The 72,089-nt window shown below is 41.9% G+C and overlaps 2 long non-coding RNA genes across 2 annotated transcripts in view; both read right to left on the reverse strand.

The window, feature by feature from the left end:
* Nucleotides 1–42,294: 42,294 nt before the first annotated feature.
* On the reverse strand, nt 42,295–43,370 carry LOC135498458 (uncharacterized). The gene is made up of 3 exons (XR_010449064.1): nt 43,285–43,370; nt 42,654–42,942; nt 42,295–42,319 (listed from the first exon to the last, which is right to left on the reverse strand). It is a non-coding gene; the product is annotated as an uncharacterized LOC135498458 (long non-coding RNA).
* Nucleotides 43,371–68,927: 25,557 nt separating this feature from the next.
* The window catches only part of LOC135498441 (uncharacterized), a 6,299-nt gene continuing 3,137 nt past the window's right edge, over nt 68,928–72,089 (reverse strand). Inside the window, exon 4 of the long non-coding RNA XR_010449052.1 lies at nt 68,928–69,166. This is a non-coding gene — a long non-coding RNA (uncharacterized LOC135498441). The remainder of the gene's footprint in view (nt 69,167–72,089) is intronic.

Consider the following 72,089-nt stretch of genomic DNA (forward strand, 5'->3'; position numbering starts at 1 on the left):
GCCCTTAATAATGCCAATAGTCCTTTAAGGCCACCTCAAACCGAAAATTTCAAACAAGACCCCACAAATCGCTAATGACCACGAATTTTTTTAAACACTTCTTATAGGTTTAATCCAAAAATACCGGTTTTCATGTGAATGACTAAAGTAATTACTGCTCGAGAAAAATGTGATTTGACCGTCGGGTTGCAAAGCCAATCCGCTTAAACCAAGGAAACTTTGAAAGCTACCTAAGCAAGTATATGCTGCTTGTTTGTTTTGGTTTCGATTCGTATGTCTTATGTTGCGTTGTGGGCGATCGATTTATAGATATACGGAAAACATTTCTTATATAAAAGTTCAAGTCTAATTTCATACAAGTTTTATATAAAATTCATATAAAAACCAGTACATGTATATGCATTCTATATAAAATTGATGTATTCATGTGTGTATAGTCTATTCATTCATTTACCTGTTCCACTACCTAACCCATATACTGTATTCTCCCACTTAAAGCTGAACTGCATGCACAAAACAAGAGCGTCCCATATGGCAATAGTAAGAAATTCAAACGATCGAAAGGTCCTTCTGAATACGGCCTGAAACATGATAGACCTCCAATGCTTCGATGCGCTTGATTTCACAAACCAGCAAGTTACGAACTTAGTACAACAAATGCCGCGAGCATAGTGGGTGGCAGCACCAGACGGAGGAAGTAGTTCGCCTAGGGTTTTTTCGACACCCTCCGCACGGACTCCACACGTTCCGGAACACTCACTTACTTGTTAATCTGCAGTGATTAACCCGTTTTTATTGCAGTAAAGAAATGTTAATCGGGATTTTATATTATATTTTATATTTGCCCCGGGTATTCATATAGGGAGCTGTGCGCTACTTTGCGCACAGCGCTTGGGTCGAGTGAGGCGGTTTTGTTATTATGTGACGTGTATCACGTGATGAATTCCCATACGGTACTTCGAAAAAAATTAAGAGCTATTAACAACGTAAGGTGAAAGAGTACGACCAAAATAAAGGGGGAAAATTGCGGATATGGATGAATGTTTTAAACATATAGTGACCCCAATACTTTCCCGGCTTATTTTCGTGTAATCCCACACTATTGATTTAATAGATGACCCCATATGCAAATTCAACCTGCTGAAATGGCCCCATATATAGAGAGTACAAAAAAATGCTATTTCTCCGAGATCGCTGCAAAGTTTACCCATTTAACCCGGCGAGGACCATCTCCATATCAACCACGACTTTCAGGAAACATTTCGAGGTCATCCGATCTGAACTGACGGAGGAGATGTGTGACAAAACTATTTCAGCTCTACGTCCATTATAGTAGTGATGTCTGACCGTCAATGACAACACTGATGACGTCAGGTACATGTCCCGTACTACAACCACGGACTTGTAATCTATGCCAATACTCACTCACACATTGTCTGGAGCATCCGCCTGAAGCTGCCGAATGACGTCACCATCTGGTGCCAAGCCTCTGAAGTTGATCTCGGCTCGTCCTTTTCGTCCGTCTGTCGTAACTACTAGAGTCACCGTGCATCCAAGTTTTGGGTTGCCTCGAGATGATCTAATGTCAACATTCCTAGTCGCTTCCATTGTTGATCTTGGCACCATATAAAAAAACACGAACGTCTCATTCATGTTCATGATGACATAAAAATCAGCGTCTCTGATGAGGTCGGCAAACTCTCCCCGGTATGATCGAAATGTTAGACATGGAATAAAGGTCTCAGGAACAATAATACTGATATTGTTAAAGGCATCTTCAAGAGTTTTTGGCCCGTTTGATTTTATGTCAGCACTACATGCACATGCAAACCCGGGGCAATATATTTAATTTCTAAACACATCACTTCCATCAAAGACAGTTTGCTGAATTTTTATTTGGGGAAGCCCGTGAAGAAAGCTCCTAATGAATATGGATTTTCCAATATGATCACGGAGTTAAAGATGGCAGGTGACTAGAAGCATTAGGCCGTCTTTGGCGACAGACCAAGGAGGATTCAGCGGTGACGTCACGGCTTTTCCAAGATGGCGCTGCAGATTGTAGACAAACTCGATCCACGGCCAAGGGAAAATCAAGTCATCAAAGTAAAGTTAGATATTTCGCATCAAATGAGAGTTATTAGTACTTTTCTGCTATGAAATAAGTCTTTAGACAATAAGTTATCATTTGAATAATGGCAAGTGCTGTTTTGATGGGGAAAAATAGGTTTTTTTAAACCGAATAGCCGGGCACCGATCTTCCAAAATTAGCGATGGTTTCAAAACAGTCTCCCAAATATGGGGTAATCTCTTCATTACCATAATGTGATTTGGAGGCGTGATTACATATTTTACAAGTTCGAGACCTATACGAGACCTATAGAACCTTGGTTGGTTGGGAAATATTGACAGTGTCACCAGTATAACCTGATGGAATGATCCGCGAGCCTAAAAATTGTAAACTGGAGAGTCGCAAGCAACATTATCTCAGAGGCAGCGCGTAATTCCTCCTAGTTTCCGATTCGAGGTCATCCCTCGCAAGAAGAATGTTTGCTGATCAAACCGATATCGCTGATATAATTATGAGAAATTTTAGAAGTCCAGCGGATGGAGGCGATCGCAAAAAACCCTTGCCCTGCGAATTGCACGCCTGTGTGCAATTTCATGTTGCCAAGCCAATATCAACAAAATCATCTCCGACGAGCGCTGTGCTAAAAATGAACTGAAAGAACTATTCCACTTAATGTTAAGACTGCCCCGGAGGTGTCTCGATTTGAGTGGTCCACCTGACTTGAGCATGTTTATGAATATGACTGATTTTAAGTAAGTACCCCACCTAAACTGAAGATGCATTTTAGGTGCCCTACTTTGACTTAAGTAGCTTTATGAATACGAGCCCAATCTACTGCGCCAGAGAAACTTTCAGCAATAAAAAATCATCTCCGATATCCTTCCGGCTGAGTTTTGTTGATAATCCTGATTATGCTGATAGCTGGGGGAAGCATGTTGTATAATAGTCATCTTATGTAATCTACCTTCTGGGTCTCGGAGTGAAATTGTTACCTGCTGTGCTGGTATTATCATAATGATGTTAACAACCTGAATCGAAATTGACCACAATCAAACCATAACTGGTATCAATGAGCCGAGAGGGAATTCCTCACGTAATTGTAGGATCATTCTCTAATGCACACATAATATACAAGCATATTTTCCTCTGCTATGATTGGCCTCCATTGGACCAAAACTTGTCGAGTCTGTTGTAATGTAACTCTGTTGTTATCTACTTCTACTAGATGAACGTTCATTTCTATTTCTGTCTTGAACCAATCAAATCTGTCTGATGGCCGAAATCACCGCGCTTCAAATCACCTTTCTACACAAAAATAAACCTCACGACACAACACTTTTCCATATATCATAAGTAGAAGGAGAGAATCGATACTTGAAATGCGATATACAACATGTTTTGATTTTTTTTTAATAGAAAGAGCATGAAAAGTCGAACATGTCCAATAGATTTCAGCTCATTCAGATTCAAAGGCGGCCATTCCAAGCAGTGAAAGCGGGCCATCCCATTACACCACTACCACTGCGCCGGGGTATGGTGTACATGGTGTAGCATCTCAGTCGGTGATGTTTGTTTGCTCTTTAGTGCAGATTGGCGGTCATGCATGAAAGAAAACAAAACCGAATCAAACCCGTAACCGCAACAAAGCACTATTCCACCACCAAGAATGTAATAATATCGCCAAATTCACCAACAAATAAGCGTGAGCAGATCTATCATCAGCGAGTCGTGTTCGGAACAGTGCAGTCACATTACCAGCCACCCCGAATGTATGTCGTCCATGCCCATTCCAGTGCAGTCCGTTAGGTCAATTCGATGAGGCCCCTGCAGCCTAGCTAACTCTCCAAAGAAGAGGTAACGATTTCGTCAGTTTCAATTTTGAAAGTGTATCAGGTAAAATGGGGTAAGTGTAGCCCCTGTCTAATTGTAGCCCCTGACTATGTTTTTGATTCATATTCAAGTAACCATGGCACCATTCAACCATTCAGCCAACCCAAGCATGGATATGAAAGAGATGACTCTTGAGTTTCACAACATAAATAGTTTTGGATTATGCAACGTGTTATGTAAGAGCTTTTGCTATAAGAAGTAAACAAATCATACACCTACACAAAAAAGTTGGGATCGAACTTTTTGCAGGTATGAATTTTCAAAACTTACAGAGCATTGATATATTTGAAACTTGGTTCAGGTGATCAGTATTGAGTGTAGAGAATGTTGTATGCGGCATTTGATGTCATTATTAAAAGTAAATTTTTCAGAGAAACTTTTCTGACCAAGGTACCCTCGGGGTATTTGTAGCCCCTATTAATAGCTCAATATATCCTGTCATGAATCACGAAGTTTATGTACTACCAACAATGATACATTTGAGGTTTCATACCAGTTTATCTAACATTATTTCGAAATATAATATTTTCAAAGTTACTGGTGTCTCTAGTTAAAGCCACACCATTGACTAGATAGCAGCATTTCTTATGGTAAATGTACATTGCATTACCATTAAAGTGATGCCAGCTATAATTGGGATTGATACATGACCCGTCCCTGAAACTAAAGTTTTTAACGGCGCAGGACAACTCCGTCAGTCAATTCAGAATATCAGAAGATGTTGTCTGACACAAGGTGTAATATACAACAGATCTAGAGGTGATAAATAGAACTTTGTGTATTATTACCAGTTTAAAAACAGTCGGATTTGCGACGACATTGTTTAAATTGTTGGTAAGTGATTACATCGAACATCACTTGATGTGTTCAATGAATACCTTTTGATACCAGCAAAATCACGTTGTCAACCTATATTGTAATGATACTAAATGTTTTATTACCATTAAAGACCATAAACCTGTGAAAAAGTGTTCGTATGCATAAAAAACAAGTAATTTGAAATTTCAGTTAGGGGCTACAGTTACCCCAAAGCCACGAGGTAATTGTAGCCCCTGACCACATGTCTTGAATTGCCTCTCAGAAGCATTGTTTTAGACAAAATGCTCTGAATTACAGGCAATATTTATATTGGAAGAGGTGCCACTACAAGATCCAGGCCGGTTTTTGTGAATCTGCTGGGAAATCTCTTGCGTAACCAAGGTTATAGGTGAAAAAGGGGCTACAACTACCCAATTTTACCTTGCCTATTTTTGTCGCATGCAACCATGATCGCAAGTCCCTGTGACAAAAAGCACTAGTTTGCTTTGAGTTCATTGATCTGAATCACAACAGCTAGGTTACTATATGAACATGGCGCGTATGGGGCAGTATTCTATTCCGTGATATCGCTTTTCAAGGCAATCGATGTCAAAATAAGCATATAATACTCATGCATTGTTTTCTTTTAATCAATCATGTGTTGTTATTGATTAAACGTTGTTTATGTCATCGCGATCTATTGAATTTGTGTATCACAGATGCCAATTCAGAGAGGAAACTCAACATGCTTGTTTTGTAAACACCTTTATCCTGATCAGCGCCTCTTGTAGGGATCGAGCTCTGATGTTGTGGCGGCAAACGATTGTTTCCGACATTATTCCCCGCCAACAGAGCCACATCAACAGAGGGCCGGCATTAGAGGCATTGATCAGGAAAGAGGCCATAACTGTGCTTCGGAATTGGATCCGAGTGTTGCTTAAATATCTTCAAAACCCGCGACGGTTTTCAATTCTAAAATACCTACCTTTTCTAGCCACTAAAATTGTGTGATCAACATTATCTTCCGATTTTCCCATCTCAGTCCGGTCCGCTCACCGAGCATTTTGCACAACGGATTTCAGCAAACGATGACTTACTTTAAAGTGTAAGTAGAAAGCACTTGAAATCGTTCGAAATACCGTTTACCGGTGAGACACTAACTCGATATATCACAAGTGACAACATTTATGTGCCGAAATGTTGCCACATAACCTATATCGGAGATTTAAAGCGCCGTTCAAGGGGCAAATATATTGGCGCCAAAAACAGACGTCGGCAATGTTTGGGAAAATGACGTCATACAACGTAAAATCCGAGAAAAACGTCCTCGTGTCGCCGACGTGTTGAGTACTTGGGTGGCACTACACAGTGCGGAGCACGGTGTCAAGGGCAGCGTCAAATAGGCACGAGGTAATCTTTCAGTTCTTGCTGAGGCCTATTCATACATCACAGGCACCATAATCTATACATTTCTGGGTTCATATTAATCCAGAGAAGGAGTCTACAACATGTTCATTGCATTTCATTCATAAGTGCACCAATGGGCGGCGCAACATTTGACACCACTCGGATCTTGAAAATGGTAAATATTTTACCAAGGAATGGCATGATGTGTGCGATCTTCAGACGGGCCTCAATTGGTTCAAAATGAATGATTTGGGAATAACATTACCACCGGCAGATAGCCAAATGCATCTAGTTTCTTTATTTGTTAAGAAAACGTGGGGTCATCTCGGCTATGTTTTCGCTATATGGCCTAGAATTCGGACGAGCATAATTGACACTTGCACAACTGCGCCCAACCTCGCGTGGCAGATGAAAGGTATGTTACATATTGAGGTCAAACTGAGCATTGAGACCCGCTACAAATGGCACAGATGCTAGGCTCATAAAATCGCCAAAGATCCTTCTGCCTATGGAAACAAAGACCAAGGCGTCAAAGTAAATTGTGTTTGGAACAGGATGGACCCATTCATGAACATGGAAACGACCTGCGTCTTAAGAACTACATTTCTCTTGGTGGGGGGGGGGGGGGGGGGACGGACCCCGTCCCCACTGTGTAGTGCCACCTTGCGAAATGTACGTACCCTGGCGCAATAGAGGTCGATATAACGTAACATACAATTTTGTGACGTCGTACGATGTAAATGGCACCCTTCATGGACCAGTGCGGTTTTTTTGGCGGGAATACAAGTTGCCTCATCATGACGAGCCGTGTTTGACACATGCATTTAGCATTTGGGCTCATATGCTGCAGAAAATTATCATTTATGAAGCGGCTGTGGTTGGGATGAACTTTTGAATGGATTAAAGCGCAGGGACAAGCTGTAATGATCAATTTGAAGTAGGTTTGATGAAAATCAAAGAGAAATTGTGAACTGTAGAGCGATTTTCTACATTTCTGAACATCTCGGACCAAACTAATATGAAAAGTCAAGGACTTAGTGCGCCCCCTTTAGGTCGGGGAGCACCCCTAACCCCCTACGATAGCATAACGTTTTTACCCAGTACAATGGAGGGGAAATCCTCCAAACCCCCCTTGTTGGGACAAGCCATAGTTCCTTCCGACATATTTTTGTTTTGGTAATACATTGTCAATACTGAGTGTAAGTCACTGTTATATATTATCCGGGGGACACCACCCCCCCCCATTTTAGCCTTGCTGCCAGGCAGATTATTCATCATTTCTTCCCTCAAGCTTTTAAGAGAGTTCATATTTGTTCCAATCATGGCAAATTGGTTTCACGGATGCTACAAGCCTATACCAGGCCTCAATAGTTTCATGGTCATGCACCCTTTGTGAAGCCATTGTTCGCGTATAGTGTAGTATACCGTATACCTCTATGGAAAAGGTGCCTAAGGCACCTATTCCATAGAGCTATACCCTATACTATACTATACGCGAACAATAGTTTCATGGTCATGCACCCTTTGTGAAGCCATTGTTCGCGTATAGTGTAGTATACCGTATACCTCTATGGAATAGGTGCCTTAGGCACCTATTCCATAGAGCTATACCCTATACTATACTATACGCGAACAATAGTTTCATGGTCATGCACCCTTTGTGAAGCCATTGTTCGCGTATAGTGTAGTATACCGTATACCTCTATGGAATAGGTGCCTTAGGCACCTATTCCATAGAGCTATACCCTATACTATACTATACGCGAACAATAGTTTCATGGTCATGCACCCTTTGTGAAGCCATTGTTCGCGTATAGTGTAGTATACCGTATACCTCTATGGGGAAGGTGCCTTAGGCACCTATTCCATAGAGCTATACCCTATACTATACTATACGCCAACAATAGTTTCATGGTCATGCACCCTTTGTGAAGCCATTGTTCGCGTATAGTGTAGTATACCGTATACCTCTATGGGGAAGGTGCCTTATGGTTGGGATCTTAGAGGTGATTTACAGGCTTCAAATCCTTGTTGCATTTCAAATCGAGAGCAGGAAGTCTACTAGGTGTTATAAGAAACAGACTCTTACAAAAATAACCCAATTGAACTACAGGCCCTGTGATGTAATCACCTGGTATTGTAATGTGCCATGATTGGTTAGCATGATTATAGGCCAATGTTTGTTTGACAAAATACAAAGGAATAAAGTTCACCCATGACTAATAATGATCAATTCATTTTAAATTTACATCATATTTAGGCATTAATTTCATGACTGGCTTGGCCCTACTAATGCCTTTAGCTTGGATAAGTCACTAATCTTGTTAAAGCCAAGGGAACCGACAAACCTTATAGACAGGATAGTATAACATCGTCCGCTAGGGTGCAGAAATTCGGTCATTCATGGATCTCTAGCCAACATGCTCGCGCAATCGGCGTTTGGATTATGATTATGATTTTGCTTGTGAAGCGCTGCTAAATACAAATAATGTCTTTAGTTATGTTGGCATTTTATATCGGGGGTGGTTCAAAAATTGAAATTAATTCAATAATTGAATAATTAGGGCCTACAGCCAACCAAGGGCAATCAAATATGCGACTCCGAGGAGCTACCTGGTGACGAGATGGTTGGTGATGAGATTAGTTCTACCCGGCAATAAAATCGGCGCCATTTTGATATCAAAAGTGCGACAAGAAAATGTTTCTTGGTATATGGATTGGATTGACCAAATAAGGAAAATATTTCCCCACGTGTAAAGCTTACGCGCCCCCACCTAAGGGGGGGGGGGGGCGTATAATTATTTGTTCGCATGGATGATGTTCTTAATCCTTTGATACAAGTGTTGTTACAATTTATATGTGGCACCATAAAACCAGAACTTACTTGGTCTCAGCTGATTGTTGTGTCAGGCATTTTGCCGACGAATGTTTAGGGTCACTACTGGCTGCAGATCACCGTATGTAATTTTTACACAAATTACCCTAAAGGCACAGATCCGTCAGACATTATATGAAAAACATCAAATTTTGCCACAAAAAGTAAGTACAAACTTCTCCAAAATCATGGGAAGTGTCCGCAAGGAATGCTTTTGCTTTAAAGTGAAGTCTCCGACACTTAAAATTCCATCAAGAGCCAGTTTTTAGAAGAAGCAGACAGTGGGTAATATAATGACCGTCTCAGATTTGCCTGATTTTTTGGGGGTAAAAGGCCTATGGGTAGATAGAAAAATCCTGAAATTCCAGGTTCCTAAATCCAGCAGTTTTTTTTCTAGGGCCTCTCTGGAACAGTTTATGTGGACACTGATTCCTTAGGAGTTAAAGTCCCTTTTTTCTGTGGGTGATATACAGAAAGAAGAAGTGAACAAAATAACATATTTTCAATTTGACTGAGTGATTTATTTCGATAATGATTTACATCATTGGTTCCTCGGCCGTAGAACAACCAGCCTTTGGTTCGTCGCGAGTCCCCGCATCCCCAGCATCACCTCTCACCGAGCCATTGTCTTCAACTCGTTCGCCGATCCTCGAAACAACCCGATACCAGAGTATCCCTTTGTCAAGCTGAAATAGGAAGACTAGATGATATACGGTATCCAATTCGTCAATGAACAGACTCCATGAGGTCAACACTACTAACTTAAATTATAATATAGTCCTGACGGCCCTCAATTTCAATGTGATATATTGGAAATAATGTGAAGTGTACGTCTTAGAGACCACCATTCCTAGGTATTGTTGTTCCATAGACTACCACACCTAGCAACTAATGTCTCATGAGACACCTATCCCTAGGTTGGACAGTCCATTGGACATTAGTAACCGTGTTCACAGTCCGGACACATTCAAAACTAGAGATAAGTGTCCAATGAACTTCTATTCCTAGCTACGAGAGTCCGATGGACATTGAATCACGCGTTCAGTATCCGGGGACATTAAATCCTAGGTACTAAGGTCCAAACTACTCCTATTCCTAGAGTTAAAGGTCCGGACGATTGAACTCAGAAGATTTTAACCACTCGGTTGGCTAAGATTCCAATTTTTTCCAAATCTGATTCATTAAAAGGGAGAACCTGGATAACTCAATCACATGCACTATAAAGTAAAACGCCTACTTTGTAGTTTTTTAGCGGCAACACGCCGAAGAACTCGCTTCTGGTTTGCATTTGCTTTAGCGGGGTATTTTCTAAACGACAAATACCGAAAAACTTCCGCTGGAGAACTGATGTTTCTCGGCCGTGTTGCGCGTGTCCTCTCCATTTCGAATGGCAGAGCATTGGCTAGGCGGAGCATTTTATAGCAACTTTTGATAGTACTTACGCAACACATTTTTTTATTAAGATGACGAAATTGTCATATGAAAAAAAGAAAAAAAGAGAGTCAATCGCGCCGATACTAACCATTGTATTATATTATTACAGTAACTAAAAAGGAAAATCGCCAAGGCCACAAGACTCTCAACCATGAACCAGGCACTGTTCCACTGCGCCATGAGAGCCGAAGGAAAATGACCCGATTTTTAGCCTACCTATTCCTACAATCAAATACCATGTCACATTACGCGACTATTTATATAAGGAATGGGCATTATCTGCGTGGGACTTTATGCGCTGTTACTGCTGTAAAAGCGATCAATGTCCCTAGTGGCTAAAGTCCGCATGTCCCTATATAGGACCAGGGATAGATGTCCGGTAAAGACTATTATCCGGAGGACCCCCATCCCTGGGAACAGGGGTCCGGACTATTTAAGGGTTAGACGTGTGTAACTTCTCATTAATAAATTTCAGGGCCTATTCATATTCTGTGAAGATTTACATGAAGGACCTGAATCTGTCTATTCAGTAATTAATCGCTGTTTTAAGCTAAACACCCTTACGTTCCTACACCAATCGACTTTACCTAAACCAGCAGAAACACGCAAAGACATAAACTATAACCTCACCAACGGATGATGAGTCAACTTTTGCCAATATGCTAATATTCCCAGCTGACATTTTAACCGAATTGGGTACCTACATAATTCACCATAGCAAAGACAGTTACTACACGACTAATTGGGGACACATAGTTAATGCTTACAAAATTCCATGTGTAATGCTTCTAGTTGGCTGGATTTACCGCTGTCCCAGACTCCGCAATCAAATTCGTCAACATTTTCAACGAGGCCGTTATTGAATTAGATCACATCGTTGTCGCCAGCTCGACCACTCTTTCTAAAAACCTAGGCTTAGTTTTACTCAGGTTCACAGATATGCCCCACATCAATCAATAATCAAGGAGTGCGTCCAATTGTTTTATAGACCAACGGCCGATCTCGAAACTAAGATTGTGTCGTCTGCATACATCATACAAAATACAGAAGACAGAATTTCGCCTTGTTGCAGACCAGTAACACTGGTGAACTCGTTACTCATTTCACCATTTCATCTGACCGTTGAACACAAGCACTTTTGCATGGAATTTAACATACCGAACATTTTACCTTTCAGACCATATTTCATAAGCTTATACAATAGACCTCGTAGTGAGTAATCGACAAAGCAACAGTATAACCGTTCGTTTATATTGACAGATCGCTCGACCATGCTTCTAAGTGTGAACGCTACATCTAGTGTACCAAGTCCTGGTCTAAAAACCAAACTGACCATTGCAAAGCATATTCTGTCCTTGAGACCAATTCATAGGTCTGGCATTTAGTACGGAGGTGAACATTTCACCTTAATTACTAATCAGAGAGATGCCACGATAATTAGTAATCTCATTAGCACCGTTTTCTTATGTAACGGCACAATAACAGCATTGCACCAAAGCTTTGGGTAGGTGCCTGTATAGTACCCCCTGGTATATGGCACGGCTTAGGCCATGAGGGAATTCCTTTATGGCCCAGTGGTTGGCGCGTTGGCCCCAGAGTGGAAGTTAAGCTATGCGCCTACAGAGAACACACGATTGAATAACTTATTTAAAGGGAACTGAAACCGCCAAGCCAGTTCGTATGACCTCGTTTTCATTTCCCGCGTATGGGGTGATCAGAACGAGGCATGAATGAAACGTGGCGCCTAGCTGTCAATCATTGAGTGACGTCACTGCTATGGAATTTACTACGAAAACTCATGAATGAAAGATCGCATGACTCACGTGATTCTCACATGATTCTCAACAAATTGAACTGCGCATGCTCGGGCACTGAGGGCGGAGCTACAAATCTGAACTCGAATAGGAAGTTGGAAGTTTGACTTTCTCGGGCGGTGAAAGTCGAAAAGTTGAATAAATCGCTCGGCGGTTCCAGTTCCCTTTAAGACCGGTAACAACATTACATTGTTTTCCAGTATACATTCATTTAGGATACTGTCCTCCGCCGGAGCCTTATTTCTATCCAACTTATAGCGATAGCGCTAAGAAGCCCAGCATCACTAAAGACAGCTCAGGCGTGTTGACTAAGTAAGTCAAGTTCGCTGCTATTTTATTTTCTACCTGAAGTTGTCATGGAACTCATTAGCGACCAGTGTGTTACGGGGTGCGGCTTCTTTCTATTTTAGAATTTTGAAATATTTTCTAGGATTGCGTTTTGTCAGCACCTGCATTGAAAGAGACAGCCTACTTAAACTCCCTTTTCTCAGCTAGTAACAGTTCGTAGGCGGGCTTAGACCGGCTTCTTTTGAACTCCTTTAGCGCAGCCTTGTTGAATTTCATTTTATCATAACATTCGCGTTTGAACCAGTTGGGAGCGTCTCCTAACGAAAACACAAGATTAAACTTTTCAGGAAAAATACGTGTCCTCAATTGGGTGTCATGCGGTAGTAACGAGATCGACATAATGATTGACTCCCAATTCATTCGCTGGAATGAGCTGTAGGTCTTCTGTAAGTTTTTTTTTATTGTGTTCTCAAGGTCATTTTAAAATTGATTAGCAAGTGCATCGTTCCGTGCCACTCGATCATACGAAGTGCGAGCTTTGCAATTATTGATAGGAGTGGCCGCTTCAGAATTAACACCAGCAATAAAACAGCTAATAGAAGCATGGTTAGACGTTGTGCTTAGGTCAACCGCTTTGAATGACTCGACGAAACTAGTGCTATGATGGACGTGCCATTATGGGTAAAGCATGTGAACTTTCAACTATCGGGGTTTGTATCTCCATTCAGAATTGACAAGCCGCACGAGCCACATAAATAAGGAACACTTCCACCCTGAGCATTCACATTCATAAATCTTCAGAACTCCTGTCATCGGAAAATGAATATTCAGAGAATTCTTCTTCTTTTCGTTCGTTCGCCCGGCACTTGGAGCTGATTTTCTCCAGGGAGTATTCTTGTTCCAAAGCGGGATGACTGTTTATGCGTGACACTGCGGTTATGCGCCAATTGGGTTTATTGGCCTAGTGAATCCGACTTCGGCGAAAGGCTAATGCGCTAATTGGGTTTATTGGCCAAGTGAATCCGACTTCGACGTAAGGCTGAGTCCACGCGAGCTACTCATATTTCACTTGGTGGGGTCTTGAACCTGCCCTGGCATAGACGCAAGATACAAGGAACCTCGGTTTTAAGTCTCATTCGAAGGACTGTGAAGAGCCAGGAATTTTAGTTCCTTGAAAAGCCAGGCCGGTGTACCAGCGATAGCAGTCCTAGGGTTAGTTGTCCCCAAAACAAAACATTGGTATTGTCAACGGTTATGGTCAGGGTGAGTCGTATACTCGTAAAAAGAGAACACCAAGCCTTACTCAGCTGTTACAATAGAAAGCGGACTATGGTTCCAGGGGGACTTTGATCGCGTTCACACCGGTTCATCCAGAAATACAATTGTGGGTTCTCCCCGATCCATGGCAATTGTTATTCATAGTTCCTATAGCACTTCTATCATAAAGAGGGCGTGCGCGCAGGGAACGGCAAGGGTCAGGGTTAGGGTAAGGGTTAGACGAATTTCCCCCACTCATTGCGGAAATATATTAACACTCGCCACTGTTTTGCCAAGCGTTTCTATGCATTATGAATCGATAGCTGTGGAAACAATCCAAACCCTCGATTACTTCCCTTCTGATTACGTCTCTCTGTCCTCGTAAGGTCTCAACTGCAGCGACGATTCTGGTACATAAGTCATTGATATCTTGTGGCGGCAACTTGTAAACTTGATTCTAAAGATGTCCCCACAAAAAAAACCCACAGGGGGTGAGGTTCCGGGGACCTTGGTGGCCTCTCAATCTCATGGTTGATCGAACCAAATGCATCTGCTACTTGCTCGAGGCTTCCAGTCTTCAACCACTCTGTACCGCAAACACACGCCGCTCAGTTGTAAGCTGAGAAAAATTATCACAAGCTCCTCAAACCAATAATACAAGAGAAAAATGTTCAAAAACATGACCAGCGAAGTGGTGATTTGGCAGAGCAGGAACTGGTGCTGCGGAGGTCGAAGTTTGCAAACGAAGTTAACCAGAATCTGAAGACTGGTAAATGGGAGGAATCTGCCCGCCAAGTTTCCAATCAGCCGAGGGAAATGTGACAAGAAAATGAATCCAAACTAGAGAGAAATGTAACCAGCTTGCCTCAAAAGCGAAATAAGCATTTGGGATTACATGTAAGACGGCACACCAGAGAGGAAATGGCGGGGAGCAGCTTTGACCCAGTTATGAAGAAAATCATTGATCTACTTTTCAAATATGATGCAAGCTTCAATGGAGTCGATCTGGATGTTTTTGAGACCTCCATTTGCCCTGTAGTCAAGGGAAAGAAGACCATCAATGTGATGCAAGCCAGTGCCAGTGGTATGTATTCAATGTTCTATCATAACTTTCTGGAATAGTAAGCATATTTGAGTTGGAAAGAGTTCATAATTAAAATGGTAAAACATTTCTCCGTGGCCATTTGCGGCAGTCGTCTTTAAACTCAATACCATGCAAACAACTGGCTGTTCAAAGGCAGTCATCTCATCTTCACGTTTGAGACCTAATCCTATTCCAATCAAAACCCTGACCTTACCCTTACCCCTAACACCAACCAAACCCTACCCCTTCCCTTTAAAGGCCATATATCAAGGTTTGAAAACATGCTTGATACTCATGAAATATGTTGAGGGTTAAAAAAACAAGATCCCAGACATTAAACAAATTCTAATAATAAAGTCATTATTTAGTTATTTCAATTTTCAATTTTAAACTATTTGAATTTCCCACCACACACAACTTTAGATTAGTTCCACATGTGGCCGCTAGGGATTTTTTGATGACGTAGATCAGGTCAGTCAGAACAAAGCAAGATGGCTTCCGCATACAGTTCAGAGAGTGAGAGCAGTGAATTTGAGGATGTTTTGGTCGATACAGAAGGATATTTAAACGTTGAGCTGTACATGTTCGAGCCATTAATATCACTAGATCATAATGAGAGTGATCATTCGGACGAAAGTGATTAGAATTTGTGGTTAATCAATTTGCATGGCAGACCTGCCGATATAGCACAGAAGACATTGATAGACGGTTGCAGATGCATAACATGTATGATTTTTGAACAGACTAATGTTGCACAATATTGTTTCGCCTCGTCAGTGTTGTATCGCCAGTTATGTCATGACGCTGAACTACTATTGAAAAGTGACGGTATTATGCACAATCATCTTGACGTGACGATATAATGCCGTGCAACGTTAGATAGGCCTAGATGTCAGATGACAATAATCTGTCATTGACAGTGGCTGTCACTGACACTGACCTATGTCGCTGTCACCTTGCTATGGCTGGAACACAAGAAGACACTATGCGGTATCACAGGCCCCAATGGGGCCTACACATTATGCATAACAACCGACCTCAGCAGCCTCGGGCATTAAATGCAATTGACATGGTTGGAACAGCTGTTTTTAACAAGTGGCATTTAATATTCAGTTGGATGCAGATATCCGGCTTCATGTGATAATCCGTATCGATAAAGTGATCACTGCAAAGTTTGGCCGAAGGCCCAGGCTTCCAACACTCCAAACGTTTGCACTTCCGAATCCACAGCTTCCTCCTCTCTCGTTCAACTGGCTTTGGAAAATTATGAAAATGGGTCCCATCCGTCATTCGATTGTTCTTTGTGCTAGCCTTGACACAATTCGGAGCCACACAATACACCATAGTGAATGAAACACATTACTTCCAGGTGTGCATAATTAATTAAGGCCCTCCTGCTTTTATGATTGCATGACATGTACAGATGACCTGATCTACATCACAACTTTTGCTGAACCCGCCGCCTGGCTCTAACAAGCCAGTTGCTAGCCTGATCAGGTAATCAAGTTGTCAAACACATAATTGGCTATATCTTCAAAATGGATGGAGCTAATTGCATTTGGTTTTCTGTATTGTATAAAGTGTTAGGTACACTTTTGAAATCGTCTTACAGCAGAAAATGGCAAAAAACCTTGATATATGACCTTTAAGGAGTGTGCAATGAATACAACATGCAGAGGATTGCATAATTTGGAGGCCCAACAAAAGCCCTGCACTGGGCAAACAAGATTCGATCATTAACAAACATCTATCTGGTGCAAGACCAGTTCTGTCATGGTTGATTGAACTGTTTCGTGCTTAGTCATCTGTGACAGTAAATTGGATTTATTGGTGTCATAAGAAAGAGGACATCATTAGGTAATAAATGGTTGTTGCCAATTTCCATAATGTGACCCGTCACATCATAACCAGGCGCATATCGCACAGAAGATGAGCCTAAATGACACCAGGAGATAATGGAAGAAATTGACCTGCTCATATTTCACAAAAGACAGACAATAGAGAAATGAACAAACAGTCCGTCTCAACCTGCCAAGCTCAGAGCGACATGCGCCTGGTTTTGATGTGACGGGTCACAAATGTTTACACATGTCCAAGAATTTAACAAATTAATCTCGGTTTCTTTTTTTAAAATACCCTGTATAATCTATATGTACATGTATATCAAATCCACGGAAAATCTGTAGATAATTTCTTCATAAAGGATCTAGTAAGGTTGTACAAATTTACAAATTATACATATTATGCAGATTCTATACACGCTTAGATTATAGCATTCATGCAATTTTCTTTAACGTCTGCTACAGAAAGTTGGCAGTGACATCATCAAAATATCGAGAAAGCAGGTCGTCCGATAGAGAAATCTATTGGCTGAACTCTCGTAGACCGTGTAAATGCAATAGCATTCCGCGAAGTTACTATTTATAGCTCACAATGTCATTTGCATAAGATATTGATGACGTTTTAGTCACGTGACAGTCGGACATCGACACTTATTTCTACGCATTTGAGCTTATTTCAAAGTCAATTATCTTTGACCCTGCATTGTTTTTAGCATGAATTATAGCATAGAGTCAGAGAGAGAAATATTCAGAACAATTATGTAGTATTTCCAACACTCGGACATGTGCCAGATTGAATCTAACTGCCCTAGTTAGAAAGCCTGAATCCATTACGAAACCGCATGTTTGTCCGACATTGTCTGTAATTCAGCGATGGGGAAATAGAGGGCAGCAGCTGCAGTGACGTCATCTTCGCGGAATGCTATACATGACATAGATGGACTATTGCACGTTCTGACCAACATGGACAGAGCTTCAGCAAGATTAGTGTTTTCATCATTCCATTTAATGACAATGCATATTAGCGGAACCGATAATAATTTAACCTCTGCAATCTTACGAGTTCAGTCAATTCTTCGATGTAGCGTGGCATGCTCGAATATTCATAGGTGCGTTGCTTTTTCCACCACCTACCACTTGAACGGCCATGACGGCCATAATCCAAGGTTAACCTGTTATCTTCGCAAGGATACTGCTACCAAGGGCTGGAATTGCCGTGGCCGGAGAACAAGACATCGGTTTTGGAAAAAGCAGGTAGCTAACTTTTCAGTTTTCACATTCGCAACCTATTTTGCAATAAAGACATTAATTGCTTTTATTGCGGGCACAACAAGTTAAACGCCGGTACGGTGGTGCCGTCGTTGGTCGCCCCCCCCCCCCCCCCTCATTAGCACCGTTTTCTTATGTAACGGCACAATAACAGCATTGCTCCAAAGCTTTGGAGCAATGAATTTGAACATACTCTAAACCTCGAATACAGGGAATGATGCTCCGCCCCCAATCGTTACATTGGTTTTGAATGGGAATTGGCAAATAAGTATTATTCTCTTATCAATGGCATGAGCCAATGGAGTCGCATGTGCTATAATCACGCTCTGATCTTGGCTGACATTGACAGTGAAACGATTTCAACATCACTGGTTATAGTAGGCCCATTTATTCTAGTAAAAGAGACCCGTTGTGTCGTTTCTTTAGAATTGATATTGAGGTTCTAGAATCCCTCTTCCATTGTAATGATTGGTGGCGGAGCCTCATTCCTTGTATTCGAGGTATTCATCCTTTATAACCCGAACACTACATTCAGAGATGTCATATACATATCTCAACTTTCAACCGAAACGCCGAACTAGCAGAGGGGCAACTATCGGTCGTACCGTGATGTAATTATCTATGGCCAATTCCCAGCGTGGGCGGCATCGGTATTTTACCACACGAAGTTAAGGGTCATAGTCACGGTGGCCTTTTTTCATTACACCTTGAGCTCTCATCGTAATGTCTACGTCTTCAGCCAAGAGACTATAAGTGGAGATTTTAGAATGACATGTCATTTTCATTTTTACGAGCTCACCTACATTGCTGGCGAATTTGACGATGATGTAATAGGTGTTAGCACTCGTCGTGGACAGAAGTCTGCCTATGAAAAATTTCGGGCATTTCTATTCGATTTGAATGGAAAAGGTTATTGCCGAAAATTGATTTTACCGTATGATGAACTTAAGAAAAGCCTCGGTCCGAGAAATTCGACGTTCGAATATTTCAAAATGGTTTCATGCGGTGAAAATGTTTTCTTAGAGATGACCTTTCGATGCAAATTTAAGAAGCACAAGTACAGGGAAAATACCCTTTCTATATCTTGGTTAGATTGGTATAAAATAGTAAACGTAGGGTTCGTTCTTAAACTTCAGTATGTAAAACGCCTAAAAGGGAAGCGCTACTCTCTCATGTATGAAGCCGACATAGTTAAATCACTTAATATGGATAACATCATACTAGAAGATATCAAATGTGATTTAAATGGTTATCTCTATAAATCATCAGGCAGCGCACATCCAATCACCATCTTAGAAAAACCGTACGAGCATAATACATCCACGTCGATTATCTTTCGCGATGATTTCTTCAGAAAATTTGGAGACTCTCCAATTGTGTCTTTGCTCGGGTCTTATAATGTTGTCATTGAGGTTCATCGGTCGAAGGTTGTCACCAACGTCATTTTAAGTGACCCTAAGGAGAACTACAAGTTTCATTCTAAGAAACACGCTAAATTAATTTTTATGTTAAACTTGGAGCCATGCCTTGAACAATCAGATGTTAAAGCTAGGCCTACGTTATTGATGACATTAGATGCCCAGTTTGTCTCATATTATATGCTTATTGTTGATGCGAATGAAAGAATAATCGCCTGGCCAAAATTTGGTTCTAATAATAAGCAGTTGACGGCAAAAGCATTTACTGTGTGAAAAAAAAGTATTTTGTGTTTTAACTGAACTGCGTGAACAAAACTCCCATTAAATGTAATACATGAAGCTGAGTAAAGGAAACCACTTGAAAATACAAATAATAGTGAGTTTTGAACAGTAAAAGCCTCAGATTAAAATAAGTTCTTGATGTGAGCAGTTTCGGGGCGGTTGCGAAATCCTCACTTTTACTTTTATCCCGTGAATTGCATCACATTTTAGCATGTATTGTATTATACAACCTAAGCCAGACCATCAACCTTGATCCTGGCCGGCTTTAAACATCCCTTAGTATTTGTTACATATCATTTCATTCATAGCAATGTTCCCTCGTCTGTATCGTGACAGGACCTCTTAAAGGCCACGACTCCTGCTTTTATGATTGCATGACATGTACAGATCCTCAAAGAGTAGACTTAAAGCTCCGCATAAAATCAAGTTTGATCAAAATTTAAGCACCCAGTCCAGAGATAAAGCAAGATTAACTGTTTTGTTTACATGTTATGTAACAGCCTTGGTTAGGTTTCTAAGTGAAGTCAGGCGGCAAGTTTACTAACATAGATCAGACTGATGTTTGATTTCTTACTATAATGGTATAAATTTGTCTGTATTACCTTACCTTATTATAGGGTATATCGAATGTCAATGAAAAACAGACTTCATATATCAATTTTAAGAGCATTCATTGATATTTGTCCTCCCAAGTAGGACAATAGCCTGATCGACATCACAACTTTTGCTGAACCCGCCGCCTGGCTCTAACAAGCCAGTTGCTAGCCTGATTAGGTTATCAAATTGACAAACACATAAATGACTATATCTTCAAAATGGATGAAGCTAATTGCATTGGGTTTTCTGTATTGTATAAAGTGTTAGGTACACTTTTGAAATCATCTTACAGCAGAAAATGGCAAAATACCTGGAGTTATGGCCTTTAAGGAAGGTGATAATACAGACATTGTACAGCTCCGAAGGGACAAGATTTTAGACTGTTAATGGTAATAATGCAAAACTTTCTCAAAGTAATTATGGTTTATATCTATAAATCAAAGCCAGACTAGACATCGGTTCTTTCCACTTTTCAAAAACACGCAAGACATGGTTGCATGAAAAAACTACATTGATAATTCGGCTGATAAGACTTTTCATACTCAACTATGTCTTGTAGTTGAACTTACACATGCGATACGCAGGACCGTCTCGTTTGAAAGACGTGACCGTCCTTTGAGTGAGATTCAGCTCTCGGTCTGGTAAGCGAGAGAGAATTGGTGAAAACAGTTCGACGACTATACTTTTATTGCCTGCAGCTCTATACGTGTAATTGGGAATTAAAATTGAAAGAATGCATTATTCGGAGGTTTCAGCTTGCATCTTCTTCAAGCTCAAAATCTTTGAGTTTGATATGCTTGCACACCCTGTTGTCCAGGTTTCATTACAATATGGTTACATAGCTGCTAGCTATGATCCAGGTCAGATTACTAGAACCGACTGGACAAGAACGAATTAGGAGTTCGTACTTTCAGGGCGGTTGTTAAGATGATTACATTGAATTCATGCGAGGGTGGCGGTCCTTTTGGAGAATGTGCATGCGTGGAAGTCAGGCTGTTCTCTCAATTGTAATTGACACCAATTTCGAAATGCGTTTGAAAGGCTCCTTTCAAATAATACTAATTGATGCTGTAGACCGCCGGAGATGCCGTGATCTCATCTTTCTGCGGTAATTCGATTCATTTATGTGATGAATACAGGTCAGTAGCAGCAATCGCTCCAAGCAATCAAAGGAATGGGCGGCATTTATTGCAATATGTTTGTTGTTGTTCTTCTTCTGGTTCTTCTTCTTCTTCATCAGTTAACGATTTTTCTGAGCGTGTTTGATGCTTTTCATCGACGCACGGAGAGCTAACTCGGGTCACATCGGAGTCAATATCGAAAATCCTTTTTTTGTGCAATTTATTGATTGCAACTACTTATGTAGAATAAGAGGTTACTGGACAGCCGACAGCTGGGTAATATTGCCCTTAATAATGCCAATATTTCTTTAAGGCCACCTCAAACCGAAAATCTCTAATGCCCACGAATTTTTAAAACACTTTTTATAGGTTAATCCAAAAATACCGGTTTTCACGGGAATGAGTAAAGTTACTGCTCGAGAAAAATGTGATTTGACCGTGTATCAGCTAATCACCCGGCCGATATATTAATCCAGTGAACGCCTACGCCGCCCATCATTGCAATAAGGTGTTTAGTCTTTATACCAATCTATCGAACAGCGCGCCCGGCTTCAGTTACTCTACATGGCATGTCCCAACTCGTACAGGTGATAGTTTAGTGCTAAATATGATAGGCAACAGGAAATCTATTATTTTAGGAATCTCGTGTTGCAGAGCCGATCTGATTAAAGCAAGGAAACTCTGAAAGCAATTATATGCTGCATGTTGGTTTTGATTCGTATGTCTTATGTTGGGTCGTGGCCGATCGATTTATAGATGTACGGAAAACATTCTCAAATGTAAAAGTTCAAGTCTAATTTCATACAAATTTGATATAAAATTCATATAAAAACCAGTACATGTATATATGTACAATGTATATACATCTTATATAAAGTTGATGTATTCATTTGTGTATACTCTATTCTTTCATTTACCTGTCCCACTACCTAGCCCATATACTGTCTTTTCCCACTTAACGCTGAACTGCATGCACAAAACCAGAGCGTCCCATGCGGCAATAGTAAGAAATTCAAACGATCGAAAGGTCCTTCTGAATATGGACTGAAACATGATAGACCTCCAATGCTTCGATGCGCTTGATTTCACAAACCAGCAAGTTACGAACAACAAATGCCGCGAGCACAGTGGGTAGTAGTACCAGACGGAGGAAGTAGTTCGCCTAGGGTTTTTTCGACACCCTCCGCACGGACTCCACTCGTTCCGGGACACTCACTTACTTGTTATTCGGCAGTGGTTAGCCTGTTTTTATTGCAGTAAAGAAATGTTAATCGGGATTTTATATTATATTTTATATTTGCCCCGGGTATTCATATAGGGAGTTGTGCGCTACTTTGCGCACAGCGCTTGGGTCGGGTGAGGCGGTTTTGTTATTATGTGACGTGTATTACGTGATGAATTCCAATACGGTACTTCGAAAAATTAAGAGCGATCAACAACGTAAGGTGAAAGAGTACGACCAAAATAAAGGGGGAAAATTGCGGAAATGGATGAATGTTTTAAACATATAGTGGCCCCAATACTTTCCCGGTTTATTTTCGTGTAATCCCACACTTTTGATTTAATAGATGACCCCATGTGCAAATTCAACCTGCTGAAATCGCCCCTTATGTTAATGAGTATGCCCATATATAGAAAGAACAAAAAATGCTATTTCTCCGAGATCGCTGCAAAGTTTACTCATTTAACCCAGCGAGGGCCATCTCCATATCAACCACGACTTTCAGGAAACATTTCGAGGTCATCCCATCTGAACTGACGGAGGAGATGTGTGATAAACTATTTCAGCTCTACGTCCATTATAGTAGTGATGTCTGACCGTCAATGACAACACTGATGACGTCAGGTACATGTCCTGTTCTACAACCACGGACTTGTAATCTATGCCAATACTCACTCGCACATTGTCTGGAGCATCCGCCTGAAGCTGCTGAATGACGTCACCATCTGGTGTCAAGCCTCTGAAGTTGACCGCGGCTCGTCCTTTTCGTCCGTCTGTCGTAACTACTAGAGTCACCGTGCATCCAAGTTTTGGGTTGCCTCGGGATGATCTAATGTCAACATTCCCAGTCGCTTCCATTTTTGATCTTGGCACCATATAAAACAACACGAACGTCTCATTCATGTTCATGATGACATCAGAATCATCGTCTCTGATGAGGTCGGCAAACTCTCCCCGGTATGAACGAAATGTTAGACCTAGGAATAAAGGTCCCAGGAACAATAATACTGATATTGTTAAAGGCATCTTCAAGAGATTTGGCCCGTTTGATTTAATATCAGCACTACATGGACATGCAAACCCGGGGTAATATATTTAATTTCTAATCACATCACTTCCATCAAAGACAGTTTGCTGAATTTTTATTTGGGGAAGCCCGTGAAGAAAGCTCCTAATGAATATGGATTTTCCAATATGATCACGGAGTTAAAGATGGCAGGTGACTAGCAGCATTAGGCCGTCTTCAGCGACAGACCAAGGAGGATTCCGCGGTGACGTCACGGCTTTTCCAAGATGGCGCTGCAGATTGTAAACAAACTCGATCCACGGCCAAGGGAAAATCAAGTCATCAAATAAAGTTAGATTTTTCGCATCAAATCAGAGTTATTAGTACTTTTCTGCTATGAAATAAGTCTTTAGACAATAAATTATCATTTGAATAATGAAAAGTGCTGTTTTGATGGGAAAAAATAGGGTTTTTTAAACCGAATAGCCGGGCACCGAACTTCCAAAATTAGCGATGGTTTCAAAACAGTCTCCCAAATATGGGGCAATCTCTTCATTACCATAATGGGATTTGGAGGCGTGGTTACAGATTTTACAAGTTTGAGACCTATAGAACCTAAAACTCGCATAGATCCCTATAGATCCCCTCTATTTGTCGAGTTAGCGCCCCTGTAAGTTCATGCATTTTCGGACACTAGAACGAAATCTTCCTGCAGATATCGCGGTTTCGGTGATGATTTAAGGAGAAATTGACTGTACTTAGTGTTGTATGGGACAGAAATGAGTTCATACTTCATGAATATATGAATATTTTATGATATGGGCGGGCTTCTAAGTCAAAACAATAACAAACTCAACTGCATCTCTACCGTGTATCGCATAGTGCATTGCCTAGTGTATTTCATAGTGTATTTTAGCGGAGACATTATATCCGTACTTTGGCCACGCCAAACGTCTTTTTTATTCGTGGAAGTTAATCTGATATGTAAGTTTTATTTTACACAGGAAGAATTCATACTAGGTATTGCAATATTTCATATCTATTGGGTTTTTGTGTACAGGAGCGCACCAGACAGTGGGACGTGGAGATGTGTTCAGATCTGGTGCTGTCAGTAGACTGAATCTGATTGGCCATAGCGGTCAGTCATATGGGACAAGGAGGATACCGCGGTGACGTCACATCACGTGATCACATCCCATATTACTGATCGCTATGGCCAATCAGAGGATCTAGGAATATTAGAAATTATATGGATTTTTGACATCGATAAACCCAAAATGTGCATCAAAAACAACCTGCACATTGATGGAATACCAGTTTTTCCTGTTTATATATATCTCCATCCTTACAACGAAGTTAATAGAATCCAAATACATTGTATGCATTCGATCGACCATACCTTTAACACCGTGAAATCGAGGAATCTGGCAATAAAAAACAGATAATTGAGGAGTGTCATCTTGTTTCCGAAATTTGGTTCAGTGAGGTTGTTACCTCCGCAATTACTGGACTCATGGTTGGTTGGGAAATGTTGACAGTGTCACCAGTATAACCTGATGGAATGATCAGCAAGCGTAAAAATTGTAAACTGGAGAGTCGCAAGCAACATTATCTCACGGGCAGAGCGTAATTCCTCCTAGTTTCCGATTCGAGGTCATCCCTCGCAAGAAGAATGTTTGCTGATCAAACCGATATCGCTGATATAATTATAAGACATTTTAGAAGTCCAGCGGATGGAGGCGATCGCGAAAAACCCTTGCCCTGCGAATTGCACGCCTGTGTGCAATTTCATGTTGCCAAGCCAATATCAACAAAATCATCTCCGACGAGCGCTGTGCTAAAAATGAACTGAAAGGAATATTCAACTTAGAGTTAAGACTGCCCCGGAGGTGTCTCGATTTGAGTGGTTTACCTGACTTAAGCATGTTTATGAATGACTTATTTTATGTAAGTACCCCACCTAAACTAAAGATGCATTTTAGGTGCCCCACTTTGACTTATGTAGCTTTATGAATACGAGCCCAATCTACTGCGCCAGAGAAACTTTCAGCAATAAAAAATCATCTCCGATATCCTTCCGGCTGAGTTTTGTTGATAATCCTGATTATGCTGATAGCTGGGGGAAGCATGTTGTATAGTAGTACTTTTATGTAATCTACCTTCTCGGTCTGGGAGTGAAATTGTTACCTGCTGTGCAGGCATTATCATGATAATGTTAACAACCTGAATCAAAATTGACCACAATCAAGCCATAACTGGTACCAATGAGCCGAGAGGTACTTCCTCACGTAAATGTAGGATCATTCTCCAATGCACACATAATATACAAGCATATTTTCCTCTGCTACGATTGGCCTCCATTGTGCCAAAAATCTTCGAGTCTGTTGTAATGTAACTCTGTTGTTATCTATTACTACTAAGTGAACGTTCATTTCTATTTCTGTCTTGAACCAATCAAATCTGTCTGATGGCCGAAATCACCGCGCTTCAAATCACCTTCCTACACAAAAATAAACCTCACGACATAACACTTTTTCATATATCATAAGTAGAAGGAGAGAATCGATCGGTCAAAGACTTGAAATGCGATATACAACATGTTTTGATTTTTTTTAATAGAAAAAGCATGAAAAGTCGAACATGTCCAATAGATTTCAGCACATTCAGATTCAAAGGCGGCCATTCCAAGCAGTGAAAGCGGGCCATCCCATTACACCACTACCACTGCGCCGGGGTATGGTGTACATGGTGTAGCATCTCAGTCGGTGATCTTTGTTTGCTCTTTAGTGCAGATTGGCGGTTATGCATGAAAGAAAACCAAACCGAATCAAACCCGTAACCGCAACAAAGCACTATTCCACCACCAAGAATGTAATAATATCGCCAAATTCACCAACAAATAAGCGTGAGCAGATCTATCATCAGCGAGTCGTGTTCGGAACAGTGCAGTCACATTACCAGCCACCCCGAATTTATGTCGTCCAAGCCCATTCCAGTGCAGTCCGTTAGGTCAATTCGATGAGGCCCCTGCAGCCCAGCTAACTCTCCAAAGAAGAGGTCACGATTTCGTCAGTTTCAATTTTGAAAGTGTATCAGGTAAAATGGGGTAATTGTAGCCCCTGTCTAATTGTAGCCCCTGACTATGTTTTTGATTCATATTCCAGTAACCATGGCACCATTCAACCATTCAGCCAACCCAAGCATGGATATGAAAGAGATGACTCTTGAATTTTACAACATAAATAGTTTTGGATTATGCAACGTGTTATGTAAGAGCTTTGGCTATAAGAAGTAAACAAATCATACACCTACACAAAAAAGTTGGGATCGAACTTTTTGCAGGTATGAATTTTCAAAACTTACAGAGCATTGATATATTTGTAACTTGGTTCAGGTGATCAGTATTGAGTGAAGAGAATGTTGTATGCGGCATTTGATGTCATTATTAAAAGTAAATTTTTCAGAGAAACTTTTCTGACCAAGGTACCCTCGGGGTATTTGTAGCCCCTAATAATAGCTCAATATATAACTTCATGAATCACGAAGTTTATGTTCTACCAACAATGATACATTCGAGGTTTCATACCAGTTTATCTAACATTATTTCGAAATAGTATAATATTTTCAAAGTTACTGGTGTCTCTACTTAAAGCCACAACATTGACTAGATAACAGCATTTCTTATGGTACATGTACATTGCATTACCATTAAAGTGATGCCAGCTATAATATGGATTGATACATGACCCATCCCTGAAACTAAAGTTTTTAACGGCGCAGGACAACTCCGTCAGTCAATTCAGAATATCAGAAGCTGTTGTCTGACACAAGGTGTAATGTACAACAGATCTAGAGGTGATAAATAGAACTTTGTGTATTATTACCAGTTTAAAAACAGTCGGATTTGCGACGACATTGTTTAAATTGTTGGTAAGTGATTACATCGAACATCACTTGATGTGTTCAATGAATACCTTTTGATACCAGCAAAATCACGTTGTCAACCTATATTGTAATGATACTAAATGTTTTATTACCATTAAAGACCATAAACCTGTGAAAAAGTGTTCGTATGCATAAAAAACAAGTAATTTGAAATTTCAGTCAGGGGCTACAGTTACCCCAAAGCCACGAGGTAATTGTAGCCCCTGACCACATGTCTTGAATTGCCTCTCAGAAGCATTGTTTTAGACAAAATGCTCTGAATTACAGGCAATATTTATATTGGAAGAGGTGCCACTACAAGATCCAGGCCGGTTTTTGTGAATCTGCTGGGAAATCTCTTGCGTAACCAAGGTTATAGGTGAAAAAGGGACTACAACTACCCAATTTTACCTTGCCTATATTTGTCGCATGCAACCATGATCGCAGGTCCCTGTGACAAAAATCACTAGTTTGCTTTAAGTTCATTGATCTGAATCACAATAGCTAGGGAACTATATGAACATGGCGCGTATGGGGCAGTATTCTATTCCGTGATATCGCTTTTCAAGGCAATCGATGTAAAAATAAGCATATAATACTCATGCATTGTTTTCTTTTAATCAATCATGTGTTGTTATTGATTAAACGTTGTTTTTGTAGTCGCGATCTATTGGATTTGTGTATCACAGGTGCCAATTTAGAGAGGTAACTCAACATGCTTGTTTTGTAAACACCTTTATCCTGATGAGCGCCTCTTGTAGGGATTGAGCTCTGATGTTGTGGCGGCAAACGATTGTTTCCGACATTATTTCCCCGCCAACAGAGCCACATCAACAGAGCGCCGGCATTAGAGGCGTTGATCAGGAAAGAGGCCATAACTGTGCTTCGGAATTGGATCCGAGTGTTGTTAAAATATCTTCAAAACCCGCGACGGTTTTCAATTCTAAAATACCTACCTTTTCTAGCCACTAAACTTTGTGTGATCAACATTATCTTCCGATTTTCCCATCTCGCTCCGGTCCGCTCACCGAGCATTTTGCACAACGGATTTCAGCAAACGATGACTTACTTTAAAGAGTAAGTAGAAAGCATTTGAAATCGTTCGAAATACCGTTTACCGGTGAGACACTAACTCGATATATCACAAGTGACAACATTTCTGTGCCAAAATGTTGCCACATAACCTTTATCGGAGATTTAAAGCGCCGTTCAAGGGGCAAATATCTTGGCGCCAAAAACAGACGTCGGCCATGTTTGGGAAAATGACGTCATACAACGTAAAATCCGAGAAAAACGTCCTCGTGTCGCCGACGTGTTGAGTACTTGGGTGGCACTACACAGTGCGGAGCACGGTGTCAAGGGTAGCGTCAAATAGGCACGAGGTAATCTTTCAGTTCTTGCTGAGGCCTATTCATACATCACAGGCACCATAATCTATACATTTCTGGGTTCATATTAATCCAGAGAAGGAGTCTACAACATGTTCATTGCATTTCATTCATAAGTGCACCAATGGGCGGCGCCACATTTGACACCACTCGGATCCTGAAAATGGTAAATATTTTACCAAGAAATAGCATGATGTGTGCGATCTTCAGACGGGCCTCAATTGGTTCAAAATGAATGATTTGGGAATGACATTACCACCGGCAGGTAGCCAAATGCATCTAGTTTCGTTATTTGTTGTGAAAACGTGGGGTCATCTCGGCTATTTTTTCGCTATATGGCCTAGAATTCGGACGAGCATAATTGACACAATTGACACTTGCACAACTGCGCCCAGCCTCGCGTGGCAGACGAAAGGTATGAAAGGTATTGAGGTTAAACTGAGCATTGAGACCCGCTTCAAATGGCACAGATGCTAGGCTCATAAAATCGCCAAAGATCCCTCTGCCCATGGAAACAAAGACCAAGGCGTCAAATTAAATAGTATTTTGAACAGGATGGACCCATTCATGAACATGAAAACGACCTGCGTCTTTAGAACTACATTTTTCTTGGGGGGGACGGACCCCGCCCCCACTGTGTAGTGCCACCTTGCGAAATTTACGCACCTCGGCGCAGTAGAGGTCGATATAACGTAACATACAATTTTGTGACGTCGTACGATGTAAATGGCACCCTTCATGGACCAGTGCAGTTCTTTTGGCGGGAATGCAAGTTGCCTCATCATGACGAGCCGTGTTTGACACATGCATTTAGCATTGGCGCTCATATGCTACAGAAAATTTTCATTTTCTGAAGCGGTTGTGGTTGGAATGAACTTTTGAATGGACTAAAGCGCAGGGACAAGCTGTAATGATCAATTTGAAGTAGGTTTGATGAAAATCAAAGAGCAATTATGAACTGTAGAGCGATTTTCTAGATTTCTGAACATCTCGGACCAAACTAATATGAAAAGTCAAGGACTTAGTGCGCCCCCTTTAGGTCGGGGAGCACCCCCTAACCCCCTACGATAGCATAACGTTTTTACCCAGTACAATGGAGGGGAAACCCTCCAAACCCCCCTTGTTGGGACCATCCATATTTCCTTCCGACACATTTTTGTTTTGGTAATACATTGTCCTTAGTGAGTGTAAGTCACTGTTATATATAATTCGGGGGACCCCCCCCCCCCCCCTTTTAGCCTTGCTGCCAGGCAGATTATTCATCATTCCTTCCCTCAAGCTTTGAAGAGTAGTTCATATTTGTTCCAATCATGGCAAATTGGTTTCACGGATGCTACAAGCCTATACCAGGCCTCGAGATGAAATTCACCTCTATGGATATCTTATGGTTGGGATCTTAGAGGTGATTTAAAGGAGTAAAAATCCTTGTTGCATTTCAAATCGAGAGCAGGAAGTCTACTAGGTGTTATAACAGACTATAACAAAAATAACCCAATTGAACTACAAGGCCCTGGTGTGGTAATGTGCCATCATTGGTTTGCATGATTATAGGCCAATGTTTATTTACATAATACAAAGGAATAAAGTTCACCCATGACTAATAATGATAAATTCATTTTGAATTTACATCATATTTAGGCATTAATTTCATGACTGGCTTGGCCCTACTGATGCCTTTAACTTGGATAAGTCACTAATCTTGTTAAAGCCAAGGGAACCGACAAACCTTATAGACAGGATAGTATAACATCGTCCGCTAGGGTGCAGAAATTCGGTCATTCATGGAACTCTAGCCAACATGCTCGCGCAATCGGCGTTTGGATTATGATTATGATTTTGCTTGTGAAACGCTGCTCAATACAAATAACGTTTTTAGTTATGTTGGCATTTTATATTGGGGGTGGTTCAAAAATTGAAATTAATTCAATAATTGAATAATTAAAGGCCTATGGGTAGATAGAAAAATCATGAAATTCCAGGTTCCTAAATCCAGCAGTTTTTTTTCTAGGGCCTCTCTGGAACAGTTTATGTGGACACTGATTCCTTAGGAGTTAAAGTCCCTTTTTTCTGTGGGTGATATACAGAAAGAAGAAGTGAACAAAATAACATATTTTCAATTTGACTGAGTGATTTATTTCGATAATGATTTACATCATTGGTTCCTCGGCCGTAGAACAACCAGCCTTTGGTTCGTCGCGAGTCTCCGCATCCCCAGCATCACCTCTCACCGAGCCATTGTCTTCAACTCGTTCGCCGATCCTCGAAACAACCCGATACCAGAGTATCCCTTTGTCAAGCTGAAATAGGAAGACTAGATAATATACGGTATCCGATTCGTCAATGAACAGACTCCATGAGGTCAACACTACTAACTTAAATTATAATATAGTCCTGACGGCCCTCAATTTCAATGTGATATATTGGAAATAATGTGAAGTGTACGTCTTAGAGACCACCATTCCTAGGTATTGTTGTTCCATAGACTACCACACCTAGCAACTAATGTCTCATGAGACACCTATCCCTAGGTTGGACAGTCCATTGGACATTAGTAACCGTGTTCACAGTCCGGACACATTCAAAACTAGAGATAAGTGTCCAATGAACTTCTATTCCTAGCTACGAGAGTCCGATGGACATTGAATCACGCGTTCAGTATCCGGGGACATTAAATCCTAGGTACTAAGGTCCAAACTACTCCTATTCCTAGAGTTAAAGGTCCGGACGATTGAACTCAGAAGATTTTAACCACTCGGTTGGCTAAGATTCCAATTGTTTCCAAATCTGATTCATTAAAAGGGAGAACCTGGATAACTCAATCACATGCACTATAAAGTAAAACGCCTACTTTGTAGTTTTTTAGCGGCAACACGCCGAAGAACTCGCTTCTGGTTTGCATTTGCTTTAGCGGGGTATTTTCTAAACGACAAATACCGAAAAACTTCCGCTGGAGAACTGATGTTTCTCGGCCGTGTTGCGCGTGTCCTCTCCATTTCGAATGGCAGAGCATTGGCTAGGCGGAGCATTTTATAGCAACTTTTGATAGTACTTACGCAACACATTTTTTTATTAAGATGACGAAATTGTCATATGAAAAAAAGAAAAAAAGAGAGTCAATCGCGCCGATACTAACCATTGTATTATATTATTACAGTAACTAAAAAGGAAAATCGCCAAGGCCACAAGACTCTCAACCATGAACCAGGCACTGTTCCACTGCGCCATGAGAGCCGAAGGAAAATGACCCGATTTTTAGCCTACCTATTCCTACAATCAAATACCATGTCACATTACGCGACTATTTATATAAGGAATGGGCATTATCTGCGTGGGACTTTATGCGCTGTTACTGCTGTAAAAGCAATCAATGTCCCTAGCGATCAATGTCCCTAGTGGCTAAGGTCCGCATGTCCCTATATAGGACCAGGGATAGATGTCCGGTAAAGACTATTATCCGGAGGACCCCCATCCCTGGGAACAGGGGTCCGGACTATTTAAGGGTTAGACGTGTGTAACTTCTCATTAATAAATTTCAGGGCCTATTCATATTCTGTGAAGATTTACATGAAGGACCTGAATCTGTCTATTCAGTAATTAATCGCTGTTTTAAGCTAAACACCCTTACGTTCCTACACCAATCGACTTTACCTAAACCAGCAGAAACACGCAAAGACATAAACTATAACCTCACCAACGGATGATGAGTCAACTTTTGCCAATATGCTAATATTCCCAGCTGACATTTTAACCAAATTGGGTACCTACATAATTCACCATAGCAAAGACAGTTACTACACGACTAATTGGGGACACATAGTTAATGCTTACAAAATTCCATGTGTAATGCTTCTAGTTGGCTGGATTTACCGCTGTCCCAGACTCCGCAATCAAATTCGTCAACATTTTCAACGAGGCCGTTATTGAATTAGATCACATCGTTGTCGCCAGCTCGACCACTCTTTCTAAAAACCTAGGCTTAGTTTTACTCAGGTTCACAGATATGCCCCACATCAATCAATAATCAAGGAGTGCGTCCAATTGTTTTATAGACCAACGGCCGATCTCGAAACTAAGATTGTGTCGTCTGCATACATCATACAAAATACAGAAGACAGAATTTCGCCTTGTTGCAGACCAGAAACACTGGTGAACTCGTTACTCATTTCACCATTTCATCTGACCGTTGAACACAAGCACTTTTGCATGGAATTTAACATACCGAACATTTTACCTTTCAGACCATATTTCATAAGCTTATACAATAGACCTCGTAGTGAGTAATCGACAAAGCAACAGTATAACCGTTCGTTTATATTGACATATCGCTCGACCATGCTTCTAAGTGTGAACGCTACATCTAGTGTACCAAGTCCTGGTCTAAAAACCAAACTGACCATTGCAAAGCATATTCTGTCCTTGAGACCAATTCATAGGTCTGGCATTTAGCACGGAGGTGAACATTTCACCTAAATTACTAATCAGAGAGATGCCACGATAATTAGTAATCGCATTAGCACCGTTTTCTTATGTAACGGCACAATAACAGCATTGCTCCAAAGCTTTGGGTAGGTGCCTGTATAGTACCCCCTGGTATATGGCACGGCCTAACCCGCCGGCCATGAGGGAATTCCTTTATGGCCCAGTGGTTGGCGCGTTGGCCCCAGACTGGATCGGTGACCGGCGCGTATAATAAATCTGGCAGACCTTCCCACGCGATGCGAGCTCTGGATTCGTAGTTCGGTACTGAGACGCATGAAGCGCTAAGTAGGATCGCGGACGATCCATCTCTGTCCGAAGGGGGGAATGATGTATAGTACCCCCTGGTATATGGCACGGCTTAACCCGCCGGCCATGAGTGACGTCACTACTATGGAATTTACTACGAAAACTCATGAATGAAAGATCGCATGACTCACGTGATTCTCACATGATTCTCAATAATAACAAATTGAACTGCGCATGCTCGGGCACTGGGGGCGGAACTACAAATCTGAACTCGAATAGGAAGTTGGAAGTTTGACTTTCTCGGGCGGTGAAAGTCGAAAAGTTGAATAAATCGCTCGGCGGTTCCAGTTCCCTTTAAGACCGGTAACAACATTACATTGTTTTCCAGTATATATTCATTGAGGATACTGTCCTCCGCGGGAGACTTATTTCTATTCAACTTATAGCGATAGCGCTAAGAAGCTCAGCATCACTAAAGACAGCTCAGGCGTGTTGACTAAATAAGTCAAGTTCGCTGCTATTTTATTTTCTACCTGAAGTTGTCATGGAACTCATTAGCGACCAGTGTGTTACGGGGTCCGGCTTCTTTCCATTTTAGAATTTTGAAATATTTTCTAGGATTGCGTTTTTTCAGTACCTGCATTGAAAGAGACGGCCTACTTAAACTCCCTTTTCTTAGCTAGTAACAGTTCGTAGGCGGGCTTAGACCGGCTTCTTTTGAACTCCTTTAGCGCAGCCTTGTTGAATTTCATTTTATCATAACATTCGCGTTTGAACCAGTTGGCAGCGTCTCCTAACGAAAACACAAGAGTACACTTTTCAGGAAAAATACGTGTCCCCAATTGGCTGTCATGCGGTAGTAACGAGATCGACATAATGATTGACTCCCAATTCATTCGCTGGAATGAGCTGTAGGTCTTCTGTAAGTTTTTTTATTGTGTTCTCAAGGTCATTTTAAAATTGATTAGCATGTGCATCGTCCCGTGCCACTCGATCATACGAAGTGCCAGCTTTTCAATTATTGATAGGAGTGGCAACTTTAGAATTAACACCAGTAATAAAACAGCTAATTGGAGCATGGTTAGATGTTGTGCTTAGGTCAACCGCTTTGAATGACTCGACGAAACTAGTGCCATGATGGACGTGCCATTATGGGTAAAGCATGTGAACTTTCAACTATCGGGGTTTGTATCTCCATTCAGAATTGACAAGCCGCACGAGCCACATAAATAAAGAAGACTTCCACCCTGAGCGTTCACATTCATAACTCTTCAGAACTCCTGTCATCGGAAAATGAATAATCAGAGAATTCTTCTTCTTTTCGGCGTTCGCCCGGCACTTGGAGCTGATTTTCTCCAGGGAGTTTTCTTGTTCCAAGGCGGGATGACTGTTTATGCGTGACACTACGGTTATGCGCCAATTGGGTTTATTGGCCTAGTGAATCCGACTTCGGCGAAAGGCTGAGTCCACGCGAGCTACTCATGTTTCACTTGGTGGGGTCTTGAACCTGCCCTGGCATAGACGCAAGATACAAGGAACCTCGGTTTTTATTTTTAATGTCTCATTCGAAGGACTGTGAAGAGCCAGGAATTTTAGATCCTTGAAAAGCCAGGCCGGTGTACCAACGATAGCAGTCCTAGGATTAGTTGTCCCCAAAACAAAACATTGGTATTGTCAACGGTTATGGTTAGGGTTAGTCGTATACTCGTAAAAAGAGAACACCAAGCCTTAATCAGCTTTTACAATAGAAAGCGGACTATGGTTCCATGAGGACTTTGATCGCGTTCACACCGATTCATCCAGAAATACAATTTGGGTTCACCCCGAATCGAAACCGGGCCGCGATATTTTTTTCCCAAATGACATATCCATTGCAATTGTTATTCGTAGTTTCTATAGCTCTTCTATCATAAAGAGGGCGTGGGCGCAGGGGACGGTAAGGGTCAGGGTTAGGGTAAGGGTTAGACGAATTTCACCCACTAATTGCGGAAATATATTAACACTCGCCACTGTTTCGCCAAGCGTTTCTATGCATTATGAATCGATAGCTGTGGAAACAATCCAAACCCTCGATTACTTCCCTTCTGAATACGTCTCTCTGTCCTCTTAAGGTCTCAACTGCAGCGACGATTCTGGAACATAAGTCATTGATATCTTGTGGAGGCAACTTGTAAACTTGATTCTAAAGATGTCCCCACAAAACAACCCACAGGGGTTGAGGTTCCGGGGACCTTTGTTGGACTCTCAATCTCATGGCTGATCGCACCAAATGCATCTGCTACTTGCTTGAGGCTTCCAGTCCTCAACCACTCTGTTACCGCAAACACACGCCGCTCAGTAGTAAGCTGCATTTTTCTGGTCTGAGAAAATGAGCAACCTTTTCAACTTCAAGGAGGGTGCAATGAATAAAACATGCAGAGGATTGCATAATTTTGAGGCCCAACAAAAGCCCTGCACTGGGCAAACAAGGTTCGATCATTACCAAAACATCTATCTGGTGCAAGACCAGTTCTGCCATGGTTGATTGAACTGTTTCGTGCTCAATCATCTGTGACAGTAAATTGGATGTATTGGTGTCATAAGAAAGAGGACATCATTAGGTAATAAATGGTTGTTGCCAATTTCAAAAATGTGACCCGTCTCATCATAACCAGGCGCATATCGCACAGAAGATGAGCCTAAATGACACCAGGAGATAATGAAAGAAACTGACCTGCTCATATTTCACAAAAGACAGACAATAGAGAAATGAACAAACAGTCCGTCTCAACCTGCCAAGCTCAGAGCGACATGCGCCTGGTTTTGCTGTGACGGGTTACAAATGTTTAGACATGTCCAAGAATTTAACAAATTAATCTCGGTTTCTTTTTTTAAAATACCCTGTATAATCTATATGTACATGTATATCAAATCCACGGAAAATCTGTAGATAATTTCTTCATAAAGGATCTAGTAAGGTTGTACAAATTTACAAATTATACAGATTATACAGATTCTATACACGCTTAGATTATAGCATTCATACAATGTTCTTTATCGTCTGCTACAGAAAGTTTTGTCTGTGTACTTGGCAGTGACATCATCAAAATATCGAGAAAGCAGGTCGTCCGATAGAGAAATCTATTGGCTGAACTCTCGTAGACCGTGTAAATGCAATAGCATTCCGCGAAGTTACTATTTATAGCTCACAATGTCATTTGCATAAGATATTGATGACGTTTTAGTCACGTGACAGTCGGACATCGACACTTATTTCTACGCATTTGAGCTTATTTCAAAGTCAATTATCTTTGACCCTGCATTGTTTTTAGCATGAATGATACCATAGAGTCAGAGAGAGAAATATTCAGAACAATTATGTAGTATTTCCAACACTCGGACATGTGCCAGATTGAATCTAACTGCCCTAGTTAGAAAGCCTGAATCCATTACGAAACCGCATGTTTGTCCGACATTGTCTGTAATTCAGCGATGGGGAAATAGAGGGCAGCAGCTGCAGTGACGTCATCTTCGCGGAATGCTATACATGACATAGGTGGACTATTGCACGTTCTGACCAACATGGACAGAGCTTCAGCAAGATTAGTAGTTTCATCTTTCCATTTCATGACAATGCACATTAGCGGAACCGATAATAATTTAACTTCTGCAATCTTACGGGTTCAGTCAATTCTTCGATGTAGCGTGGCATGCTCGAATATTCATAGGTGCGTTGCTTTTTCCACCACCTACTACTTGAACGGCCATGACGGCCATAATCCAAGGTTAACCTGTCATCTTCGCAAGGATACTGCTACCAAGGGCTGGAATTGCCGTGGCCGGAGAACAAGACATCGGTTTTGGAAAAAGCAGGTAGCTAACTTTTCAGTTTTCATATTCGCAACCTATTTTGCAATAAAGACATTATTTGCTGTTATTGCGGGCACAACAAGTTAAACGCCGGTGTGCAAGGGATAGTAGTCCTAGGGCTGATAGTCCGTGTAACAAAAGCCCGCATTGCTAAATGTTTTGGTAAGGGTTAGCGGTACAATAGATCATGCTGCTTATTGATCAAATACAATGCTACCGGACTATGACTCCAGGGGACTATATCCGCTGTCACACCGGTACGGTGGTGCTCTCGATCCGTCGTTGGTCAGCCCCCCCCCTCACTCTATACTCTGAAACGTTTACCAATTTTCGGCGAACTGGTAGATATCAAAGATCACCGCGGTGTGCATGCCATGATATGGAGCTCTTTAAACGAGCTATATGGTTAGATAGTGTGTATACCGTCAACAAAATAAGTTGACCCGGAACAAGAAAACCTCCACCCCGAGGTGAAATTTTTGCACGCGAATCGTATACGCCGATGCACAGCAATTTACCTGCAGAGAGATTTTCTTTTTCCAAAACAATGCGGCGGGACCGATGATTTTTACGTAGAGTAGCCGCTGTTCGGTTGGAGATTTCGTCAAAACAGGGTGAATCAAAGTGTGACGATACCCTGGGGCGAATCGAAATACATTAAACAACAATCTGCAGCGCTGCCAGAGATTATGTTTCTCTTTCCGCGAAGAAATCGTGCTTTGAACTGGCAAAAGTCCGCAAAAGATTTCGAGTCTGCTAACTTTTCCGTAGTACGCATGCGCACCAACATGATCGGTCCGGGGCTGCCCGTTTCGACGACGATTTCGTCAATGTCATGGTGTGTGGGAGGACGTCGACGCTATACAACTATATATCCCCCCTCCCACCACGACCACCACCACCACCACCACCACCACTACCCGAGTCTTCTCGCTCACCAACCCTATTAACGAAGAGCTCCCTATCAAGGCATTAACATTCCCCATATTAAAATATATTATTCTCACTATGCAAAAGAATTGGAGTTTTGATATTATCTTTAGTAATGATTTTGTAACCTTGCTGCAAATGTGGTAACGGAGATCGCGTAATGTACGTTGCATTAGATGTACCTTCTATATGTTACGTAGGTTTTCATTGTGTGTGTGTGTGGGGGGGGGGGGGGGGGGTGGGGTCCAGTTTCCACTTTTGCCCTTTTTGACCCTCCCTGGGGGTCCCACGGCTCGTTAAGGGGGCCAAAAACTATGCAATGTTAAAGTACCCCCATAGACCTTCATTTTGATACCCATGTTGACATGTTTCGATGACATCAACTTTTTGACCCCTACTTTGGGACCATTAGGCCCTATTAAGGGTCTCATTTCTGACTTAATGTGCAACTTGACGCGGGAGAAAAATTGATTTTTTAAATCAGCACCCCCATATTACCCAAAAACGACTGTTTTCAATTTTCACACTAATTTGTCAAACGGAACTTCACATTTTTCACACTCGTCCCATGGCCTAACAGGGGCGACACGTAACGGCCAACTAGACGGGTCAGAGGTCAAACACACTAAGTCACCCCCAGATTCTGGATTTTGTCGCACCCCAAGTGACAATCCTCGTGATGAGTGACGTCACCGCATAGAATTTGATTGATGGCGCCCGTGTTTGAGCTCTTCAAGTTTGGTACGGTTTTTCGAATTTAATATCGTTTATCCCCCTATTTCTTGATGTTGTATTTAAATTAAAACATGTGGGATTGTGCTGGGTTTGGAAGCATTGGTTAATTCTGGTGTAGGATCCAGACGTTAATACTTTTGGGTGATGGGTTCCATTGGGTGTTTGATCCCAGTATAGGGTATGCATGTCGGATTGCTTGTGCATAAGTGTATATATTGGCTTGGTTGGGACATCCTTCCCTCTCGGTTCAAATGTCCAGCTTCCAAAGTTTATCAAACATCACCGTTCGATAATTAGTCTTGATAATCATCCGAAAACTGGTAAATCCTTTTCAGATAACCTTTGCTTTTTCCAGGCTTTTGGTATCTCGCGACATCGTGCAGCACACGGCAAAAGGCCCGAAGATAAGAAGAAGCCGTTTACCAAAGAGGCAAAGGTACTTTTACAAACATGGATAGATTTCTCTGGTCGTCGACACGAACAAATTAATCAATACGGGGGCATTGACATTATGGACATTCCTAAAGCCGAGGAAGGTTTTCAAACGGCTATTAATATGTACTCGATGACTCAGGACAATGACCTACAGACTGACGACAACGATGACCAATTGGAGGGTGTGGTTGGGGATAACGGGATCGAGGGGATGGTGTAGCTACGGAGCAGGGGGTTGTTGAGGCTATGGAGCATGGGTTCAATAGCAGGGGCCAGATGCCAGTGTCATCATAATATAAAAATCGTCGTAGAAATTAGGCCGATATCCTAGCGTATTGGATTTGAATGTTTTTCGCGATCACGTCAGTTTGATAACCGACTTGGGCAATTATTCAAAACGTTTGAGATGTCGCAATTGCGACAAGATGTTTACGTGTATACATAACTTATTGAGGCATCAGGGGACGTGGAGTAATGCTACCAAGTTGAAATTACCAGGGAAATGGAAGATTTGAGGAGCTCGATCACATCGGAATCACCGATGAGAATCGTTTTTACCCGTTTTTTTACAACATTTGATTTCGAGTCCACGTTGATTCCGTGTGATCGACCATTAACGGAAGCAGATAGAGGCATCGGCGAAAACCAGCTGGACTACGAAACATAAACCCATCAGCGTTTGTATATGTTCCAATTAAACGTGCGAGGTTTTACAGATGCGTGCTGCTTCGTTAATGTTCATGTACAAGAGTTGGTGAAATCGATGGTGGGTCACCTGCAAAACATCTCTAAGGAGTCCAACTTATCTTGCTGGGTACCCATGGCTGGGTGTTGAACAGTTTGGAGCAGCGTCAGCTGCCCCGAGGGCGATCTCAGAATCGGCCAAAATGACTCTGAAAAGAAAGATTTCGATCTAGAAGTCACCATGCACAAGACTGTCGTCGCTCTCGGCTGTGAGCTGATCGAGGGACTATTGTTCGGAGTTTCCTATCCTCGGCTTCAACAGTTCAAGATACGATTCAAATCTCGTCAAAGCTACTCTTCTGCGAGTCTTGGACGACGAACTTCGTGATACCAAGCTCTAGTGAACTCACACAACTGTTTGACATGGGGGAGCCCCCCAAACCCCCGTCCTTCTGACATATTTAGCCAGTACATTGGGGGATGAGTCCCCCAAACCCCCTCCCCGTTCTCTGAAAGTGACAGGTTTTAGTCAGTACATTGGGGGACCCCCCCCCCCCCCCATTGGACTCTAAAAATAGAATTCCTTGGATACGTTCAACAATAAGGCCCAATAAAGAAATAGTCCCCGCCCCGGTAGCTGTCTCATATCTGCTGACAGAAGCAGCTCTTTGTGGTGAAATAATAATTGAATGCATGTCATGACACCCAGGATGGTTGGAATGAATTTCCAAATCAGTCCGTCAAATCTCTATGCAATGAAAATTGAAATGTCACAACTGTCTCCACCGACGTTGTCCTGTATGTCCTAGCAGACGATTTTTAAATAAATGATGTGATTGATATACTTGTAGATTGGAATGAATTATTTCTTCAATGATATGAAAGTTGAAAACCCTCTGACATGTCTGAGTACAAAAATGCAGAGGCAAGACACATCATGCATGTCATGACACCCAGGAGCTTTTTCTCATTTCTGAAACAGTTGCATGGTTGGAATGAATTTCCAAGTCAGTCCGTCAAATCTCTATCCAAATGGAACTTTAAGACCACTCTATATTTGTGCAGTAGTGTTAAAACTGACTTTTTTGAAGTAAAGTACGTAAATCGAGAAGAAGAGCACGTTTTCTTTGTCTAAGAATTATTCAGGACGAAATGTATAATATTTGGGGTTTTTCGTGATTGTCCGGCCCAATTGGCAATATTGCTATTTGGGATGGTGAACAGAGCTAGCAAATTACATGGGACCCATATGGGTGCCAAATGGGCAATCTGGGTTGCCAATATGGGCCCCATCTAAACAAACCATATGGGGCCCAGATGGGAAACATGGGGCCCACTTCAACCATGTTGGGCCCATATGTGTTTTGCACCGTGGACGCCCATGTGGGTACCATCTGGGCAAAGTGGGGTAACTGGGTATGACGTGGGGGTTGCATGGGCAAGCACCACCTTAAACCCCTGTAAATCCCAGTAAGTGCCCACCTGGTCTGATGTGTTCTACACTTCTTTGAATAGTCTATGTCATCCCCAGACACGTTGTCTCAAAAAGGGATTGCATGGGGACACTGAGTTGAGTTCATTGAGAATGGAAAAACGAAACAAAATGTATGATAAAAAAATGAAAATATTTATTTGATTTCTATAATGAATTGCAGTTGATACTGAGTATCAACAATGTCAAAGCACCAATGTCATTGAATAAACCTGAGATTTTGTCCTGCATTTCCATGTTTTGGCAAGTCACTGTTCATCACTATGGTTATATAATATTCTTAATTGTCACTATCAGTATTTTGTGGCTCTGGCAGGGCAGGGTCATTTCCACCTGGCAATTGTTGTTCATTGACGACTTCAACTCCTCTCGCCGCACGTTTTCCTCCTAGTCCTCGATCACGCGCATTCGTGAACCATGTTGACATTTTCTCTGCGATGGCCTTGTCTGTTGACTGCTTTTGATAGGCATGTTTGCGAACACTTCCTGAAACCAAAGACGTATAGTGTAACAGTATTATGTACATCACAATAGTTTTCTGACAAGGCTACGAGTACCACTACACAGGTCTACAATACATGATCATGATAAAACAGCAAAACAGGTAGGCAAGACACACTGCACAGTGTATTTTCACGTACATAAATGTACACAGTTAAATGTACAGTGTAGCATGTACAGTTACAGTACACTAGCAGCCTACAACGAACGGGATATCACAACAAAAACATCAAAGAATCTGCAGGATTGTATTGAAAGAATGTATATAAAGCACACAAACATCAAGATTGGTGCTTTAGTAGACAAGGTCACAACTAACCTGGCAAACAAAAACCTGAGATTTTGTCCTGCATTTCCATGTTTTGGCAAGTCACTGTTCATCACTATGGTTATATAATATTCTTAATTGTCACTATCAGTGTTTTGTGGCTCTGGCATGGCAGGGTCATTTCCACCTGGCAATTGTTGTTCATTGACGACTTCAACTCCTCTCGCCGCACGTTTTCCTCCTAGTCCTCGATCACGCGCATTCGTGAACCATGTTGACATTTTCTCTGCGATGGCCTTGTCTGTTGACTGCTTCTGATAGGCATGTTTGCGAACACTTCCTGAAACCAAAGACGTATAGTGTAACAGTATTATGTACATCACAATAGTTTTCTGACAAGGCTATGAGTACCACTACACAGGTCTACAATACATGATCATGATAAAACAGCAAAACAGGTAGGCAAGACACACTGCACAGTATATTTTCACGTACATAAATGTACACATTTAAATGTACAGTAACAGTGTAGCATGTACAGTTACAGTACACTAGGATAGGAGCCTACAACGAACGGAATATCACAACAAAAACATCAAAGAATCTGCAGGATTGTATTGAAAGAATGTATATAAAGCACACAAACATCAAGATTGGTGCTTTAGACAAGGTCACAACTAACCTGGCAAACAAAAAACTATTCTAATCAATGAAATTATGGGAAAGTTTCTCTGCTTTTTGAGTACTGGCGTGAAGAACAAAATCAAATATGGCGGCTGACAATGGCGTGCAAGGAGGCGACAATACTCGTCCCCATCAGCTCTTTCAGCTCCATTGGAGACGCACGATGCACTCGGAGGCCAATGGGGACGATTTTGATTTGCTTTGGCGCCAAACAAATTTTGTAAAATGCCAGCTTTACTCATAAATTTTATAAAACATATTTCATTATCATAATCTTGAATGGGCCTCATGTAAACCCTTTATTTTTAAAACATATAATTGGAAATTCTCGGATGTGGGATTGATATGGGGTTCATATGGGATACATTGGGCTTACAATTCTCAATAGGTCCCCATATCAACCATCGCAAACCCACATGGGGCCCATAACTCAAAACCCATATGGGCTTTCCCATATGGGCCCCACATGGTGAAATCCCATGTGAGATAAACCATCTTGGTCCCACATGGGTTACATGTGGGCCAGATGGGACCCTACTTGCCCAGGTAAAACCCATGTGGTTCCCATATGTTTTGCTAGCTGGGGAGCTAGGAGCAAATGCGACGCTTAGGATGCCCGATTTAACATCCTGCAGAATAAGGGGAATCGGGCGTTTCCAGTGATATACGACACAAAAGGATTGTCCTCATGCATTCACTTTGGAAACGCATTTTAAAATAGATGTTACGTCCTGTTAATGGGACACATCATCATCGCGTACATTTGGGAAAAACTCCCTAACGAGACCCTAGCAGACGATTTTTAGCTCAGCTGACAAAGTCAGCGGAGCTAGTCAAATAGCTATTCGATTGGTGTCCGTCCTTCCTTCCATCCATCCTGCCATCCTTCCATCTAGCCATCTGTAGACAAAGTTGGGCATTTTGTAATCATACAACCGAGGCACTTCAAATCTAGTCTTGCTTATAAACACCGCAGAAAATGTTGCTTACGGAAAAAAAATTGGGCGATTCGCCTCAAATTCAGCTCCCCAGGGGGCAAAATGCGTAAATGAAAAAACAATTTTTTGACGCTCTATTCCAGCAGATAAAAGCTTGAAATAAAGTTGAAAAGGTCTTCATGATACAGAAGTTTTGATATAAAATAGATTAGTGTCGATTTATATCACCAGTTGGCGGTAGTGAGCAAAACTGTTGTTTGACCCCGGATGACCCCGCTTTAAATTTCCCGCCGAGGTTACCTGGAGTACTATCATCAAGAAAATGGCGGTGACCTTTTTATTTCTACCGGAGCGATGATTTTGTAAGTGACAAATTTTCTTTTTTAAGCCTTTACGGAAACGTATTTTGGTACGAAACTTCACACGTTTGTAGAAAAGATCAACGAGAATGTGTTCAAATGCCCTCATAACGATGAGTTCAACAGAATTTGGTCAAAACAACCTTCGAATGGAGTCAACTTTCTTTGCGAAATTGAAGCGACGACCTCATTATTTATCGTAATTTATGCAGATCTGAGTCCAGCTGATGGGTGATGTTCTGATTTGTGTTCAAACTATTTAATTGGAAACTTCGGAAATTAGTTCTATTAGTGCTACTATTCTGCAGGAGTATATTATAGCCATTGATGTTGACAGCTAAAAGCACGAAAACTTTGTTCAGGTTTCTCGTCCAATCACGTGACCTCTCCAACACTCGATAATGCACTCTTTTCGTCCTCGTTTTAGGCCAATCTTCGGCCTGAACATGAAATCTAATAAGCGCAGTACTTAAATCAGATGTTTCTCTCGCCTTGAAAACATTCCTGGGTAAAATCCGTTGAGATTAGCCGAGTTAATCCACTTTTTCCGTGCCTAAAATCTCTGCCGCTGAATTCTATAAATAGAAACTATTTTAATAGTACTGCCGCGATGTTAAAACATCGCGGCAGTGTGGTTCCCATTTTCACACCATGTCAGGAACTTTTACGGAGAGAAAGGGCGTGCGGTAAGAAGAATGGCCAAAATGACGTCACGTTTTCCTGGCAATGTCTCAAGCAGACAACGTTAGAACTAGAAAAACGAATATGTTAATTTGCAAAATTAAAAGCAGATTTCACCACTAACCAGCCAAATCGGAATACGACGGCACAAAATGTTCTCGCTTTCCTCCTGCTAAAAAACCTTGTTCCCGCACTCCTATTTTAATTTATGCCAAGGAATATGATATGATCTGTTTTCACTTTTTTGTAATTAAATGGTATTCATATAATGAGATCAATAGTAGTGTCCGTGTCAGATCCCATCATTCAATTCATTGGATGTATAAATAATTATTTATACCTCCATGATCCCATCGTTCAACTAGTCTGCTCTCCCCAGGTGCCTCACACGGACCTTCACGTCCCCATACTCAAGACCAACTTACAGTATCGCCCTCAAAACAACCCTGGAGTCATGAATTCACAGGTGCTCCTGTGAAATCTCAGTTCTAGTTTATTTATCAAACTTTATCGGGTCTGTGAAGTTGGCTCCCAGTTCCCAGTTCCCAGTTCCCAGTACGCAGTTCCTTATTCGTACCCAAACATGGGTACGAATAAGGAACTAGGAAATGGGCTAAGCATTTCCCAGTTCCCAATTCAAATTTCTTTCAAATATTAACACTCCAAAGTTCGATAACTCAACTTGGTGGTTTTAACCCTTTCCTACCGAGCTCCCGATTCAACTATCAGTGACTTTAACCCTTTCTGACACATTTCCCAGTTCAAAATGCCAGCTCCTTATTCGTTTTAACTCATTTTAACCCTCTACATCTCCATTTCCCTATTCAAATGCTGGCTCCCGATTCAGCTACAAGTCACTTTAACCCTTTCTGACTCCATTTCATTCATTTGCAAGTCTCTTTAAGCCATTCTGACTCCATTTCCCAGTTCAAAATGCCAGTTCCTTATTCGTCTTAACTCATTTTAACCCTCTATAAGTCCATTTCCCTATTCAAATGCTGGCTCCCGATTCAGCTACAAGTCACGTTAACCCTTTCTGACTCCATTTCATTCATTTGCAAGTCACTTTAACCCTTTCTGACTCCATTTCCCAGTTCAAAATGACAGTTCCTTATTCATCTTAACCCATTTTAACCCTCTATAAGTCCATTTCCCGATTCAAATACTGGTTCCCAATTCAGCTACAAGTCACTTTAACCCTTTCTGACTCCATTTCATTCATTTGCAAGCCTCTTTAACCCTTTCTGACTCCATTTCCCAGTTCAAAATGCCCAGTTCCTTATTCGTCTTAACTCATTTCAACCCTCTATAACTCCATTTCCCTATTGAAATGCTGGCTCCCGATTCAGCTGCAAGTCACGTTAACCCTTTCTGACTCCATTTCATTCATTTGCAAGTCACTTTAACCCTCTCTGACTCCATTTCCCAGTTCAAAATGTCATGGATCGAGTTTGTTTACAATATGCAGTGCCATCTTGGAAAAACCGTGACGTCACCGCCAGGGTTAAAGTGACTTGTAGCTGAATCGGGAGCCATCATTTGAATAGGGAAATGGAGTTATAGAGGGTTAAAATGAGTTAAGACGAATAAGGAACTGGCATTTTGAACTAGGAAATGGAGTCAGAAAGGGTTAAAGTGACTTGCAAATGAATGAAATGGAGTCAGAAAGGGTTAACGTGACTTGCAGCTGAATCGGGAGCCAGCATTTGAATAGGGAAATGGAGTTATAGAGGGTTAAAATGAGTTAAGACGAATAAGGAACTGTCATTTTGAACTGGGAAATGGAGTCAGAAAGGGTTAAAGTGACTTGTAGCTGAATCGGGAGCCAGCATTTGAATGGGGAAGTGGAGTTATAGAGGGTTAAAATGCGTTAAGACGAATAAGTAGCTGGCATTTTGAACTGGGGAATGGGCTTAGAAAGTGTTGTAAACAATCATCAACGTTTGCACAGAAAAATGCCATCAAAGTCATCCTTTAGCTAACTTTGCAATGCTGGCCCAGACCTACTATTCAAGATGGCAGCCGAAATAAAATACACAAAACTTGGTTCACGCCAAGTTGATTCTAATCAATACATATAATCCTAATTACTACAGCAAAACTGAGGGCATAGATCTACATGGGTGAATTCAGACCTATTATGTAATCTTCGCACGTTCCGAAAGCTGTCTGGGGTGAGGAACTGGGCTGTTTATTGGGATAGCATTTAATACTTATAGAGGTGTAAAATGACGAATAAGCAACTGACATTTTGAACTGGGAAATGGAGTCAGAAAGGGTTAAAGTGATTTGCAAATGAATGAAATGGAGTCAGAAAGGGTTAAAGTGACTTGTAGCTGAATTGGGAGCCAGTATTTGAGGGTTAAAATGAGTTAAGACAAATAAGGAGCTCGCATTTTGAACCGGGAAATGGAGTCAAAAAGGGTTAAAGTGACTTGCAAATCGAGGACGATACCGCGGTGACGTCACGGCTTTTCCAAGATGGCACTGCATATTGTAAACAAACTCGATGAGACAAGACCACTAATGAATATTCATAGGTTGGAGGGTCGAGGCCTATCAATTAGACGAGTGCATGTTTTTTACTCTCAAGTACATATTTGGAGAGGTATTGAAAAAATATTTGCTGTGGCAAGTCTACAGATATAAAGAAATTATTTGATGAAAAAATTAATTTCGAATTTTGCTAATTGGGTAATAGGGGGCGTGTTTTGAGTTTTTTCTGCCAGTTGGCTGAAAACAGTGGAAATATCAAAGTCTGTCTAATTTGTCGATTATAAAAAAATTTCCGTTGTCAATCACCAATTTCCATCGCACCAGTTACTCGCAAGACTAACCCGTATATCATATCCGAATTTCAGTTTCACTACTTGACGCGTTCTTTGATGCGTCGCGGTCAAACATTGACAATTTAACTGCTAAAAGGCATAAAAAATCAATTGTGGTCTTGTCTCCGATCCACGGCATTTTGAACTGGGAAATGGAGTCAGAAAGGGTTAAAGAGACTTGCAAATGAATGAAATGAAGTCAGAAAGGGTTAACGTGACTTGCAGCTGAATCGGGAGCCAGCATTTGAATAGGGAAATGGACTTATAGAGGGTTAAAATGAGTTAAGTGTCAGTCCATGATACCACCATGCAGGATCATGCAAATGGTGGCAAGGTGGGGGGTCAACAGATCTAGTTGTAATTTCTACCACAGACCTGTCCTAGGGTACTATGAAGGCTGGTGGATTGGTTTCGAAAATAACCCCACAGTTTTGGGGTACGGCTGTTAACCATTTCCTACTCATTTTCCTTTTAAAAAAACATGCATTATCCCTCAAAATAGGCTAAGTCTTTTGTCAATTTTCGTGCATCAAACAGAATTATCACTAAACACCGCCTATTGAAATTGAAAGTACATGATCTGAGCTACCTTTTCATGCCTTTTGTTTTGCCCCAGGTACATTTTAATGACAGGTAAAGTACGTCCCAAAAACAATGCAATCTCAAATTTCAGTAAAAAGGCAATTTTAACTCTCCTTTAGCTCCAACACTGCAGTTTTTTAGGTGATGCCACTTCCAGGTAAGGAAGTCAGAATGCTGTTTTTTAATTTGCAAAAGAAAAAAATCCGGCCGCCCTTACGGTTTTCCGGTGAGGGGGTCGAGTCGCGCCCTTCTCACTGGTGCCCATTTTTTGCCCATTCCCTCAGAAAACTGACGAAATACACATGCTTTCCAAATAAAATTACATTTTTAGATGTTAGTGAACCCCCCTCTCCCTTGCCCCTCCCACACACTCCCTCAAACAACCTAGAGGCCTTTATTACCCCTGTGGAGGCTTAGCAGTCTTGGCGGAAACGATCACCAGCAACGACAACAACAACAACAGTTACAGTTACAATGCATTGTGTACATGCACGTGTACATTGTGTGATAGTCAATTGAAAATGGAACCTGAAAAATCACAGTTGAAATGTGGATTTGCTGTCATATCCAAGGATATCGAGTGTGGTACTGACGCTTCATACCCCAATGACAAGAGTGTGATCCCCTTGAAACAATGTAAGAAGGACGTGCACTCCCATTTGATGCGTTGGATGTCCTCCAGGAAAGCCAGTCAAGTCAAAAGTGAATGGGAGCTCATAGCACTTTGTGATGGCGTGTTTGATATGAGTTCTCCAGTTCTGGACACCACAATATGCCCGAACCACCGATACAAGTTGAGTTTATCATGGAATCAGCAAAGGAGATGCCAGCACCCACTTCATCAACCCTCTAAAACAAGTCGAAAGCCCAGAAAAGATGGTGGTTCAGTTCATCGAGTGATGTCTCGGGAAATATACATCAAGTGGGGAGTTTTTGTCCCAGTTGGCTCAGGTAAGGGATCAGTCTCAAAATCACTGAAGTAGAAAAGAAGCAGTAGGCCTGTAATGATACCCACTCTGACTAAACCTAACTTTGGTGCAAAACCAACTGAGTGATAACGATTTACCACTTCACTTGTGTTCTTCCTAGAAAGTTGATTGGAGCCTTGGCTTGGTGATCAGGAAGTCCCAGTTATGATTCCCTGCCAGTGCCACTGGAGGTGATGCTTCACTGCCGTACAAAATCAGCATGGCCGGTCGCATTATCAAAACAAGTCTATCATCATCATCATGTCCTCACACTATTATATTGCACATCATATTATCATTACCCCCATAATCTGGTGCCTTTTCAGCTCTGTGTAAAGGATGTGAGGCTAAACATCGAGTATCTGTGTCAAATGTAGAACGAGAAGTAGAACCAGCACCCATGGATACAGAGGTGAGTTGAATGAAAAAAAAGGGGAGAAGATTCGGGGCAAGCCAAAGTGAATATTGGTTAATTCTGCCTGCAGCGACTGACTTGCATGTAAGAAGGTCACTGATGAGAGAGGAGGGACTAAGCTGAAAACCTTGATGCCATTCTGGCTCCCATCTCCTTGGCAATGAGGGATTCTAAGCCAAACCTGATTCTCCATCAATATCTTTTTTCAGTCCGCTGTTGCCTCTTCCTCTGTTCAACCAGCCGACGCCTTAGAAAACCCAGCAGACGGGACAGAAGGGCAAATTTGATGGGTAATGTTGTTGCAACAGTATCATAAGGACTGCTGGTCAAGCACTCTTGAGCTGGGAGAGAGAAATGATAAGAGGGTGGAGACAGATTTTCTGAAATGTTGGTCTTTGAGTCATGACTGGGCAGAATTAGCCCAGTGAAAGTTGTCAGCTACACATCAAGAATTCTTGATTTAGAATGAAAGGGTACGACTTTATTGGATGTACATTCATCAGGCTTGACCTGAGATTTTCCACGCCATTGATTGCAAATGCATTGTTCGCATTCTGCAATACATCTCTCTTTTTCTAAGAAAAATACATGGTGAATTTCCTAAAACTGTTACATGCTGTGTTTTTGTCTCCCTTGACTAACATAACCTGCAATATGAAGGACATCCAGATTTGATGTTCTAGTATATCTAGCGGATGGTTCATCAGGTAAAATGCGGGGCTTGGTTAAAAAATGATTTTATAGTGATATCTTGAGATAAGTTTGAACTTTGGCTTTCAGTAAACAATTGTAAATGCCAAGATAGATTTTTAATGTCAGTATACTTAGTAGCGCTAATGTCAGTTTTGAACAACCAAGCCTGCTACTGGAAAGTGGGACTCTCTCCTGATACTATCCTGCACTTGGGCCTGACATGTAGTACCGTAAATGAGGTGTTACTAGTATTGGTCCCTCCCTAGTAGTGGTTAGTAGTGGTTTGGCTATTGTCTGCAAAATAGCCTTTTTTCTATGTATCATTATATTAGCTTGTAAATAAATCACCCATTTGTAAAAAGAAAAGTGTCCCTTCTGAAGTGGCAGCACTGTCCTCTGCAGACAGGTACAAGTGTAGCATGTAGAAAGTTGTGATCTCTCCTAAGGGACTGGACAGTACCGTAACTCAGTTCATGAAAAACTTCTCCATTCCAGTACATGTATATGTACAATTTAGCCAATGCTAGAGCAACTCCAGGAGAACATTTCACCGCCAACCAAGGAGCTAAAAACTTCTAATAGCAGTACTCTGACGGTGCAGCCAACTGCAGGGTTGTCCTCATCAAACAGTAATTACAGTAGGAACTGCACCTTTGGTCAATTGGCTCCTTAGCAATGGAAGGTGTTACTAGTATGTGAAATGAGCACTTCTGCAAGGTTCTTAGGAACAGGATGATCCCTGCATGGGTTGATAAAGATGTATTAGTAGGTCATACCACATGCCCTTCAGGTGCCTTAGCCATGGGGGGGGGGGGGGGGGTCCAACCCTTACAACATGCTCTGGCAGCATGACACAGGCTAATGAATGGGTCAACATTAGCATCCTCACCAACAGGGGGGTTTCTTAAGGTTTTCGGACTGTAAGAAGGCCTACATGTAGCTTATTCAATTACGTTGCCATCAGGTAGGCCAAGGCCGAAATGTTATTTGAAATTCAAATCAGCATTTCAGGACCTATGGGGCCCAATTCCCCAAAGGGCTTTCATCAAGGGCAAATTTGTAGTGATGAGCTTTTTCTTTTTTGGGGGGAAAAATGCAAGTGGAGTTATTTACCGGTAGGCCTACTTAAATAAGTTAAAATAGGTTAGTAGGCCTAGGCATGGGGGGGGGGGGGGGGTGATCATGGTGGTTGACAGTAACTACTAATCCTCATGGCCAGCACCAAGCATAAATTATGTGTTCATTATGCATTTATTTTATAATTCATCAAGTGTACACAAGGTGGCAGCACTAGCCAATGAGTGTCATTTTGGTGGAAAATAGCACTTTTTCCTTGGTTTATCCTGGGAAAACAGTAAAAGCGGCCGGAAATTTTATTTCTGATTTTGAAAGTAGGTATCATTACCTTTATCATGTGCAAGCCACAGCATTCAAAGACCTGAAGTGTTGGAGATATGAGAGTCGATAGAGAGCTCTTCCTAAGCACTGCCCCTAGGTATGCATAATTACTAGGCCTAGCACGACCAAAGTATGAAGTGTTACTCAATGACCTGTTGCAGAATGGAAGATCTCATCAAATACTTCCATCATACAAAGGGGGAAAATCCAGCTATTTTTTTTAGTCTCTGCAGGAGTGCCCAACATTGACCAAAAAATACACAAAAAATAGGGGGAAAAAAGCTAAAACAAGCCCCCTAACTAGGCCTGCCCCTAACTCGGTTGCTAGTGATTTTTGAGAGTCATCAATTGCTGTGTAATGATGTCTTAGTGGAAGGATCTTGCATACCTAATCTCGTTAAAAACGGTTGACCCCCACCTTGCCACCCTCTGCATGGTGGTATCATGGACTGACACTTAAGACGAATAAGGAGCTGGCATTTTGAATTGGGAAATGGAGTCAGAAAGGGTTAAAGTGACTGTAAATGAATCGGGAAATGGAGTTATAAAGGGTTAAAACGAGTTAAGATGAATAAGGAGCTGGTATTTTGAACCGGGAAATGGGTCAGAAAGGGTTAAAGTCACTGATAGTTGAATCGAGAGCTTGGTAGGAAAGGGTTAAAACCACCAAGTTGAGTTATCGGACTGTGGAGGGTTAATATTTGAAAGAAATTTGAATTGGGAACTGGGAAATGCTTAGCCCATTTCGTACCCAAACACACCATGTTTCAAAATGGGTACGTATAACGAACTGGAAACTGGGAACTGGGAACTGGGAGCCAACTTCACAGACCCAACTTTATCGAGGGTTATCGAATCGAATGGATGTGTCGATCGTCGGGGCGGATTGATATGTGGTTAGGTTGTGCGTCCAAGGCGATTAGGTCATTCAGTTAGTTTGAGAAAGATCATGATCATGAAGATGCGTGTTGTGTTATCATAACTGGAAAATAAGTTGAAGTTATTATTAGTACTACGATTCTTACATGAGTAAAAAGTAGACGTTTTAAGCAACACAATAATGTTACTCCCATAAAAAACTGTCAATTCTCCTTACCACTCACAGAAGCCAAGCCATTGCTGTTAAGTTATGCAGGGGCTTAATCAATTACTTGCACTCCCTGTGGGGTGAATAACATTACCTTTTGAACGGCTGGCTGTAGGGGGATGATTGGAACAGCCGGTATACCTGCTGACCTGCTGAACCGAGGTTAATGTTATTTTCAATCCACGATTGCAGGTCACCTGATTTTCGAGATTTCGCGGGAAATGAAATTGTAAACAACGCATGTGTGCAGTTCAAATGTAAACAAAAATGTATTTTTGGTACTTTTGGTTGCTGGACTTGGGTTTTCCCGCAGTTAGGAGCTGGATCAAATTGGTGGTCTATTGTGCTGTTTTAGTTAGAGGTAGCCCTTGATTATGAAGGGATTTTCAAATCAAGGTGACCATGGTCTTTTATGTGCTCAGCTCACCACAGCTTTCAATACTTGATGGATCTGATGAGGCGCGCGGAACCTGACATGGCCTTACCAAGGAGCTGCTCACGGTGCTGAACATCTAGCTTGCCTGTCGACTAAGTGCCTTTTTGGCCGAGACATTGCTACATGTAGGAGGAGCACGCATTTTAAAGTTATAGTAGTGATAGTACAGTTGGTTCGAGCCATTTGGAAGCCGACATGTGAAGGCCTATCTGGGTTCTCCTTCTTCTCCGTATAAAAAGGGGCATATTGCTGACTAAGGAACAAGGCATATTGACATTGCCTCATCATCTCTATGGGACCAATTGATATACTTTTATATGCACGCATACATCGTGCCATTTCAGGGTCCGAGTCTGTGGACAATTGGTTAGATTAATTTGACTCTTCGATATTGCTCCTTTATTGCATTAGATTTTCATCGCAATTCGATCTATTCAAGATATAGCCAATTTGAACCTGTCTGCGCCAAGGATAGATTGGTTCCAGATCGACTCACTATGACTAGGAATACGCAGTAGAGCACAATGTCATGAAAAACGACCCTTTGTATTGTAAATTCTAATCACCTGCAGGACAGGTCAATTTCTCTCAATAAAATTAATTTTGTTGACTCCTGTAATCTCTACCTTATTAAAAAAAAAGAAAGTGGTGCTTGTCCCAAACTGGTAATTTCTATTTATTTTGACCTCTGTTAAATCAGGATACCTCTCAATTACAGACAGCATTTTGTATCCTTGTGCTGTACAACCCAGCCTGGACATACCACAGTTGTCCATGGAGAAGGCTCATCCTCTCTGACACTTTTTTTCTGTAAAACTACTGATACAACATACTGAACTAGGGATATATTCCGTTGCCTCCTGTAATATTTACATACCATGGCTGATTAGTTCAATCATATTTCATCCAGCTGGCAGCTCTGCATTGGAAATTTTAGTGGTATAACGTGTTCTCTTGACCTTCAAACAGTAGTATAAAGCCGATATTTACTACTTTATACCCTCAGTCCTATGTTATTAGGTCATCCAGCTGAGCGCCAGGCCCTTGGGCCTCTTGTTAAATACATGATGTCCCACACCCGCACTTGAGTGGCGCCGGTGTGAATAAATATACTTGAGTGAATGGTCAATGGCTCATGACGTCATGAAATAATTGCATCACGAGGAAGGAAACAATGGGATGCACGTCCGACGTGGTAAATGTGGGTGCGGTGCGTCGTGAATGCAGGATCGGCCAACGCGCGGTCCGTATGGAATGCGACAAACTGTACCGGAACCAGAATTGTCATGGGTCTGCACAAATTTTTTCAGATTCGATGGACATGATAGATATATGAATTTTGTTTACACTTTATACATACGTAACCATTACACTCACTACGTTGTGTGAGTTAATATGTAAAGAGCAATCTCTAGTGAACTCACACAACTGTCCTTCTGACATATATAGCCAGTACATTGGGGGATGAGTCCCCCAAACCCCCTCCCCGTTCTCTGAAAGTGACAGGTTTTAGTCAGTACATTGGGGGGAAGCCCCCCCCCAACCCCCCCCCATTGGACTCTAAAAATAGAATTCCTTGGAGACGCTGAACAATAAGGCCCCATAGAGTCTCATATCTGCTGGAAGAAGCAGCTCTTTGTGGTGAAATAATAATTGAATGCATGTCATGACACCCAGGAGCTTTTTCTCATTTCTGAAACAGTTGCATGGTTGGAATGAATTTCCAAATCAGTCCGTCAAATCTCTATGCAATGAAAATTGAAATGTCACAACTGTCTCCACCGACGTTGTCCTGTATGTCCTAGCAGACGATTTTTAAATAAATGATGTGATTGATATACTTGTAGATTGGAATGAATTATTTCTTCAATGATATGAAAATTGAAAACCCTCTGACATGCCTGAGTACAAAAATGCAGAGGCAAGACACACCATGCATGTCATGACACCCAGGAGCTTTTTCTCATTTCTGAAACAATTGCATGGTTGGAATGAATTTCCAAAGCAGTCCGTCAAATCTCTATCCAAATGGAACTTTAAGACCACTCTATATTTGTGCAGTAGTGTTAAAACTGACTTTTTGAAGTAAAGTACGTAAATCGAGAAGAAGAGGACGTTTACTTCGTCTGCAATGAAATGTCACAACTGTCTCCGCCGACGTTGTTGTCCTGTATGTTCTAGCAGACGATTTTTAGATACACTTCAGGACAGTGGCGCCGGTGTGAATACATCTACTTGCGTGAATGGTCAATGGCTCATGACGTCATGAAATAATTGCGTCAACAATGGAAATCATGGTAACTGTGGTTGCGGTGCGTCGTGAAAGCAGGATCGGCAAGCGCGGCCCGTATGGAATGCAACAAACTGTACCGGAACCGGAATTGTCATGGGTCTGCACTTTTTTTCTTCAGATTCGATGGACATGATGGATATATGAATTTTGTTTACACTTTATACACACGTAACCATTACACTCACTACGTTGTGTGAGTGAATAAAGCATGTATTATGTTTGGTTCTCGGCGCAAAAGTCAAGTTGTTCTTAACCGCATAGGAACAGACCTTCACCAGTGGAAAGAGAGCTGCTGAAACAAGGTATGACAACAATTTAATAGGGCGAATTAAACAGATATTGTCTGTTAGTCTTTTGTTCATGTAGTACACGTACTCGCATTTTCTCGCCGGTTTATAGTTTACGATTACTTGGAACTATTTCTGCAAATCACTTTGCCACCTGCGCGACCTTGTCACAATTGCGGCGCGCTCGTTTGCATACCGCATAATATTATCAGTGCAGTGCCCTAGTAAGCGCGCAGCGCCTTTAGGTTGGGGGGGAAACCCCCCAAACCCCCTGGTTGGGAACCTGCTATAGTTCCTTCCGCCAATTTTTTGTTTTGATAAACAGTTTTCTCCGTGTATCTCTTTAGCAGTAGCTCAACTCCATCATCATAACAGCCGGCAAAGAAATGGAAAATTCCCCCCCCCCCGAAAGGTGTCCGGGCTATCGTAGTCTGGTACTCTGGCAGATTCTAATGTAAAGTGCAAGCTCTATTGAACTCGCGCAACTGTCGACATGGAGAGCCCCCCCCCCCCCCAACCCCCGTCCTTCTTACATGTTTTAGCCAGTGCATTGGGGGAAGGCCCCTCAAACCCCCTATTGGCTTCTCAATAAGTCCTTCCGAGCTGCTTACCTCAGGGCGCTCGAGTGGAACCCCCAAACCTTCATGATGGTGCAGTCCTTTGACACGTTTAGCCCAGAGCGAGGAAGAGGTACTCCTTTGATGGTACCCTAACCCCAACCCTCAACCATCATTACCCTTCCTTTTCACTGGCATGATATTGGCAAGACTGCCAAGAGGTGGCTTCCTTGAGTCAATTTCTTGTGGTCGTACCTGAGCAACCAATTCAAGGTGTCTGGAATCAGGTTTTTCCCGCACCAACATGTTGCCGAATGGTTAATGCATAAAAAACTGGTTGGAAAGGGTTTTTGCAGGCCAAGAGACTGGAAGACACTTGACTCTTGAGGAACACCAGACTGATGAACAAAGAACCTGAGGAACATAGAATCCTCTTCATACCTGGGAGCATAAAAAGCCTGCTAGCAAATATTGATTATTCGTTAGAAAAAAACAGAAGATCTGCAAAACCAATAGTACCCCATAAAAACATACAGTTATTCCTCCTTAGGGTGTCTTCGGATCCCACCACGGCCCATGAGGAATTCCTTCGAAAAGGTTTATTGAAATCTCAAAAAAAAACTTTTCTCGAAACGCCTGCACGGTTTTTTACTTGATTATTCGGGATTATATCCATTTTAAGTGTCTTTTGGATATTATTACTAAAGTCTCAAAAATCAACACTATATGTCGGGGGGGGGGGGGAACCCCCCCCCCGAACCCCCCATCAATTGAAGTTTGATTAAAAAAACAGTGAGAATAATCGTGTGGTTCTCTCTCGGAGCTCAGAATAGTCGAGTTGCTTCATTCGCACGTTTATCTCTTTTGGCGGCCATTTTAATAGCCTGGTACCACTGGCCACCGTCAGACGACGCTGTTGTGTTTGACCTATTTTGACTTTTGTATTGACGGGACGGACGGAGGCCAGGTTCCAGCCACCGTCTATAAATAGATAATGACGTCATTGCGGGGAAGCCTGTCAACAAATCCGAAAGCGAGGTAAGTGCGAACACGTGTGTATTAGCTGTCATACGTCTATTGATAATGAGCCGTCGGTTCACAATTATACGTCCAACCCGTAATCTCACAAAGTATTCTACAAAAAAAACTTTTGTGAACATGATTACACTTAATACACAATATTTGAGTATTTCAAGCAAGCACTACTTACTCATGTTTATTAAACACGATTTCAATATAATATAAAAAGACGTTGGAAATCAACGACTTTCGTGACTCAGAATTCCGAGTCGTGCAAAGATTGGCTGGAACCTGGCCTCCGTCCGTCCCGTCAATACAAAAGTCAAAATAGGTCAAACACAACAGCGTCGTCTGACGGTGGCCAGTGGTACCAGGCTACCATTTTAAGTCAAATTTAAGCCATTTGAATCGAATCCATGGACTTGAGAAACATTGTTTACATTGGATACGTCGTATGCACGTTAACCATAGTAGCGCTTCGCAGAAAAGCCTTCTGCTGCGCGCTTATTAAACATATATTGTCTGTTAGTCTTTTGTTCATGTGGTACACGTACTCGCATTTTCTCGCCGGTTTATAGTTTAAGGAATTGATACCGAACTGGAGGTATTGGTTGCCTCACCAAAACCTTGAGGGTGGAGCCAATGTCATGTTGGGATCGTCAACAGAATTCGAATAGACTAAGAATATCCTCTTATCATGTTATAAGTTTATTCACTATAATGTCCTAGACAAGAAGCCACATCAGGGCAAGAGTCGGATGACCAGCAATAGACAATAGATAGGGCAACGCGTGACCTATAGAGACGGAGGTCCGCGCACTTCTGATCGCTTGACCCAGTTTATACCTGGAGATCAGCCTCCTTCCACGTGGTCACGTGACGGAGGGTCCTAACGCTGAGGCTCCTCATGGAAGGGTCTAAACTATATACATGTATAACACTAAATTGTAGACTAAAACCGAGGCAGAGCCGAGATTTTGACCAACATTTGAGCTCCACCCGAGCTAGAATTATGCCCTGCAATAATTCATATTTATACCTTCCTATAAATTCTAACCTGAACGTCGCCTCTTTTTCATACCGGTACTTACGACGTATTAAATGTTCTACTCCCCCCCCCCCCCATCACACAGCTGAGCGCAAATTTACAAATGCCCTCCTCCCCTTACCTGCGTGATGGCCAGCTAAGTTAAAAAGTTAAAGTCAGCCTGGTACCCTTATACTAATGGGTGGAGAGAAGCAAGTAGGGTGAAGTGTCTTACCCAAGGACACACAGATGAAACAGTGTTGATTCGACTTAGTATCGAACCTTCGACCTCCTGGTTATAAGCCCGGCGCTCTAACCACTTTGCCACTGATCACCGAGAGCCCTGCATTAAACACTGTGTACATTACATGTACATGGCTGTTCATTGGTTTTTGTAAAAAAGTACCCCTAGAGCCGATCAATCCTCACAAAATTTTATATGTGTTAAGAAGAACCCTTTACCAATATCATGATAAAATTTAACATTATTCCAATACTAAATGCCATGACCAAGTTGTCCCTTTAAATGCGTTACCAACATGCAGTGACGACCTGACAGTAACTTGTGTACGAGGTGCTGAAAAACATGATATAAAATTGTATAGCATCAAAATTATTGCTTAGTTCTTTGCAGGTTCACCAGTTGCAAGATGAAGGGAATTTTCGTCCTAGTCCTTCTGTTGGTGACTTCCTCCTCCCTTGGTAAGAAAATCCTCTTCCTGCCGCTAATGATTAAGGAATTGAACCCGAGGCGGAGGACCTTGGTTGAGTTACCAAGACACTCGAGGGTGGAGCTAAAATACAGTCCAAACCCGAGCCGACAGGCGAGGGTTTGGACGAAATTTTAGCTCCACCCGAGAGTGTCTTGGTAACTCAACCAAGGTCCGAAGCCGAGGGTTCAATTTCTATTCTAAAATACCTCAAACTTAAAAAGATAGGCCACGAAAATAACTTGAATATGTGCGAATTTGGCAAATTCCATCCATCGCCGGCCCGGCCGGAGCGCCGGTAGCGCCATTGTTTACATTATGTTACGGCAACGTTACAGAAAATGAGACATGTACATTTTGTACAGCGCGCATAGGAAGTCCGCATCGGCTCGCTCAAGTGATGCTAAAATCCGCGCAAATGGGCTATTTGGAGCGTTTTTCTCGGCAAATATGTGTAGTGCTCATTAAAAAACTTAGGGTGGTTGATGCTTCCTTGACTGATTTGTGTTTGAAGCAGTGTTTTGAGAGCCTCAAACTTCTGAAGTGAGCTGAAATTCCATTGACGTGACGTGTGCATGGTTCCACATTTTAGTGCAACCCGAGGGAACTTTGGTAGAGCATCTTGGTTGCGTGTCCAAAACACTCCGCTCTCAGAACGAGGCTTATGCATTTTCCATTTAAAAGTTGACTTTACGGTACCAAGGTATTTTAGAATCAAGAGCCACGTTTTGCAGTTGAGTTCAATCGGAGACGGGCTTCTGAAGAATGGCCACGAAGTCCCCATAGTGGTCCACTCAGGTCTGAAGGTCCCCAGTAATATCCTAAAGTCGGGCGTGAAAATCATACGATACAAAACTAGTGAAGAAGAATTAAAACTGGACACTGTTGAGTTCCAAAAGGGCTTGGCTAAAGAAGGGACTTCCACAAAATTGCAAAATATATTCAATATCTTCCAGACAGATAGTGAAAACATGGTTGACAACCCGACCTCATTGAAAAGTTGATAAAAGAGAAGTTCGACTTCGCAGTTGTGGATGGCTCTGCTGGCATTTTTACCTGCCTGTACGCCATTCCATATAGATTGGGAATAGAACATGCATCCTACAGTTGGATTATGCCGTTCAACACCTTGGCGATGTCACTGCAGGTTCCGTTTCTGAGTCCCTCACAGTTTCATACTCGTGGTCGTGTTGTTAGTTTCCTACTGGTCGATGAGTGCGCATGTGGAATGACGTCAATGGTAAGACCACTCGCCGACCGTTTATACAGGTTGTCTCATAAAATGAAGCACCTTTTAGATTGATCCAAACCCCCCAAAACAAAAAAAGTCCTTATTGAAACTCTGAAGGAAAATCTACGAATGCTTGCATTAGTAAAGCAAAGTGAGATTCAGGCAATGATAGTAGTCGCGAAATTCCGAAGAAAAACGAGTTTTTCTACAACTCTCTTTTTTTGATTTAGACTCCCTAGGCCTACGTGGAAACAGAAACGAAGTTTCTAGGATTTGTGGTTTTCTTGTGTAATTCTAGGGCCTCTTCGGCCTATAAATGAAGCCCAACTGAGGGTACCCACATTGCAGACAACCTGTGCGACAATGGATGCTGTAGAGCTGCTGAGAAAACGACGCCCGCGCTACACCGCGACAGAAAAACTTGCCTACCTGAGAGACCAGAAGAAGGCACTGGTGAACGGTACGGTGCGCAGTATGAGAGAGTTCGCCTCCCACTGTAGAGGGGTTTAAAAGAAAGGTTAAAAGATAGAGGGGTTTTAAGAAAGGTTAAAAGATGGGTGGAAGTGGGGGTGGACTTGGTCCCTTTTATCAGTTGGATGGTTGGGGCGTGTGTAATCATTACGCTTGTGAAATGGTAAGTATTTGCTCCAGCAGTGGGGACCGTGATCCGTGGGGATATTCTTACTCTTGTGAAATGGCAAGAAGTCAGGGACAATGATCGGGGAATAATTCTTACTTTTGTGATATGGTAAGAAGGGTTTTGCTCAAGGAGTCACACAATGTCCTGAGTTCAGCAGATGTAAGCGTTCTCTGGTGGCTTACTGGAAGCTGTGTACACAGCAACACGTGTAATTGGTACCTGTGATAGATTAGTAATCTATTCACAGCAGGAGGTCGTATTGAGACAAGTCAATATTTCCAAAGAGTACCAGTGGTGTTGTTTTGAGATTAATGAAGACACAGACAAACTGAGTCCTAAACACGAGGTAATTCTTGGTATGAGGCTCTGCTAAACGTACTCAAAATGGGGGGGGTGGACTTAACTCAAAGGTAAAGCACAAGCTCTACAGTAGCAGAAAGGGGCGCCTTCAAGAATCGTACCTCTTCGCTAGGAATCAATTTATGTTAAAGGTTGTTTGTATAGCACACGATATTATCAAGCTAAGATTCAAATATGTTTTATAATTTTATTGAGGAGAATTTACAATAGTAGGTGGGGAATGAAACAAAAAGGCCTAAAGATCAACTGGGCTGAATACCGCTATTAGTTGTTGAAGCAGCATGTATAAATTATACGTACACGTAATAGTAATTATTTCTTATCATAAGTAATTTTCCGTGGGAGTCACTTCAAAGCCAAAGCGTAATAGTAATCAAGATGGTGGCTAATTGGGTAGGTATCAACATAAGAATGATAATTATGGTGTAGAAAAATAGGTGAAATCGGCAGACTTACGTGTATTTCCTCCAAGTGAAATGGAATGATTTTTAGTTATCCGAAATATGAGAAATACGGGAAATCGGGGGTTTCGGATCTCAGTGTCCGTTTAACTCTGAGTATCCGTCCAAGTGTCAGCCTCTTCCTGGCTTAAAGTAGTCTCCCTACTAGCTTAACTCTCTTTTTTTAAGCCACTTGTTGCCCCTTATATACCCGTTTTTGTTCAGGAATTTACCTGTTTTTCCAGGAATTTATATGTGTAATTTTAGTCACTTTTACTCATCAGATGTATACCTATTTCTGGTTTAAACTGGCTTTTTGAGGTGATCTCCCTGGGATTGCATCACATGACTCATTGTCTTTCACAATGATTGGTACATAATTTGACCACATAATTTATGGTATTTCTTAACAGATAAATATTTCGATCTTAACGGCAAATTATGACAAGTTATACAGTGGTATTGGATACAGTACTAGTTGATGCTACTAAACGTATCTCACTTAATAAAACTGTTTCTCGAAGCTTTATTTTGCTTTTGACATATATCAGTATTTCTAAATATTGCTCAATTAAAAACTTGCATAGATATTACTCAACGAATTAGTCATGGTTTCTAGGAATACATTCCTTAGCATGATGAAATATGCTGTGACGATGATTTTGTTCTTTTAATAGAAATGTGTTGATTATGTAATGATGCACCTGCTAAGGTGAGTAATGTTTTGACTTGGATGAAATGAAGCCCGAAAAGCGAAAGGCCTAAATGGTAGCATTGCAACATGATACTGCTTCATGACACGCAAACAAGCGAGGGGTCTGAGAAGGACTCTAAGCAAACATCAATAACAACTTTCATATCGTACAAACACCATATCATCAACTAAGGTCGAAGGTCTTTTAACTGGAAGTCCTTATTGGGAGCCCTCACTCGTTCGCGACATGAAACAATATTTAAACGAAAGGAATATATTTACAGCAGTTCATGATCAACGTGAAGAGATTGTTCCATAAATACTGGTACAGTGCGCAGCACTATACACCACTATAACATCCCCGGGAGACGTTTAGAAGGTGTAATATCGAGGACCTCGAGCAGAAGCAAGAACAAGGGCATGGCCGGAAGAAAACGGTGATGGAGCCCCGTGATCTGTTATGGCCACAGGTTGAGGACGAGCTTTACCAATGGCTGCAGCAGATGAGAGAGCGTCGCCTCGCAGTCTCCGTTCTCGATATTCAAGATAAGGCGTTGGTAGTGTGGCAAAGCTGGTGGAATGAGTTAGCCCGAGATGTCAGAGAAGGGATTCAGCATTGTCGCCCTCAGCTATGATATTTCAACGCATCCATAGGCTGGGTGGAGTGCTTGATGAAGAGACGCCACGTGTCCCTACGGAAGGTGACCAAGAATACTACGACCGTCCCCGCTGATGCTGCTGCAGGGATCCAGACCTTCCGAGATGCGGTTACTGGGAGCATCGATCGTCTTGATATACAGATGCAGTTCTTCTTCTTTAACATGGACCAAACCTTTGTCCTGTTGATATGAGAACCATGTACACGGCCAAAACCACGGGGGAGAAGGCCATAGACGTCCGATCATCCAGGTCCAATACGAAGCTGGGATACACCGTCACCCTCTGCATCGCAGCCGCTGGAGCAAAGTTGCCGGCGCACATCACTTTCCCCAGAAGAGGTTTCGTCCGGGTGTTTGCAGCCCTCCAATACAACCCACCAGCAGATGTAAAGATTACCCAATCGGAAACTGGTTGGATGAGGGAGGAAACGGCGCACCACTGGTTAGATGAAGTCCTATCACCCTACGTCACCGCCAACGAGATCGACCAGTTCCTGTTAATCGTTGATCATTATCGGGTCCACCGGGCAGAGAACTTCCGGGCGAGAGTCCGCGACATGAGAGGCAGCCTGGATTACGTACCTGCTGGTTGCACATCCCTCGTACAACCGTTAGACGTTGCAGTCATGAAGTCCTTCAAATGTCACGTACGGCGACAATGGAAATCGTGGAAGAAGGACCACACGGACGAACGAGGAGACTGCCCTCAAATCGGCCTGAGAGACGTGACCAACATCATCAGATATGCCTGGGATGGTGTTAATGAGGTCGTTATCGTCAGCTGATTTAAAGCATCGTTTCGACCAAGGCAAATCGAAGCTGGACCACATGCTATCTTGGAGGAAGAAGAGGAGACTGCCGTGGATGGACCAGAGTTCGTGAATGTAGTCGAGGAGGACATTGTGATGGAATTGAATTGACTGTGGGTGTTGTGAATGATTGTGGGTACGATTCTGAAAGCTGGACAATCTAATAATGTGTATCTTTAGCTTTGAAAAAAAATTTAATCGGGATTCGCATCGTTCTTTTTTTTTCCTTCACTGATCACTTCGGACAAGACTGTATATTCAGAGGGATGTTCGGTTTTTTCTCCCGATATGTGACGGACAACTTCTCATTCTTACCAATTTCGCACTGAAAAGTATCTTTGAAAGCCCGAAGCTGGTAAGGGATGATAAGACCCGAAGACATGCTCCATTACCTCCCTGAGCAGTGCCTCACTTTGAAAGGGCAGGTCAGTCCCTAAAACCAGTAGAAGCCAATATGTCAGTTTGACTTTTTTCATGGACACCCTGTACACTATCAGCCATTAGCACTGGGACACCCTTTACACTACCAATGACGATTAGTTGAAAATGTTCTTGGACACTCAGTACAATGGCCGAAGGCCCGATCCCATTATCCTATTCATAGGAGACCTACGAATCGGTTTCAACAACCCAAACAATAAGGATTGGACTCGAAACTGAAGTATATTGGATATGAGGCCTGGACAACCCTCTCAGGAATCCCAGCCAATGATCGGCCTTCTCAACAGCTCTGTTCGCCACCCTATGAGTCAGGGGCGGCGACACCGGCTGTTAATTAAGTGGTGTTATTTTCATGAAACTACAGTATTTATACACTTCTTTCCCATACTGCATATCTCCCATGGTTTAGATGGTACACGCACGCACAGCGCTGTATTGTTAGTTGACGTACAATGTACCTGTGAATAAACATCAAACAACACGATTAAATGCAAACATCTTTGTACTATAAAATCTCAGGTTACATAAGCTGACTTGGAATAAGACTACTTTAAACTTTATTTGTGCTAATCAGCGAAAATTGATCACAAAATGTTATTCCGACTACAGCGCTCCTTACAGCCAGTTGATAAACTATCAGCACCTCATTCCCTCGCCAATTCGTTGTGGTCGTCGGTGCAAAATTTCCAGAAAGCTCAGCACTTGTCGCAGTGGTTAGGTGAGGAACAAGGCCGGTGTAGGAGTTTAAAATGTCCTAGGATAGAATGCCCGGGAAACAAAGGATTATATTATGCGCTTCGATCTCTGAGCTGTTGACGGTCAGGGTCTCTATAGAACAATATTGCAGAATAAAATAGGGCCGGACACTTTTTCCAGGGGGGCATTTGTTACTGTTACACCGGCCAACAGCGTCCGCAGTGTACCAAATTCCTGCATGAGTCATTACTATGGAATTCTACTGTTCATGTTCAAACTCTGGGCACAAGTTGATCAGTGAGTGATGAATGAGCAGAAATGATGCATGTCGACTAACACTGCGCTTTTGAGGCAGAATATATACAATGAAATAGCTTGATTGATTCCCGATCAACCCAAAGTGTATCGGCACTTCCTGTTGCCATAATATTGTGAGATAACAGGTCAAGTCCTATTTACACTGTGTACAAATATTCCATGTCTCGTGAATGAACGTAGTCAGCTCGAAATGCATTCAACGTATACGAAGGCCCAGAATGCTCATTCAAAATTCAAAATTAGAAACTCCCACCAAATTTATCTAGTCTCTACAATATATGACCACGGCGTGCATTAGCTGCGTATTGTGTACATAATTCAGGGGCGGTGGTGTCAGCGGAAAGATAGTCCCTCGAATCATAGAGACCTTCCCAAATACCTGTGAGGAATTCTAGTCCTAAATCCATGCCAGTTATTCCAGATTACAAATCCTGGCTTCTCAAATCCGGGCCCTGTCACCGTGAGTGTATACCTATCCTTACAATTTGAAAGATGTCAAGTGAGTAGGAGTAACAGGTTGAAGTTGAAGACGAGTGTCATTAGAATTTTGCAGATATTGCGGTGACGAAGCAGAATTACCAAGTATTCACGAGAGCTTTGTGCTAAACAACCCGACGGACATCCAGAATAAGCCCTGCCGGGCCTGGCTACAAATACTAAACCTTGCCCGAACCAACACCCATTTCAGTCGTTGGACTCCAAGCGTAGTGCGGTAGCATCTTTTCAAAAGGTAAGTGTATTCTGCCAAAAATTCTCTCATTGCCATCAGCAGAGGGTAACAACGTAGGAAGGAGGTTCTCCCTGACCAATGTGTCACCACAAAGCTATTTTTCCATACTGGTCCTTTTTTTTATTCTTCATTCGACATGTTATTCTGTACGTCAAAAAGAGGTGGTTTTGTTCTTTTTTCATCTTATCCATGCTCTATGCTTTATACCACGCTCTACGATGCATGAAAAGCCAATCACCAGGGCAAGGAGAGAAGGCATGACTGCTTTGGAGAATGGTTGAGGTATGATGGCTGCTTTGACAAAACCTTAGAGAGCAGTTAGAAACACGAGCCATCCTTTAGGAGGACTATAGAACTGCATGTTCGCGCATTCGAAGTTCTTCAGCTTCTCGGAATTCTTCATGTGACTTTATATTGGTTGATCAGGCGTAAACACACCACAGACTGCTAAGGATCCCCTGTTTATTGTGGCGATGAAAGCAAACTGGTTTAGTATACGTGTGAATTTCAACGTATTGAGATTTTGGATTTGTTTTAGGGCAGTACAATGTGGCGTAAATTGAAAAAGCATTGCATGCGTTGTCGTTTTCTGTCCGTTCGGTTTGTTTAAGGGGGCGCAAAAAGACGATGCCAAGAGTCATTTGCATTCATTGAGGTTTCCACTACATGAAATTACGATTGCGGCAACGCACGCAATTCATACGGCTTTGTTATTTTACGCTCCACTGCTCGCCCAAACACCCAGACAAACGATTCAAGCAAATTCGCGTTCGGCGACAATATATATATCTAACTCCTACACCTTTATATGGTAGGTTACCACTGAATGAAATTGCGAGAACGCACGTGCCCGCCTTTGCTCAGTTCACCGAAACCGAACCATCAAAAGCTTTTGCTTTGCGCCATTGGAAGTGGATAAATGCGATTCCGACATCGCAAGTGGCAGTGCACCATATACAGTGCAGAAATAGTTATTGTATTGGCATTTTTCGCAACATCGCGTATGTTGGCATTCTTTCAGTTAAAACCCACCTCATCCCTGAACTTCGACAGATACATGAAAATAAAAACTCCTTTGCTCTATTATGCTTCAGTTCACCCAAACCGAACCAGCACTTCAGATTATATTGGATGGAGAAATAATAGAAATTGCCAAGTGATGCACGCGGCATAGAAGTTAAGATAAAACCTTTCAGTTAATGCATGTATGTTCATTGGAAAATTGTATATAAATTGTATAAAAAATGTATTTTAGGGAGATATTCTATAAATCGAGTATTTTAAATCGGAAGAATAGTCGAAATATGATTATGGAAGTTTTTTAAGTAACTTGCCTTGAAATGACAAGATCGGTAAATTGAAATAAGATTGGAAATTGGTAGTCTTCGTTGTGATCTTGTCGGCTGAAAGTTCCCTTGGTATCTGCATGCTCTCGGGAGAACTAGTTTTATAACACGAATATCAGGTAGCAGGGCGGCAGAAGATTTATGACGGTTCCTTCCATTGACAGGTCGACTGAGCTAGTACAATACTTCTTCTTCATCATCATCATCATGTCCCGCAGCCATGCGGCCATTGGGGCGACAATAAGCTGTTAAAGATGCGACACCACGCGGTTCTGTCCTCGGCGAGGGGTCTTTCATTCCAGTGCGTCACGTTATCCACCCGCTCTTTGGAAGGCCGCGATGGCGGCTATCTCTACTGAGCCCTGCAAGATGGCATATGCTAGTGTTCCCTTGGCTCTCGTGGCATATGGACGAACCGCCTCAGCTTACATACTTATACAGGCGAAAATGACAATAATTTAAGACAACTCTCGTTCGGGAACGAATGCAATTCTTCTGTATTGGGATATGCCGACTGTTCTAGTCAGGCCTAAGCCAAGTGGAGCTCAGGCATGAAACATCTCTGTGTTTCCCGTATTTCAGTGTTAACCTTTTTGTTCCCCTATTCACGACAACCATTCGATGTCTGATATATCATAGGGGAAATTTTCACTCACAGAAACACAGAAATTATACCGAGTTTGGTCTCGAGAAGTAGGAAACAAGAAATAATGACCTGAGAATCTTCTTTTGAATAAAACCAGTTACTGCGTCTCCAGTATCCCTTGCCACTCCACGTCAAGAGAACAAAATTAGGACGAGATCATAAAATGTGGACTGAACTTCGGTTCTATTGGACTGAAGAACGTTTTCGCAGCCTGGTAAAACACGAGCCTCCTTGCGAGATCTCATGACGAGGCAACAATCCAACCTTCTATGAGGAATTGGCGCAGGCGCATATAATGACCTGGGACGAGGCTGTATATTGTTAACCATGATAAAAAGAAGAAGAGGACATGACCATGGACTAACACACAGAACACTTTATTGCTCCAAAGATGTCTTCATTCGTACAGACAAATGATATCAATAGTTTGATAATATATGGAACCCTGTACGCAGATGGATTGGAGAACACAACTACTTTCCCGGTGCACAGGTCCAAAAAACACAATCTCCTCCGGGTCCACCATTTGACTTATCGCAGTCGCTATGTTTACTGCAGGCATAACGCTTGCGGACTTTCAGGAACTCTTTGCTGAAAAAGGTAAAATCAACGTTTTAGTCACAGGCTTCCCCAAGCGGTAGTATGTAAATGTTAAAAAGAGCCAAATGAAACAAGCCAATCTAAACGAACCACATACACATTCTAAATATAAAATTAAAGATTACGTTTCGATGTAATATGATTGCAAAGCGTTAGGTTGATAATTGCATGAAATGAAACTTAGATCCTCGAAAGTTCATAGTTTGCTAAAAGAAAAAGTGGAAAAGTAAGGTGTATGTAGCCCTTACAAGTTTATTGTTGGTTAGATAAAAAAGAAAACCTGTAGGGGCGATTGTATTTTTAGCTCCAAAGGAACATTTCTATAGACACACATTAAAGGCATTACACGCATTACCTGACATCAAAGAGTTGTGGTCATTCAGTGTTGTTCGTATAAGTCTTATTATGTTGAATGATCCAAAAAAGAAATGAGTAGTTTGGTGTGATAATCCGATGTGGTATTTGCGAGATAATCACCGACGAATTAGGGTCTTTGACAGTAATAGCTAAATGATAATGTGATTGACAGCTATTTTGCCGTTTTGTTGCCTAATGCACCACCCGAGCAACAAATATCATGAACCATTTGTTGATACTGCGGTTTTATTTCACATGTGTATAAAAATGTCGTGGCATTCGGTGGTTTTAAGATGTTGTCTGTTCAGAGGCTGCAGTAGTGACAGACTGACGTTTTTACTGGTAATTTCTGCAGCACAGCGCTACTAGTACAAAACGCTATGTCGACGCGCCAGTCTATCACCGCCTTGCCAACGTGAAGCGCGGAAAAAAGTGTACAATATACTGACGCGAGGAATCGGTCTCCCATCGCCCGTCCTACATATGAACTTTGCTAAACTCGAATCACACTGAATAGCGACCGTCAACGGTGTGATATGGACCCACTCATGCCATGCATTGCGACCAAATATCGATTTTTGTTTTTCAATAACACTCTTAATCAGGTTAATGTTTATTTCTTAATGTTTATTTGGAATCATCAAAGGCCAACACGTTAAGTAACCGCATCGATTGTCATCAACATAATTATGAACAACATATGAGAAGAGCCCGCCCAGGATGGACACTCAATAAATGAATTGCTTATAATATTATACTATTAGAGGATTTATATAGCGCTCGGCTATGCAAGGCATATTCTCGAGCGCACCCCCCCCTAAAAATGACGCTTAAGGAGTGATTTGAACTGGCCGATGTTTCCTGCCAACCTAATACTCCTGGGGAGATTGTTCCAAAGCTTGGGGGCAGCCGAGCAAAAAGCCCGGTCCCCAAAAGTTACGCAACGCGTAACCGGCACCACAAGCTAAAGCTCAGAGTCAGCACGCAATCTATGATGAGACAATGGTTGCCTGACCTTGAGACAAAAAGCCCGGTCCCCAAAAGTTACGCAACGCGTAACCGGCACCACAAGCAATAGCTCAGAGTCACCACGCAATCAATGATGAGACAATGGTTGCATGACCTTGACTATATCAACCAGGTACTGAGGAGCATTACCCTGGAGGGCCTTAAACATTAGAAGTTAGACCTTGAAAATTATCCTGTACTTAACAGGTAGCCAGTGTAGATGTACAAGTACCGGAGTGATATGGTCAAAGCGAGGCACAAGACATACAACCCATGCAGCAGCATTCAAAACCTTCTGCATCCGACTACACTGCTTGTCAGTGATGCCATATAGAACAGCATTACAGTAGTCGAGATGGGCAGTTGCGAAAGCATGAACAAGAATCTTGGTGGTGTCCTCAGTAAGAAATTTCTGAATTTGTCTGATGTTATAAAATCCGCGAAAGGCCTTTGAGCACACTTTGCGTACGTGGGTTTCCATATTCATATTAGAATCAAACCATACGCCGAGATTTCTCACACATTTGACAGGGCTCACATCAGTCACACCAACTTTAATTGAGTCAATGTTTACTTTGAGCAATTGTTGGCGGGAACCAATGATGATAAATTCAGTTTTCACATCGTTAATCAACAGCTGGTTGGTGATAAGCCAAGCCCTTACATCACGAACGCAGTTCTCAGCCTCCTTCACCGCATCGCATTCAACAGAAGTCGGAAGTGGGCGAAAAGACAGATATAACTGATTATCATCAGAATATCCATGAGCGTCAGGTAGATGTCGGGATATCACGTGATAGAGGCGCGAAACGTAGAACAAGAATGAAATTGGCCCTAGGCAGCTGCCCTGAGGAACACCACCTTTGAGGACAAATTTAGTTGAGACTGAGTCATTGATAACAATACGCTGATTCCGACTGTTGAGATACGACTCCAGCCATTTGAGGCAAGATCCAAATATTCCGAAATCCATGTTCATGGTTTCAAGGAGAACAGTGGTATCAACAGTATCAAAAGCCACACTAAGGTCAAGCATCACAAGCAAACACACTTCTTGCTTATCCATCCTCATCAGAATGTCACTCTGCACTTTATCTAACGCTGCCTCAGTTGCTTGAGGTGCGCGTAGATATTTTTTTTTACAAAATATAGGCATTGGCAAAACTTATCCGCCACCTATGTTTCATTGTGGATCTGACAACTATCATAGATATCGAGCCCGCTGATCATAATGGTCGGACTTATCGCGCCCCCTGCAAACCAACATGACAGTAACCGTTTAATAGATTATACTGTCGAAAGGTATCGAAAAACTTACGAAAGGTCACGGAATTCAAGAACTCGAGACTCTACGAGAGGGATCGCCACTGGGCGTGTAATCTGATTAAGCGTCCCTGCACTTTACGAGTGTTTTACGAGAGATTTCGTGACCGATGCAGATTTCGAGAGTTTTCCAAGAGAATAACGAGAGTTGGTGTTCGTAGTAATAGTTCCCGATCCCGAAATAGCGGCCGAGATACAGCGCTTTTTTCACGGAGACCGACTCGAG

Source organism: Lineus longissimus, chromosome 13, assembly GCF_910592395.1.
Source record: "Lineus longissimus chromosome 13, tnLinLong1.2, whole genome shotgun sequence".
Classification (NCBI taxonomy): Eukaryota; Metazoa; Nemertea; class Pilidiophora; order Heteronemertea; family Lineidae; genus Lineus; species Lineus longissimus.